The 68,953-nt window shown below is 41.2% G+C and overlaps 7 protein-coding genes across 9 annotated transcripts; 3 read left to right on the forward strand and 4 right to left on the reverse strand.

Moving 5' to 3' along the window:
* Window positions 1-6,259: 6,259 nt before the first annotated feature.
* Window positions 6,260-8,786, reverse strand: LOC127764001 (actin-depolymerizing factor 1). Its single transcript, XM_052288805.1, has 3 exons — window positions 8,252-8,786; window positions 7,900-8,165; window positions 6,260-6,775 (listed from the first exon to the last, which is right to left on the reverse strand). The coding sequence occupies exons 1-3, from the start codon at window positions 8,555-8,557 to the stop codon at window positions 6,625-6,627; spliced, it is 723 nt and encodes a 240-aa protein (XP_052144765.1). The 5' UTR covers window positions 8,558-8,786; the 3' UTR covers window positions 6,260-6,624.
* Window positions 8,447-11,042, reverse strand: LOC127764000 (pentatricopeptide repeat-containing protein At5g39350). The gene is made up of 2 exons (XM_052288804.1): window positions 8,867-11,042; window positions 8,447-8,573 (listed from the first exon to the last, which is right to left on the reverse strand). The coding sequence occupies exon 1, from the start codon at window positions 10,871-10,873 to the stop codon at window positions 8,870-8,872; it is 2,004 nt and encodes a 667-aa protein (XP_052144764.1). The 5' UTR covers window positions 10,874-11,042; the 3' UTR covers window positions 8,447-8,573; window positions 8,867-8,869.
* Window positions 11,043-11,073: 31 nt separating this feature from the next.
* Window positions 11,074-13,552, reverse strand: LOC127763999 (FT-interacting protein 3-like). Its single transcript, XM_052288803.1, has 2 exons — window positions 12,606-13,552; window positions 11,074-12,488 (listed from the first exon to the last, which is right to left on the reverse strand). Exons 1-2 carry the CDS (start codon window positions 13,529-13,531, stop codon window positions 11,075-11,077), a joined length of 2,340 nt encoding a protein of 779 aa, XP_052144763.1. The 5' UTR covers window positions 13,532-13,552; the 3' UTR covers window position 11,074.
* A 2,530-nt stretch (window positions 13,553-16,082) lies between these two features.
* LOC127761680 (probable phospholipid hydroperoxide glutathione peroxidase) lies at window positions 16,083-18,654 on the forward strand. Its single transcript, XM_052286006.1, has 6 exons — window positions 16,083-16,387; window positions 16,698-16,774; window positions 17,463-17,524; window positions 17,663-17,781; window positions 18,192-18,359; window positions 18,453-18,654. Exons 1-6 carry the CDS (start codon window positions 16,130-16,132, stop codon window positions 18,483-18,485), a joined length of 717 nt encoding a protein of 238 aa, XP_052141966.1. The 5' UTR covers window positions 16,083-16,129; the 3' UTR covers window positions 18,486-18,654.
* A 772-nt stretch (window positions 18,655-19,426) lies between these two features.
* Window positions 19,427-37,781, forward strand: LOC127761678 (UDP-glucose:glycoprotein glucosyltransferase). The gene is made up of 37 exons (XM_052286003.1): window positions 19,427-20,021; window positions 21,099-21,497; window positions 21,574-21,727; window positions 21,999-22,170; window positions 22,424-22,497; window positions 22,597-22,693; window positions 22,818-22,930; window positions 23,098-23,213; window positions 23,890-23,947; window positions 24,442-24,594; window positions 25,301-25,399; window positions 25,503-25,658; window positions 26,325-26,393; window positions 27,136-27,224; window positions 27,322-27,484; window positions 27,664-27,798; window positions 27,874-27,979; window positions 28,067-28,161; window positions 28,251-28,363; window positions 28,471-28,678; window positions 29,492-29,560; window positions 29,763-29,908; window positions 30,273-30,374; window positions 30,676-30,823; window positions 32,107-32,163; window positions 32,239-32,369; window positions 32,459-32,547; window positions 32,618-32,931; window positions 33,008-33,100; window positions 34,770-34,831; window positions 35,190-35,292; window positions 35,454-35,612; window positions 35,726-35,866; window positions 35,955-35,998; window positions 36,082-36,196; window positions 36,953-37,105; window positions 37,192-37,781. The coding sequence occupies exons 1-37, from the start codon at window positions 19,849-19,851 to the stop codon at window positions 37,351-37,353; spliced, it is 4,830 nt and encodes a 1,609-aa protein (XP_052141963.1). The 5' UTR covers window positions 19,427-19,848; the 3' UTR covers window positions 37,354-37,781.
* Window positions 37,782-39,311: 1,530 nt separating this feature from the next.
* Window positions 39,312-56,704, forward strand: LOC127761679 (tripeptidyl-peptidase 2). The gene is made up of 34 exons (XM_052286004.1): window positions 39,312-39,970; window positions 40,669-40,747; window positions 40,840-40,913; window positions 41,270-41,379; window positions 41,460-41,540; window positions 41,864-41,950; window positions 42,032-42,174; window positions 42,681-42,831; window positions 42,908-43,030; window positions 43,297-43,380; window positions 43,466-43,653; window positions 44,661-44,835; window positions 44,943-45,064; window positions 45,166-45,245; window positions 45,467-45,525; window positions 45,856-46,010; window positions 46,615-46,793; window positions 47,985-48,097; window positions 48,178-48,348; window positions 48,487-48,615; window positions 48,691-48,791; window positions 48,877-48,994; window positions 49,676-49,755; window positions 51,167-51,239; window positions 51,812-51,897; window positions 51,972-52,023; window positions 52,170-52,301; window positions 52,509-52,577; window positions 52,861-52,953; window positions 53,769-53,864; window positions 54,669-54,767; window positions 54,853-54,945; window positions 55,418-55,567; window positions 56,350-56,704. The coding sequence occupies exons 1-34, from the start codon at window positions 39,595-39,597 to the stop codon at window positions 56,506-56,508; spliced, it is 4,080 nt and encodes a 1,359-aa protein (XP_052141964.1). The 5' UTR covers window positions 39,312-39,594; the 3' UTR covers window positions 56,509-56,704.
* Window positions 56,705-61,292: 4,588 nt separating this feature from the next.
* On the reverse strand, window positions 61,293-65,451 carry LOC127761864 (uncharacterized). Of its 3 annotated transcripts, none has more exons than XM_052286196.1 (10): window positions 65,265-65,451; window positions 64,964-65,014; window positions 64,576-64,853; window positions 64,358-64,460; window positions 64,171-64,248; window positions 63,928-64,054; window positions 63,441-63,835; window positions 63,157-63,284; window positions 62,976-63,065; window positions 61,293-62,854 (listed from the first exon to the last, which is right to left on the reverse strand). In XM_052286196.1, exons 2-10 carry the CDS (start codon window positions 64,988-64,990, stop codon window positions 62,725-62,727), a joined length of 1,356 nt encoding a protein of 451 aa, XP_052142156.1. In that variant the 5' UTR covers window positions 64,991-65,014; window positions 65,265-65,451; the 3' UTR covers window positions 61,293-62,724. The 3 variants fall into 3 exon arrangements, 2 of the variants coding, with proteins under 2 accessions (XP_052142156.1, XP_052142157.1); XM_052286197.1 differs by having other exon boundaries at window positions 64,964-65,071; XR_008015323.1 differs by having other exon boundaries at window positions 62,756-62,854; window positions 62,976-63,284.
* Window positions 65,452-68,953: the final 3,502 nt, after the last annotated feature.

Consider the following 68,953-nt stretch of genomic DNA (forward strand, 5'->3'; position numbering starts at 1 on the left):
CTCTAAATAATAATTGCTAGTGGGTGGTGATATAGCACACTTACATTTGAGCTTTAAAAATTAGTGGACATTAAGTATATAGATAGTTGAAACAGAGGAAGTAGAACACATTCCATCTAATGCTAGTGTTGTAAGTTCAAGTGCCTTAATTTGGTTTCGTTGATTAATGACAAATCTAATTATATGAGACTAACGTTTTTATGAGTCTTTCTTTGACTAGTCTTATTTGGATATGAAAGTAAAAATGATGGGAGGTATGTATTAAACTTCACATATTCTAACTTGGTCTCTCTTGTGGATCCAAAATATAGTGTGAGCTCCCTCATTGATCTTGATTGATTATGTGCATATGCATTCCTTCATATCCATATGTATGCACATCTTGAGGGGGAGCTTATTCTATATTTTGTTCATTATAAGATCTCTACCTTGATTTGAAATTATCTTTCATCTCATCTCCTTGTATTGTTTATATCGGATTATTATCTATCACAAAAGAGAAAAAAGATTGAAAGATCTTGGATTAAACAATTTGTGTAATTGTTACTTTGGTGATAGATGAAATTCATGGAGATAAAGCGATATGTATCACTTCTTATCTCCTACTTTTTGATAGGTTCATATATATGATTTCCATGTTATTGTTATATAAGTGTGAGACTAATGTTTACTTAGTCTCCTTTACATTGAGAACATGGAGATCATGAAGGTATGTGTTTTTTTTTTATCTTCATCATTACTACATATGCCTTCTCTATGTGTATAGGATAAACCCCCATTGGTTCTTCTTTACTTATGCGTACACTTGTCTCTCTTGTATATTTCTTTGTATGCATATACTTAGGGGGAGCAAATCCTATACATTTATTGTGCATGTTTTAGATCCATGTTGTTCACCTATTATATATATCGGATCTTTGCACTTGAGCTTGCATACGAGTATATGACACTTATGATGTTAATGAATACTCAACAAACATATCCATATCTTTCATATGCAACCGGTTGGTCACCAAGTGGAGGATGCCAACCGATTTGTTGGGACTAATGTTTTCCTTTGAGCCGTGCAAAGGAATAGATCTAATTGCGATGAGGCTAATGAATGACACCATGGGTTAATGGTCACCAAGCCAAGGACATCGTCATGTTGGCAAGAATGAAGTCAAGCTTGTGATGAGAATAAAGTCTTGACAAATGATGGCAAAGACCTCGGCATAAACATGGTTCAACCGAATGGTCACAAGTGTTGATGTTGGCTCAAGCATTGACCCCAAGTTGGATGGCGCAAGGCAAAGGTATAATGGAGCTAAGAATGTTTTCTTAGTCTTTTTCCCGGTCTTGGTGTTTGGTGTAGACTGGATTTACTAGATAGGTGCCGTACTATCAAGAGGGGTCTATGAAGCGAGCATGTGGATGATTTTGTACCATATTAGTTCATATGCATATATGTGCATTTTGTGGGCTTGTCTAGCCAAGTGTGGTGAGTTTTATCAAGTCCCAAACAAAGAGAGAAGTGGGCACATCCTATAGGTTTGGGTAGCCTCATGTGGTTATGTCCGGTGGAGTATCCTTTGGAGTGTGAGCCATTTCTCCCTGAGAAAAGTTGTGTTTCTTGGATGGATTGTTCATGGGTTGGATATCCCTTTGAATAAGCTTTCCATAGAGTCCGAGAACACCAAATTCCGAGATCCGAGTCAAGAGATATCGCCGTTTTACTAACGGTTGGTTGTGCTGAAAAGTGACCTGCGGTCTGACCGTGGGCCTTAGGTCGGTCTGACCGGGGCTGTTAGCCGGTCTGACCGGCGTGGTAAGGCCGGTCTGACCGGCCCTACTGGTCTGTTGCACTGGTCTGGTTTTTGGTGGTGATACAGAGCCGCCAGAGCCGCAACCGGTCAGACCGAGCCAATGGCGGTCTGACCGAGCCGTGGACGGTCTAACCGGCCGCTTCACTGCGGTCAGAACGGCCAGGTTAAGTGGGCTCAATGATTGCCCTATAACGGCTAGTTTTCTATTCGTTACAAAGTAGTCCGGTCTGACCGGCCACTCTATGGCGGTCTGACCGGCAGAGCACAGAGTTGGGGATTTCGACTCTAACGGCTAGTTTTGGTGGTTGGGGGTATATATACCCACTCCCCAGCAGCAAGGGCAAGGTTTTGGCACTCCATTGCATTATCTTGAACCCTTGCAAGAGCTCTCACACCCTTGTGCACTTAGTTTATCTAGTGAGGTGTTAGAGAGTGAGTTAAGCCAATCCAAGTGCATTGCTTCATTGTTATAGCTAGTGTGGCACTTGATCATCCTCGGCAAGCATCCTAGACTTGTTACTCTTGGAGGTTGCCGCCTCCTAGACGGCTTGTGGAGGTGTTACCCGGTGACCTCTCCGAGGAGATTGTGGAGGAGGCCTGGCGCCGGTTGTGAGTGGTTTGGAGTTCACCACCTTCGGAGTGAAGGAAGAACTACCCTAGTAATCGAGGCTTTGGTAGTCCTCTCCGTGGGCCGGCTCCCGCCTTGCCCACCCCTTAACGAAGGGGGCGTGCGGTGGCTTCGTGGTTGAGCGGTGGAGTTGGGCTCGTCTCAACGGGGATTAGGAAACCGGCGAGTTTCCGAATCTCGGTGAAAATTCCTTGTCTCTTGTCTCCTTTATTTTGTGCAAATTTACTTTGAGCAAGTTTACATACTAGAGTTTATTTGTGCTATTATCACCCTAGGCTTGCAAACCTCAACATAGGCTAGCTTCTTTGTGCACTTACTTGAGACTAGTTGATTTAGGTTTTGAATTGTACAAAACCATTTTGATTTACGCTTCCGCATACAAAACTCGGTTTTAGCCAAAAGTTTGAAAAACCGCCTATTCACCCCCCTCTAGTCGGCCCTTCTTGATCCTACAAGTGTGGAAGCTGAGAACTTACCAATGTTTTATACAGTTGGATGGTACTTTGATGCTTCGGATTATTACATAAGGTATCTTTTGGGTCTTAAGTAGAAAATTTCTATCGTCGCTTCCCGATATTATTTATACAAGGTGATTCCCCGCGCTTTTGCATGAGAATTACTAAGCAGTTTTCAATATATATTTTTCGACAATCAAGCTAGGAGAAAATAGAAAATAAAATAATGAAACGTGAGGGTTTATCAGTACTTATCATAAAACAAACAAATGATACCCACGATTTAATGTAGAACATATTGATAACTATATGTTAAATATTATAAAAATAATAGATATATTTGTTAAAATATTGTAGAAATGATGTGAGGGGTAATAATTTGATATACTTGCATGTTGATTTGTATAATTAAATAAATTATAGATGATGTTGTGTGCTTGCTTAAGGTTAAATATGTAATTATTGATAGTGGGTGATGATGTGGCATGGTTCTATGTTGAGTTTTAAGAGTTAGTGGTCATCAAATTTATAGTAAGATAGGATTTGTAACTGAAGTGTACATTGCTATATACCAATAAACAACAACGATGTCGTAGAATAACACATGTGTTAGTGTCCTAGGTAAATGATGTACCCTGCATGGCACATATCTCAAACGGAAAATACCGCACACCAAATTATATAAAAAATAAATCCACGAAATAGAGATTGGGTAAGAAGTGGTGGCATATTGGGGTAAAGTACATGGTTCGACTGGCGTACAGCCACAACTGCTCAATATGTATCCTTGTCTCCCAAACTTTACTTGAACTCTTGAAGAAGGGGGCAACCCTAAGGTATAATGACATCACATCCTTGAATGGGAGAGCATCAAGTTATATATCAATCAAGATAAGCCGTAGGTGGCGTAGCCAGCGACTACAACCTGTGGGGTTAAAGTTGTAAAATTCTTTAAGTTTTATATTGTTGCAACACAAATATCAATAGTTTTTTGGGTTGTTTTGCAAAAACTATTTCCTCGTAGCATTGCCATTACTACACGTAGCTTCGCTACTGTAAGCCATACAAAAACATATATCGATTTGATATTCAAAGGAATCCCAAAGCCTAGCCACCGACCATATCGCCAAGGTCCATCATTTAGAATCTCACAGACTTAGTCGAATAGGTTACACTATGATTTATCCATGCGATCTTATTCTATCTTGGTGTATACCCTTATAAGTTCATAGTCAAGCATGAACCCACCAACATTTTGGTTAAGTAGTGGGTCGAAACCACGCTCATTCGTGGTAGATCAATATGTTTATTTTCATATTGCTTATAGAATTAATAGCATGCCTTATGTATTTCCATGGCCGTATTTTTTTTGGTAGTTATGCCTGTCAGGGTTACGGATAAGGCATACCCTCTATCCTACGACTTATGGAATATACCGATGAAGTATACCTTCACGTATGCGGGTTGTTTCCGTATACGCTTTAGAAATTTATCTCAAGTTATGGAAAATATCTCTATGAGTTTAGGAATTGCCGAAGTCCTACTCGGAAAGGGTAAAATCTCTAGTATATCGTGTCAGTTTACATATCTCCAAGTTTTACTTGAGGGTGAAGGTATTCCACGGTATAAAAGGGACCCCTAGGGAGAGGCAAAGGGCATCGCATCTCATCACCAATACACCCACCAAAGTTTACGAAGCCGGAGTTCACGGAGCCAACTCGCCGGGAGATCTCGTCGAATCCCTCGACTACGATCTCATCGGTATCGCCTGTTTTGGTTACTTTCTTTCTAATCTGTTCTCATCATCATCAATCCCATATAAACTGAACTAGGGCTATTATCTGATAAGGTGCCTGAACCAGTATAATCCTTTTCTTTTGTATGTTTTGATGTCGTACTACGTAGACCCCTGCTCCAACGTACCCCAATACTCTATTTATCCGGTCCGCGAGTATCACTCGTCAACAATGCATGTTATATATTTTCCTGAACATGAATAAATCAAATGGCTAGTCATATTTTACGTACTTCTGACCAAATTTAGGTAGCTTCCTTTGTTTAATTTGTCATGGACTTTTTATCTTGTATTTCAATAATTCATTGTCTGAATTTCAGCTGTTTTCTAATTTGTGGGTTTGTTCGGTTGCCTGATACATGCATGCAGTGCTACATGACCACCAGTTATAGCGAACGAACTAATCACGGCCTACGGGCCAGGGCATCGTTGTAACCAACGGCCGAACATGCTAGTGTATGTATTTTGACATGGTCTCTTCAGTATTAATCTAGACCATTTTAATTTGAACATGCCGCACAACCAATAACTTTTTTTTTCATTTTCTTTGAAATGCATAATAATTTATACCCCTTTGACAACAAGTTTGAACTTTGAAGGCTTATTCACACCGTGATAATATATGAATATGAATATGAATATAATAGCTAAAAGTAGGAAACGAGCACCTTCCACCCTCTATATAAAGACAGGCAAGAGGTACCACGCAATCAAAGATCAATAGGAGGAATTTGTCAATTTGGGTCCAGGAAAACGAGAGTAGTTCATAGCCATTTCTTTTTTGCATATTCACATTTTTTTTCGAAACTCATATTCATCGATATTATAGCACCCATGAACACTTCTAGGTTTTTTATACGGCAATTTGGTAATCTCCTATGAGATATCTACAAAATTCTGGTATAACTGGTTTTCTTCTCACACGAGAAAAAAAGCACTCCACATTCTAGTTAGATGGCTTAACTTAAACTATTTCAACTTCGGGTGAACTGTGCATATGTTTAGTTAACGAGTGATTTTTTTTTGGCCGAGGAAACTGTTTGGTAGAGCTCAAACTGCTAAATTTAGTTTCAGGAGTTGAGTTAGTTGTGGAGTTGTGGAGCTGCCTAAACTGGGCCTGTTTGGCACAACTCCAGCTCCAGCTGCACCCCTCCTGGAGCTAAAGCTCAGCTAAACAGTTTCAGCTCCACAAAAAATGGGAATGGAGCTGGGTTTAGGCAGCTCCACAACTCCATTCCAGATCCAACTCCTAGAGCTAAATTTAGGAGTTGGAGCTGTACCAAACAAGCCCTCAGCTCCACATCTCTAGTTCATTTTGTGATAGCGCTCCATCTAGCTCCGCTATCATTTTAGGTGGAGCTGAAACTGTTTGGCTAGGTTCCAACTCCAGTAGAGGTGGAGCTGGAGCTATGCCAAACAAGCACAGAAAACATGAGAGAACATACAATTCTCAATTCTTTCTGGTTAAATGTTTCGACAATATAAACACAGCACTCTCATCTAGTGACATGTTGCATGTAGTATTAGGAAAAGACATGCACAGGGGCGACATCCAAACAGATGAGAAAAATCAAAGGGGTGAAAACTCAGTGATTTACTACGGTACACCGTACAACAGGCTTCACAACTGGCACCATATGACGCCACGGCCTTTACTGATTTAGCATACCAGCATGGTGGAAGGACTCATGAGAAAAGTATCCAAGTCTCAAAACGAAAGCATGTTCTAGTTTACAGCAGTAACACGACTATGGCACCAACGACGGGGGAAAGAGAAAAACGGCAATACAGTCTCATACAGAATGCAACACATTTGCTTCCAGGAAAAGAATGACAAGAAAATGGTTGACCATCGCCAACGGGAAGGAATTGTAGGCAGAGGAGCTGTAGCAAATTAACGCCTTTTCGCTCCTGGGGATTGCAGTAACCGGCCTGTGTTTCTCAGAGGGCTCGCGACTTGACGATGTCCATGCTCATCTCACTCGGGTCAGTGGCCTGCAGCTCCACCTGGATGCCGTCCAGCTCCCTCTTGAACCGATCCTTGGAGCTAGCATACAGCATCTTGCTCCTCACCCTTGATGTATCAGGAGCCCTGCAGAGAGTAAGATGCACAAACACATTGCCTCAGTGTTACAATTGAAATAGCATTATATAGTTCTGTTACATTGGGCGTTTGACAAGCTGATGGATATAAACATATTTTATGATGCTTACAGTTAATAATCTAACTGTCATGATTTATTCATTATTCAAATAAAGAAGAAACTGGTAGTGCCAAACAGCTTGCAGTGTTTAGAGACATAATCCTGAGATATGTTGATTAATTCCTGAAGTTATCGATCCACAAATCCAACATATGGGAAAAAGATCAATTCAGTGTCTGTCAGGCTGTTATCTGTAATTGTAATATAAGGTTGCTTTACATTTTTTTGGCAAGGAATTCAATTTTCTTTACATGCTAATATCAGTTTCTTAAGATCCATGGCTTGGGTGAACAGTGAAACAGTGGGCACAAAAGAGCTTTAGCAGAAATGACCAAAAGCAGCATTGTTCCTTTAGATTATTGGCACTGTTCATTGTCTCACTGACCTCATCCCCCTATCAAAATTGTTCCTTACCGTAAAAGTAGATAATATGTCTAATAATCACTAGTGGCAGTGAGGCATTCTCATAGAAAAGAACATTTTAAGTACAGGTAGCGAAGACATTAGTGCTGATAACAATTTTGATAAGCAAAGAGATGCCTGATATCAAAGTGTCTAATTTTAGATCTATGATGCTATTTTTAGCTAAAAATTGATAGGCTAATAATTATGCCTCTTTCTTGTTCCTTTTTCAACCTAATCTAAGCTAATTTTACACTTTTGTAAAATAGAAACTATGAAATATATTTCTGCGTTTCCCTTTGATAATGAATTTGAAGTGCTAATGTGCTTTTGAACAAGTGACAAAAGTGCAGTTAACCCATCCTATAAAAAAGTGTTTCGTTACACCTGGTAAGTCTGAAGATCGAAGGGAACACCAAACTGCAATAATCTAACGTAAGCAGGCAATTGCTCACAAACAACTCAATCCAAATTGAGACTTTTAGGTCAGTAACTGCCACACGTAAGATCGAAACAAAACCAAACATAAAAAATATGCTATGTAAATAGAAATTTACATGTTGATGAAATCAACAAGAATATGACACTATGTTGACAGGGGAATTGTTACCAGGAGATGAAGAATATCTTGCTCTTCTGGCAGTTTTCATCAGTGACAAAGTCAAAATCAAATACCGCGTAGCGGCACTCATCTGCTGGTAAGCAGGCAGTGAAGTCGTCATAGCTCTCACCCGGCTGCCCCAACCTGTCCACCACCACCTGCTGGACCTTCTCATTGATCTTGAACACGATGAAGCGGAAGCTCCTTTTCGCCTTAAGTTCCAGGAACTTGAGTTTGCATTCGTCACACACGGCCATTCCCGACGCCGAATTCGACTTACATATCCCCACAACATACACCATTTCGTTAATGGACAGATCTTGATCAACATTCTGAACGAAAGAGATTGAACTGCACTCACCATGGTTGATGATCCTTTTTTTTCCTCTTCCTTCCTTCTTTCCTTCCTTACTATGGTGAGAAACAGACAGGCCCTGCAAGGAGGAGAGAGGAGGGAATGTGCCAAAACGCGAGCAGGAGCAAGATTTGAAGGCCTGAAAGAGAGGAAGGAGGAGGCAAAATATAGGGAGGGAAGGGCTGGCGGTGGAGATGGAGGCTTGCATGATGCCACCACGTTCGGAGAGGAGCATTTGACCAAGCACGTCCCCTCCTTGGTGTGTGAGAACCAGAAGCGTTGTGTGCAACCAACATGCGCGCCACCACCCATCGCTATAGCAGCTCCCCTTGCATAGAAAAATCATTTGTGGCATCAAAACAACATGGCGTGAGTTTGATACGTTTCCCGTTTTTTTAATGGTGCAGGTACTCAGGTACTCCACGTCTCTAGTTTCTTTGGTTTGATTCCACCAGTAAGATCCACATGTAATCTTCTCTATTGTAAGGGAAGACTATTTATTAATTCCAGGGCAACAATTAGTATTTTTTTTTTCTTAAAATTTTAGTCAATTTTCCAACTGATAGAATCTGCATAAAAGATGGAGTGCTTTGATCTATCTCATATAAGTACAAAACTTACATTCTATGGCATTGCTGTTCGGCATTGTACAGATCTTGCCTCAACCAAACTAGATCCTGGTTCTTTTAGGAGGCCCCTTTCCACCATCATTCTCCGGACATCCTGAACATCCCTCCATCTGTCAGCTGCAGCATATATGTTACCAAGCAGCACGTAACTCCCAGTGTTCTCCGGATCAAGCTGAAATAATCGCTTTGCCGCAACCTCCCCAAACTCGACATTCTTGTGTAGAACACAGGCACCAAGCAGAGCACCCCATAACGAGGTGCTCGGCTCGAATGGCATATCTTGGATGAGACGATGAGCCTCCTCAATCCTCCCAGCACGGCCAAGCATGTCAACCAGGCACGAGTAGTGCTCGCCATTTGGCATCAAACCATGGACGTTGCGCATGTCCTTGAACACCTTAATGCCTTCGTCTATCATGCCGGCGTGGCTGCATGCATACAGCAAAGTGGCGATGGTCACAGTATTCGGCTTCCCTCCTGACTCCACCATCCTGTCGTAGAGCAGGATGGCAGTTCGGGCGTGACCATGTATACCGTACCCGGCGATGATCGTTGTCCAGGCAACAACGTCCTTCTCAGGTAGCCACTGGAAGAGAGCCCACGCAGCATCCAAGTCACCAGCCTTAGAATAGACATCAATCAAACCAGTGGCGATCTCTGTGCTTCTGAGGAATCCGAGAGTCAGTAAGAAACAGTGAATGTTCTTCCCTTCTTTCAGGTCTGCAGATTCTGCATAGGCCGGCAGGATGCTTGCCATTGTTGCAGAGTCTGGGCGCACCGATTCAGCAATCATCCGCTTGAACAATTCTATAGCTTTCTTCTCCCGTCCACTGACGGTATAACCAGACAAGGCTGCATTCCATGTTTCTGCACGCCATGAGCCCCTCTCAAGTGTTAATCTCATCAGCTTCATCTTACCGCACCTCGCATAAGCGTCGATAAGCGCAGTTTCAACAGCAATGTCTGATTTAAGGCCAAGTCTAATGCAGAGTGCATGTGTGCACTTGGCATGCTTCCCTGACGGCATGCTGGCGCATGCTGAGAGCAGATACACCATTGTCACTCCATTGGGCCATGCTGCCCCAGACATCAGCATCTGACAACCAAGAGAAATGGCCTCAAAAGCACGGTCGTTCAGCACATAAGCGCCAATCATCGCTGTCCAAGAAACAACATCTTTATCATGTTTGCAGTGATCAAACACCCTTCGTGCATCCTCCAAGCTCCTACACTTCCCGTACATGTCGATCAATGCGTTCTTCACTGCAACATAATCCCCCAAGCCTTTGTCCTCAACAAGCCGGTGCACGGCTCTCCCAGTGTTCAAGTCCTTGGCTTGCGCACAAGCTGGCAGCACTGACACAACCGTGGCACGGTCGATCCCGACACCATCAGCGGCCATCTCGCCGAACACTTCCAGCGCCCTCTCCGCGTAGCCGTTCTTGACGCACCCGGCGATGACCGCATTCCAGGACACGACTGTCCGGTTCCGCATCGCCCCGAACACCGCCTCCGCTGCGCCCACGTCGCCGCAGCTCATGTACATGGAAATGAGGGCGTTCTGCACGTACGTGTCGCCGCCGAAACCGGCGGCGAGCGCGCGGCAGTGCACGGCACGCCCATGGCGGCCGAGACGAAGGCCGGCGCAGGCCTTCGCGACGAAGGGGAAGGTGAGGTGGTCGAAGGCGCGCATCGCCGAGTAAACCGCGAGGGCCTCCCGGTGGCAGCCGAGGCCGGTGTACGAACGGAGCAGTGAGTTGGAGAAAGAAACCGGTGGTGGTTGGGGCATTTGCGCGAGCAGGTTGTGGGCGCTGGAGGGACGGCCACATGCGCAATACACCATGAAGAGCGGATGGAGGCCGTGATAGCGGAGGAGGTGGCCGGACGTGAGGAGGAGCGCGTGGAGTTGAGCGGCGGCGGCGGGAGCAAGCGGAGCCGTGTTCTTCGAGTGGAAGATGGTGACGGCGAGGCATTGCCGGACAAGCGGGCTGGGTTTCATCCAGGAACGGAGTTGAGACAAGGGGATGTTTCGGCTTTTGGGCAGATTGGCTTCTTTCAGCCTCGGTCTCTCTCGGGGATAGTTCGATTTTGAACTTTTGGGAGAAAAAAAATCAGTTGCAAACTTCTAAAAACTAATTTGAAGTTTGACTGAATTTTTTACATATTGGTCCTTTTATAAAGCTTATTTTAGACATGGATACTAAAGTAGGCAGTCCACCTTGCAGGGCAGTCGTCGGAAGAAGTTCGCCACAACGTCAGGCAGCCTCTGCCGCAGAATCGGGTGCCGCATCAGGTAGAAACCAGTCAACAGCGCCACCGCCTGGAACGGCACCGAGAACGTGATCACGGCAAGGCACAGGCAGCCCAGCAGGTACAGGCCCGTGGCCCGCGGGTCCCGCCACGTCATCACGCACCGCGCGCGCTCGGCGTGCGTCGCGATGTCGCCGACGATCTCCTGTATCCGCGCGTTGAGGCTCCTCAGCTTGTCGTACCTCATCCGCACCACCTCGGGCGGCCGCGCCGTCGGGAACTCGTCGAACTCCTCGTCGAGCTCGTCAGGGTGCGCCGTGTCGGCGTGGGACACCCTCATGTCGACGTGCCACGGGTGCTTGGGCCGGCGCAGGTAGTTCCGCATGCCGAGCATGAACTTGTACAGGAAGAAGGTGGGCAGTACGAGGCTCGGGTAGCACACGAGCATGGTGAAGATGACGTGGACCGCGACGGTGGTGACCGGGTTCGTCCAGCGGCAGACGTGGTAGAACCACGCGCTCGCCGCGGACAGGGGCTCCAGCGCCTCCGCGAGGCGGAAGAAGTGGGCCTTGCTGCGCCGCATGCTCCACCGCAGCGCGTGCGACTCGCAGAGGTACTCGACGCACTCCCGGCGCAGCGGCGGGTCCATCCGCCCCAGCCGGTGCGCGATGATCGTGACCGCCTCCCGCCGCAGCATCTCCTGCTGCACGACGGTCAGCGGCCGGTGGTAGTGCATCGGCGGCAGGTGCGGCTGCGCGTACGTCTGGAACAGGCCCAGCGTCGACGTGCTGGAGAAACGGACGGCGAGACGAAGCTCGCCCATCTTCTTGACGCCGCCGCCGTGGAGGGACATAAGCGGGTAGGCGTAGGCGTATGTGCGGCCGGTCTCGAGCGTCGAGAGCCGGATCCGCACCTTGCCGAGGAGGACGTCCTTGACGGGGTCGCCGGCCACGAGGCCGCCCTTGTCGCCTATCTGAGAATTGTGGAAGACGGCGACGGTGAGCACGGTGCAGTGGTCGTGCACTTCCCAGTGGTACTGCTGGTGGAAACGCGGCGAGATGCTGTCGGTGACGGTGCGCGTGCGGTACCACTTCACCCCGTACTTGGCGACGCAGTACGCGTCGCAGGAGCCTCGGCCATCGCGCGTGCGCGTCGCGGTGAGGATGGCCTCGCGGATGCCGAGCTCGACGAGGCCGATGCACTTCCGCTCCCGCTCCTGCTCACGCGCCGCCGGCCGGACGTCGCTCAGGTAGTGGACCGGCTCTGACAGCACCTTGTACCCGCATTCGAGGCAAAGAACGACGCTTATCTTGGCAGAGTACTTGTCAATCTTGGCGGCTCCCTCTGGCTGCATCAAACTAAACCTGTCAAACAGCATTTGCGTAGCAGTTAGCTAGGGACAAATTCAATCTTGCTTGCCTAATACCAGGTACTTTGTCGTTCTTTGCTAGTACATGAGATGGATGGACAATTGGGCGTACCATCTTGGGCTAATCGGGCGGGCGTCACACCGGCGTTCGAAGCTGTCAAGCAGAACGTTGACATGGCCGATGACCTCCTCCTTGCCGTTCTTGACGCCCACGACGGACATGTTGAGGTAGTCCTTGAACGGCGCGGCGGCCACAAACAGGTGACCATTTTCCTCGTCTTTCCAGCGGTGGTCCATGGACGTTCTCGTCCTGTGCACCTGTCCCAGTATGCGCGACCTGACGAACACCTCACCGACCCGGGCCTTGTCCGCGAAGACGATGTCGCGGACCTCGGTGACCTTAACGCGCACGTAGCACAGGCGCGGCACGTCGTACCGTATGTGCTTGATGTGCGCCGCGAGCTTGTCGTCCACGGGGAACGCGGCGTCCGCGTGGACGGCCGAGTCGAAGTAGCTGTCCTTCTGCGTGCCGAACCACACGGCCATCATCACCTCGCCGCGGAACTCCCCTTTCTTGTCGAAGACGGGGTACCACTGCGGCGCGGGCGAGCTGTCGGGCTGGACGCTCGCCGGCGCGTCGGGGAGGATGCCCAGGTCAAGGCGCGTGCTGCCGACGTAGTCGTCCTTGGCGAAGCCCCGGCCCCGGACGAGCACGTCCAGGAACGGCGCGTGTATCCTCTCCCGCGAGAACGCGAACACGTCGTCCCACTCGGGGCTCGCCGTCTTCTCGACGTGGCGCGTGATGCAGGAGTAGCCCCCAAGCCTCAGCTCCGCGAACGGGTCGAATTCGCCGCTCCACTTGAGCCCCCGCGCCTTGACGACGCGCACGTACAGGTACTCCATCCTCTCGACGAGCTCGTACGCCCCGCCAGGCCCGGAGCAGGCGAGGCCAGGCGTGATCTCCCTGATCCCGAACTCATTGTTCGGCGGCAGCATGCCGGCGGGGCGGGCATAAGACCTCGGCAGTACGTCGCCCATGTCGGCGAACACTGCCGCCGGTCGAACGAGATATGCTGGGCTGGTCTGGTCACACTAGCTGGTCAGTGAGCAAGTTGCATTTATATATGTGTGTTCGGCAGTCTGGCTGGCCACCAACCGGCCGCGCGCGTGACGTCGTGCGTGGCGAGCGAATGCGTGGATTTTTGGGATTTGGTGATCGACACAGTCGGGGGTGTGTGCTTGCTGACGGACGATTGGTGATCCACCAGGGTTAGTTAGAGTAAGTCCCAGAGCAAACAGACATGACATGTTGATTTACATGACTTCAGCAGATTAGAGAACCGTGTCACGGCTTCACAGGCGTTTATACCGTTTAGGGAAGAAATCAACTGATTTGAGCTGATTTGCATGAACCTCTGGGTTCTGGGCTTTGTGTTCTGGCAGAATAGGCCATGGCAGGACAAATGCTAACGGAATAAGCTCACTTTAGGTCCCTCAAGTTGTCGTCGAGTCTAAAGTTCGTCTCTGAACCGCAATTCCAGATAGATATATATGACGCGTCTTTTAACTCCTAAAATTAGTGCAAATAAGGCTCTAAGGTGGTTTGGACATCGTTTCTGGATGACATGACGTTAACGTGGCACTTAAAGATAAAAATAATGTAAGACCCATACATCAGTGTTTGGTTAAAAATAAAAAACCGCAACCGGACCCACGTCATCAACCCCTATTTATTCTCCTCTTCTATCTGTTCTTCATCTCTTTGTCCATTTCCTCACCATCGACTCGTCGACAGCGCACGCACAATCCTATCAGAAAACCACAAGTCCGCAACGCCACCGCCGCCATTGTCATGTCCATATCCATCTCTGCGCCCACGCCTTTGTGACGAAACCCATTACGCAGCATCTCTGCCTCCATTACCGTCGTCTCCCCGTCGACCGTGACCAACGCTCTCCGCTCCCTCCTCGACGCTGGTGCCAAACCGGGCGGCCACCCCGTTCCCATGACTCTCCTCCTCCTCCTCCTCCCGTCTCGCCTTCCCCCGTGTGGCTGTGGCACCGCCACCTCTATCTGGCACATCGCGTGGCTCCTACCCGCATGCATGCCCTCCTTGCAGGGCTCCGCTGCCACACCCTTATGTCATCGTGGCTAGGGCTTAGAGTGAGATCTTGCGATCTTTTTATCTTCTTGTTTGCATCTATTTAGTCTTGATTAATTTATACCATAATTTTATGTATTTATAGTTTTATTCGCATCATTTTCGAAGATATATGATTTTTAGAAATATATATTGCAAGTAAAAATATATTTTATTGAGGGCATAGGTTACGAAGCTCGTTTATGGCCCTCTGAAATTTAGAGCCGGTCCTGCTCACAAGTGCTTCCTTGAAAATTCCTCAGCCCTGTAAAATCCTGCCAATGAACCATCCAGCTCACATTTGCATGATAATAATCGTTGACGAATTTGGCATGTGGCAACATCAAAAAAGAAAAATCATAGTTGCATCTGCATCATCAGAGCAGAATATGTTAGTGAGTAGTGTTCTGTTCTTTCAAAAATAGTGAGTAGTGTACTTATGTGGTGTTTGGGAAGGAGGGACTAAACTAAGTCCTTCCCAAACACCATATCAAGTAGAATATGGGTCTGTTTGGTTGGTGCCACATTTTGCCACTCTTGAGGTAGGTTAGTTTGACCAAATGTAGTTAGTGTTTGGTTTGTTTCTATAACTTTGGCATGCCACACTTTCTATTCTTTTGATCCCACTAGTCATAGACCCTTTTCTTAGCCAAAGTTTGCTAAGTGTGGCTATCAAATTTTAAGCCACACAATTTGCATCTTGCCATACCTTTGGTAAAAAACTGTGGTAACTTGAGGTGAGCATCCAAATAGCCCCTATATGCACCCGATGGCTCGAAAGGGAAAAAGAAAAAAAATCCTGCCGATACAAGGAAAAGAAGAATGTCAGCACTTTTTTAGATAATGAAAAAAAAAAGAGAATATCAGCACTTATTAGGCGAGCAATAGAATTGCGCGCGTAAACAGTGACGTGAATCGGCCTGAAAGCCCACGGTACGTGCGGCCGGCGTTCCGCGTTCCGTGACGACAATGAGAATAGACGCTTCTAGAACATACAGAACAACTTCTTTTCGCCTGCTCGTGATGTTCCGTTCACATTTCACAGCCGTTTATTAGAGAGAGATCACGAAAAACTCCCCAAAAATGGCGTGGGCTACGACTACGAGGCCAAGATACCAGGGTTTATCCTTCTCCTCGTTGTATCTGCTTGTACCGATATCAGTCAGAAAAAAAAAAAGAAAGAAAGTTTGCACTAAACGTGTTTTTTCAATTTTCAGTACTCCTACGTACTCCGTACAGTTGGATGCCGATCGGACGGCGGAGTGCAGCTCGTTGACCCAGCCGATTTCGTTCACACGTGGCGGCCGCGCGACGCGGGACGTGGCGCGGGGAAGCCCCCACCACCACTGGGCCCAACGCCGCAGGGCAACGCGTCCACACTTCCGCCGCGCATCGCTTTCACAGGCAACCTCAACCAACACTCGGGCCTGGGAGGGAAGGAAGATTTTACACACACCGGACTTACCGCTATAAAGCGCGAAGGCCCCCGATCCACGATGCCGTCTCGCACCGCCCCGTTCATCTCTCGCCTCCGGCTCCTCCGAACCGCCGCCGCCCTCTCCCCGTTCTCGTCCTCCGCGCCGCCGCGGCACAGCCCCCGCATCCTCCGCGCTAGCCCTGTCGGTGCGCCTCACCCGCCGCGCGTCTCCGCAGCCGTCTCGCCGCTGGTCCGTCCGGTCGCCGCCGGGTTCGCGCTGTTCAGCATGGCCACCGCCACCTCCTCCGCCGCATCCGTCCACGACTTCACCGTCAAGGTCTGCACTGCCTCCTGCCCTCCTCAAAACTTGGACACCCCTTTCCCCTCTGGTGATTTGGTCCCCTTTCAGCAGCGAGAGACTGAAGCTTTATACCCATACCCCATACCCTTCTGGGGGAAAGTATTTGCACATCGATGCCTCCGTGATGCTGCTACGATTCGGCCCTTTTGGGACTTCTTAAGCCAATATCTTTTTGGTTTTAGCTGCAGATTTTTTTACCCAAATCTTTGGAGGTTTTCTACAAGCTGTTATACTGCTTGAATTGTGATCCTAATGTTTAAAGGACTATGCTTTTTGGTGTTTGCAGGATGCAAGTGGCAAAGATGTGGACCTGAGCACCTACAAGGGGAAAGTCCTCCTTATCGTCAATGTTGCATCTCAGTGGTACCAATTATTACCAATCCCTCACCTCCACAGTGTCTACGTTTTAATTTTGTAAACTTGGAAATTATTCTAGAATGCATAATGTGATTTATCTTTTTCATGTTGAAATGTTCCATGAACAACGAAACCTTGGAACCCTAGTACTGCGTTATCAAGCGCTTAAGTTGAATGATATGCTCATTTGATGCCTAATATAATGTATATTTTCGATCAAACTTCCATTCATGTTGCAAAGTAAAGATGCCGAATTTATATGGTTTCATATGGAACACATTCGAGTTTCTATCTAGGCCATATGAGACAAATCGAAATTTGAAGTATTGTTCTGCTAAATGAAACTTTAAAAAGAGCCATGGTAGTGTTTGTCCCGGAGGATCAGCCTTTGCATGTAGATTATCGATATATGGAAAAAATAATAATCTGGTCAGCAGGTAAGTTGGTTTTAGCTGGACAACAGGATGTTGATCTCTTGCCAATTGGAAAGTTTGTGCAGATTGTCATACCATTAACTATTTTTCTATTTGTGTCTCATCCTCCTTGTGTTAAGGGATACATGTTCTTTAGAGGATGGCCATTTTTTTTTACTAATTTTAAAGACCAATGAGATGCAGATATAATAAAATAACATACAAACTGATATCATTATCCTCAAATTAAGAAATCTTGTTGCTCTCTGTCATTGTTGCAGTGGCTTGACCAATTCCAACTACACGGAGCTGAGCCAGTTGTATGAGAAGTACAAGGACCAGGGTGAGTGTTAGATGCATCTCATCATTTGTTCCCTCATTATGAAATCTCTCTTGTGCGCTGAATTGCTCGTATGTTCTTTCATTTGGAGTTTATGACCAACCAATTGCTAATGTCATTGTCAATTTGATTTGACGACAGGTTTTGAGATCCTTGCTTTCCCATGCAACCAGTTTGGTGGACAGGAACCTGGCACTAATGAGGAGATTGTCCAATTTGCTTGCACCCGCTTCAAGGCCGAGTATCCAATTTTTGATAAGGTAAATTTGGGCACACTATACCACTACCTCTTGCATTTTTGCACTTTTTTTTTCATTTATCTTTCAAGTGGAAAGAAACAACTAACTCGAGTATATGTTCACCTTCCAGAGCCATCATAATATTTTAAAGGAAATTAATCCCATTCCGAAAGTGTTCCCTTTCATATGTAGCCTGTGATGTATTTCCAGATACTTGTCTAGTACTTAAAAGGAAATTGATCAAGTCCATGAAGTTTTTATCCGATTCTTATGCATTTCGTATGATGTATGCGATCGATAAGCCTGATACCAGTTTTATCCTTTCATTTATCTCAAGAAAGAATCATGGATGTTTATAATGTGATGATCAATTGATTTTTATTGTTTAGAGAGGTGAGATCTAGAAGTTCTAACTACCATTATCTTAATAGGTTGATGTTAATGGTGACAACACTGCACCCATCTACAAGTTTCTGAAGTCCAGCAAAGGTGGTCTTTTCGGTGACAATATCAAATGGAACTTCTCCAAGTTCTTGGTCGACAAAGAGGGGCGTGTTGTGGAGCGCTATGCGCCAACTACTTCTCCACTCAGCATGGAGGTAAATCCCGAGCTCCAAGTGGGTGTAATTTGAGTTCCATCTCATCAAGCTTCCTTGCCTTCACTTACAGCGATTGCTTTAATCATATTACAGAAGGACATCAAGAAGCTGCTTGGAAGTTCTTAAAACCTTACCGCCGGCGCCACCAGATGCACTGCTGCGTTGCATTGAGCACTTGGAACTTCCAATAATGTTGTAATAAAACTGTGCTTGGAATTGCTGTATTTTCATTTGCGTAGCCCTGCTGTGTAATGTATAAAGTATTAACGTGTAATGAAATTGGCTTACTGCATCACTTTGCCCCTTTCTTGAAATATTATCTCCTGTATCTGTGTTCGTTATTGAGACCTGCGACTGCGATGAGCAAGTTTTGACGTGTAACGTGTACTCGTTCTATCTGTGCATATACTGTTTTATTAGCTTTGTGCTGTGGTTACAGGTTTGCAGCCAACAATCTCTGAACCTTGGCATATTTGACAAGGTCTGACAACAATCTCTGAAACTTGGCATATTTGACAAGATTTGAGAAGTTTTTCCAACACAAGTACACAACACCCCAATGTTACACATGACTCAAACTATCATTACTTCTTTTATCAGCAAATATCCCAAATTACCAGCAAGTATCTGCTACTCTGAACTTTACGGACCAAGATAAAATATCACGTTATGTCGTTTCTTTGTCAAATTGAATACTCTCTATGTTGTAGTATCACCAGTACATTTTGTTTACAACTTGGTTTCATATATCTCGTAATAGCATTTTTTCAAGTCGGGATATTTGCATTGGCATGAATCTAATTAGGTCTGGTTTAGTTCCCAACTTTTTCAAACTTCCAACTTTTTATCACATCAAAACTTTCTTATACACCTAAACTTCCAACTTTTCCATCATAACATTCTAATTTCAATCAAATTTTTAATTTAACGTGAACTAAAGACAACCTTAACCTTTTGTCAAACTGCCTCAGCGCCCGCGGGGTAAAGGAGAGTAGTCAACTGGTCGATCGATCTGCCCTCCGTCGACACGACGACACCTCCGTCTCGGCGTCCGCTGTTCCGCCTGCGCCGTAGCATCGCGCCGATATCCATTACGCTACTCCCCTTGCGAGTTGCGACTGCGAGCAGGCGGTGGCGCCGAGCCCGTCTTCTCGGCCTCGACTCCCATCTCCTCGCTAGTTCTCACCCGCGCCTGCGTCGATTTCCATCCATCCCGCGAGGAGAGCTTCCATCCAACGGTGCCGGCTTCTCTAAATACAAGCTCACTCGGTCCGGCCCACACACCCCAACTCGGCACACATCTTCCAAGTCTCCAGCGAAGTCTCCCCCCTCCCTCCCACTCGTGTTCGGCATCTCGACGGCGGCCAGGCCGCCCCAAAACCCACGCGGATCCCTCTTGATGCAGGCCGCCGCGTAGCCTGTCGGATCGGAGCGGCGAGGCGGGGAGGGAGGGACCCGGATCGGCGGGGTGCGCGTGCTCGTACCCCCCATGGAGGCGGCACGTGGGGCCCGATCCCGGGTTCCGGTGGCGGCGGTGGTAGCGGTGGTGCTCGTGGCAGGGCTCGCCGCGGGCGGCTCCGCGGCTGAGATCCGGCGGCAGAAGAACGTGCAGGTGGCGCTCCGGGCCAAGTGGGCCGGCACGCCGCTGCTGCTCGAAGCCAGGTGAGTGGTTGGTTTGCTCGATTTGCTGGTGTATGTGGCTCTGTTTGGTCGAGATATGTCAATTTGACTTTGATTAGTGTTTCTCATTTGAATCTGATATGTGAGGGTTTAGCATTGAGAACCTGGCGTATCGCAAAACTGCGAGCAAGCCATTCGGTTGATGTATATATATATTTTTTAGAAAAAATAGAGCTGCCCAAGTAGAAAACACGCCATGTAGAAAACACGCCATGCTTAGCTGCCTGTTTCTCACATAAAAATTTTACTAGTACTGGGATGATGTGGAACGGGATCTGTACACTGACACACCTAGATTCTGAATTTTGATTGGTCACCAGTACACTTTTCCTATGTTTAAATCGGGTGATTTTGCGGAATTGAATCCTCATAAATTATGAAATTATTTGGAGCAAAATTTTAGGTTTATGAGGTTTTTGGTACCATGTTATTTTTTGCTCGCTCGCTATTGTTCTGCATTTGAATTTTGTGGCCGCTTCACTGCTTGTGTGAAATTGAATTTTATTTTAAGTATTGGACTAGTCTCAAGTTGTTCATATTAGTGAATAATGACACTATACTTGGTGTATTTTTTGCAACCCCAGTAATTTTTGTACAACTCAAGTGCTATTTATGTATACCCAAATTCTGGCTGCTACTGATTTTATGGTGCTCTGGACAAGCCAGTGTATTTATCTTAGCTCAAATACTACAGAACTGCCATATATATATATAGATACATATACATACATACATACATACATACATAGATATATATATATATATATATATATATATATATATAAATAAATATATATATATAAATATAAATATAAATATAAATATAAATATATATATAAATAAATAAAATTAATTAACGAATGCATTTTCATTGTAACGACTAATGCTGGTGGGTGCAAGTAAATACTGTTTCCCTATAAGCTATATGCTTTTCGTGTAAAGTGTAAACATAAACATTCAGCTTGTATATGAGCACTTCGCAGCAGTGTTAACCTGGTTAATGTTACTTGTTATTTTCCAAGAGGTACTTAATATATCTTATGTTCTCGCTTTTGTTAGTGAACTGCTTTCAAAAGAATGGAAGGATCTATTTTGGGATTTTATTGACCATTGGAAGGAACTCGATAAGGCATCTGAATGTTTGACAGCCAAGTGTTGTGTTCAGAAGATTGTTGAGGATGCCCGCTCATTTCTGAGTGAGCCACTGGCTTCAATTTTTGAGTTCTCACTTACCCTTCGGTCAGCATCGCCAAGGTTAGTGCTCTACAGGCAGCTTGCGGAGGAGTCATTATCCTCTATTCCTGTTAAAGATGGCACTTTGGAGCAAACCTCTGGTCCTAGTACTGGGGAAAATTTTCATGAGGCTGTTAAAGGAACTTGCTGCTGGGTAGACACGGGGAGTGCTCTATTATTAAACTCAGCTGATCTACGCAAATGGCTTGATGGCTTGGGCAAACTGTAAGTATCTTCTGTTCTTTTTTTTGATCTCTTTGTTAGGGCTGTAAATGGGCAACTGAGAATATTTGCTGAGCAGAGCTGTGGACTCCACTCAACAACCTGAACTCTTTGAGTTTGACCATATATATCCTCAATCAAATATTACTGCTCCAATTGCTATATTTTATGGGGCTTTTGGGACAAAATGCTTCAAAGAGCTGCATGTTCACCTGGCAGAAGCATCAAAGCAGGTAACCGTTCTCCAATGTATTTAAGAGTGTATGAAATCCTGAGCAAACAACGAGCTCTAGAAAGTAGAGGGATAAGGTCCATAACATTACCATGGCATTGCATATTAAATTTCTGTTCCCATTTACTCATGATTCTTGAACTCTTTCTTTTATTATTTCAAAAGGTATTTTATTGTTTTCTTTGGCTATTGCTTCTGTTCTATAGCTTTTCTACGTCATACATAATTTCCTTTGCTGTAGTTCTCTAATATGCATTATATGTTTTTTCTAGGGAAAAGTAAGATATGCCCTGCGCCATGTCCTGCCATCTGGATGTCAGGCTACATCTAGCTTCTGTGGTTCTGTTGGTGCTATAGATGCAGTCACTTTGAGTGGATATGGTGTGGAACTTGCTCTCAAGAACATGGAATACAAGGCCATGGATGACACTGCTATAAAGAAGGGTAACACTCCCATGCATTTTATCACTCCTCACCCTTTTTTATATTAAGAAAGCAAATCTGTTATGAAATTCTCAAGTAAATCTGCACCAGATCCTTTTATCTGAAATAAATCAATAAAGTAGCCAATAAGGAATTATATTATATTCCTCTTCAGTTTGGTTGGGTGGATTATGCGTTGTTGACATCATGAAGACCCGAACTTTATTGCATATTTTATTTGAAATACTGAATGAACAGCATTTTCCACTCCCAGGTGTTGCTCTGGAAGATCCTAAGACTGAAGACCTCAGTCAAGAAGTCAGAGGATTTATATTTTCCAAGATTTTGGTCTGCTTCTTTCAGTCAATAAATCTAACTACATGGACTTTGATGTGATGCACAAATGGATGGTATTGACAATATCTTTTTACCTCATTGTGCATCCAGGAACGCAAACCAGCGTTAAATGCTGAGATAATGTCCTTCAGGGATTATCTGTTGTCATCGACAGTATCTGACACACTTGAAGTATGGGAACTCAAAGGTAGTGTTGTGATAAGCTGATGAGCATTCCTGACACTTCCTCATGATTCTATTTTTATTCCAATGTTTTGTTATTCAATGGTATAAGAGTGCCTTTTTAATTTGTGATAATTTCCATACTGCAGACTTGGGTCATCAGACAGCGCAGAGAATCCTCCATGCATCGGATCCTTTACAGTCAATGCAGGAAATTAATCAAAATTTCCCCAGTATAGTTTCATCACTGTCACGGATGAAGGTGGATGCTTTTTCTGAGCTCACTTTAGATGTCTAGATGTGCTCATAAGCAATGAACTGTTGGTTATATATATGTTTTGTTGGGGAGATGAAAATTTTGTTTTTGAATACATTCGTATGAACTATTTCTGCATGAAGAATATTAATGACGATTTCATGTTTGTACAGCTTGACGATTCAATCAAGGATGAAATAATTGCAAATCAGCGAATGGTTCCACCTGGCAAGTCATTGATGGCTTTGAATGGTGCTTTGATTAATATTGAGGATCTCGATCTTTACCTGTATGTTACACTGTATTTCCGAGATAACAATGTTTCTGATTATTTAATATGTTTTCCCACTTTCATTAGCCAAGTAAATTAGCAGATTTCTTCTTGTCTGATGCACACCAAAGTTGATTATTTCCTTCACACTTGGTTTTGGTGTGAATCACTGTATTCTATAACACTTTGCAATTAACTCCTCTACACCACCTGTTGTTAGAAAACATGCTACAGAGCAAATGGTAACTGTAAACCTACGACGAAATGATATTCTACAATTCAACAGCTGCCTGGAGAGATTGTTGACAAGAACAATAACACAATACAGCTTTTATATGGTGTTAGTCATTTGATGCATAAGAAGATAAAAGTCCAATCAGTTTTATAGTTGCGCATGTTGCAAATATTCAGTGCATCACATTGTTTGAGAGTTTTCTCCTCAATCTGTTTGCTCATATAGGCCATACAGATTTTTATTTGTCTGGACATAATAATTTGGTATTTATCCTGTTTCTCACATTTCCCGAACACTAAATTTGCATATTTAACTAATAGAGCACACATTTCCGGGAACCTGATTCTGTTTTGCTAACTTTAGTAATTCATCTATCTTAAAATTGTTACCAGATTTCTGACTAATATCATACTCTATTTAACTAATAGAGTACACATTTGATTCTGGTTTGTCTGACAGGTTGATGGATATGGTCCATGAGGAATTATCTCTTGCTGATCAGTTTGTCAAACTAAAGGTGAATTTTGATAAATGTGCTATTAAACATGTTTAATGGGTTGACCTTGGCTCCTTCCAAGAGATTTACTTTTGATGGTTGTTCCTCTTAACATCCCAGTTATGAGGAATGCATGAACACCTGTCTACCAGTGTTGATAATTCGAACCTGTTGGAAAAAAAAACTAGTTTGACAACTTTTGGTGAAATGCAACGCCTAAGTGTGAAATGCTGTATAACTGCAGAATACACCAGATTGATGATATTTCTTGGTTATACTCAAATAACATATTTGTTTCTAATTGCTTTTTTTATGATAAATGTTATTTAAGTTCTTAATCTCTTACAATGTTGGATATTTATGGTGTGGACTGTCAAGTTGTGAAATCCTGCACCAAACATATTTGCCTAAAAACTATTATTTTCTTTTGTTTCATTTGTTTATAGGGAATACATTTTTATTTACTTTCTTATGAGGTGTAACTTATTTCGTAATTAATTTCAAATGCCTACCAGATTCCTGGAAGCGCTGTCCACAAGATCCTGTCAGCTGCTCCACCAACAGAATCTAACTCGTTCCGTGTTGACTTCCGGTCTTCCCATGTTCATTATCTTAATAACTTGGAGGAAGATGCGTTATATAAAAGGTGGAGAAGCAACATCAATGAGGTTTTGTTCTTTTCTCTTTTTTATTAACACCATTGAAATAAGATTGTCATTAGAATGTTGCTTTGCTGTGCCAAGTCAAATGAGGGACTACAACCTTCTATTTCCAAGGCTTTAGGAATTACTAGAGAACTAAGAATATATCCTTATACTCATTACTCCCTCCGTCCCACAATAGTTGTCTTTCTAGGTTGATTAGCATAGATTAAGATTTGAGAAGAAAAGACTATAATACCCCTTATTTGAATGGGAGTTGGAGGATGTGCAAGGGTAAAAAGAGAAGAAATTTGAATAGGAGATGATTGATGGGACTGCTATTACTCAAAAGTGACACCTATTTGGGACATATTTTGTATCCTAGAAAGACAACTATTTTGGGACGAAGGAAGTATGAAATAGATATCTTGCTTGACAACACTGATATCCTGTTTTGGTATGATAGGTTCACTATTAATTCTCAAGCTTAGCTTTCCATGGCTGATATATATCAACAGTATATCTTAATGTTTTTTAGTTTGTACTACTACAAAAGTTCACGTTTACCATACATGTGAAATCTAAATATTAGTGGTTTTGCATATGCTATTCAACATTGGTTGCTTGTGTTTTCTTTTCTGCATTTTCTCGTTTTCGAGAAAATTGTATGACGCAACTATACCAACCTTAATTAATTACTATTACTTACTAATTTTTTCTTCTTCCTTTGCAGCTATTGATGCCAGTCTTCCCTGGTCAGATGCGCTACATCCGCAAAAATCTATTCCATGCTGTTTATGTGCTTGATCCTGCTTCAGTCTGTGGTGCAGAGGCTAGTCTCTTTCTTACCTTCCAGTTTTATGTTTTTGTCTTTTTAACCTGGAGCCTTTTTCTAACTGGGTGTCCTGTTGCCATTTCTCTTTAAATCTTTACAGACCATTGACATGGTTCTATCTCTATACCAAGATAGTGTCCCTATAAGGTTTGGCATTATATTGTATTCTTCAAGGCTTATTAGTGTTATTGAAGAAAATGATGGCAATCTTCCAGTAAATAATGGGTCTAAGACTGAGGAGGATATTTCTATTTTGGTAATCATTTTTTTTAATTTACTTTGAATTCTTGAGATCATTGTTTGATGTGTAGAGCATGAAACTGGTATTGCATTATAATTACTTGAGTTATTTACCTTATATTTTCATTAAATACTACTAATGCTCGAAGGAATCAAGTGTACATTACATTATACAATATTAAAGGGGCGTCCTATATTTAATGTAATACACATTTTATGTTAGTCTGATGCTTATGTGGTCCTTTTTCTTTTTTCCTGTTGATAAATAAACATTTACATACCGTGTCCTTGCAACCTACATGTTCTGGTAGTTCCATTTTTCGTGACTTACCATTATGTACATATGTGGTGCACACGACCCATGTTTTCTATTGATAGGACGATTCACAGCATAATAAGATTATAATTTTAGGGATTCCTAGTAACAGTATATTGCAATTAGTAGGTCCATGTAATTATTCTGAACTGGAAGGGATACACAGCAGCAGAAGATTACAGTTAGTATGTCCTATGTACTATTTTAAACTATAAGGGGTATGAACATAAGAAAGGGAAATCTATGAATATGCGTCATCGTACAATATGATGCAGCACATTTCCTAGTGGTCTTGACTAGTGAGATGGATTATAACCTTAATTGCCTCATAAAAGGAATTGATGCACCATGTTTCCCTTTTTGCAGATAATAAGGCTATTCCTGTACATCAAGGAAACATACTCAACGCAGTTGGCATACCAGTTCCTAAGCAATGTGAGTGCACATAACATATTTGATTTGCTATTTATAAACTAGAAAATTCAGCTTGAGTGGATATGGTGGCAAAAGAAGGAAACGTGTATCTTTCAATACTTGAATATATCTTTTTTCTGTATGCTAGACCAATTTCATGTCTAAAAGAATTTGAGCTTTGGCATATTTTCTCTTCTTTTTGGCATAAAATACAGTGCTTCTGTTAGTTTTCATCATCCTCTCTGCCTTGTGCCTTCCGTGAGTGATGACATTTGTGTTAAGTTTTGTGCTAAGCTTATTGTGGTGTAAAAAATCATTGCAAACTGTTCATCATAATTGACAGAGCTTAAAAACATGTGGAAGAGGTGTCTGCTAGACTTCTAATTTTGCTGAACAACCCTTTCACCAATTTTTCATCTGAAGTAAAAGTTGAGATTTGTTTTATATATCCTTTCATGATTAGTTCTCTTTCTTTCTTTTTTGTTTCTTCGGAAAATTGATAATGGTTGATGGAATTACATGTCTGACATGGCTCTAAGAAATTGGAATGTAGTGGCATTTGTCTATTGTTATGTTGCATATTGATCCTTGAATAATATTGCTCAGGTGGGCATGTTACAGTTTCCATCTAAAATATCACTAGTGAAATCATGATCATGTTCTTTATGTTATATTTGCTATTTAATTGTCTTGCCAATCTGTGCACACTCTAGATGTTCTTCGTTTCCTATAGTTCTAATCCTTGTGATATTTTCTTCTCCAGATACATAAATCACAGAACAGTGGTGATGACTATAATGAAGAGTCTGTGGAAGCTCATCATGTTGAAGGGGCATTTGTTGATTCCTTATTGTAAGCTCATTCACTGAATTCAATATTTTGTTGGAGATAATTGTTCAAATATATTTAACATGTTTTCCTTGTTCTACTAATATTTGGTAATGTACAGGTCAAGTGCTAAATCTCACCCTCAAGATGTGCTGCTAAAGTTGCAAAAAGAGAACATGCACAAACAAGAGGCTGAAGAAAGTTCTCGTTTTGTTCACAAACTTGGGTTGTATAAACTCCAGTGTTGCCTATTGATGAATGGACTTGTGCATGAATCAAGCGAGGTAGTTAATTATTCAACTTAAACTTTGGTAGCAGCTGGCCTATAATGTTAAATTTAAGAACAATGACTTGTCTATTCTGCATTTGTAGTGCTCTTATTTTGCTCAACAGCTATGGAATATATCTTTCTATGTTATAACTAATATGATGTCCATTTCATGCGTGATATACTTTTTTAAAGGACGCAACCATGAATGCTATGAACGATGAGCTTCCTAGGATACAAGAACAAGTCTATTATGGGCATATCCAGTCCCATACAGATGTTTTAGAGAAATTTTTGTCAGAAAGTAGCTACAAGCGTTACAATCCATCGGTAAGTACACAGAAATCTAAAAAAATATAGTTTGTTGCCTATCAATCTATTTAACCATAGAAATTTTCTTCTCAGATAACTGGCAAGAGCACTGAGAATAAGAGATTTGTCTCACTAGTTGGACCGTATCATCAGGGAGATTCTACACTTCATGACATTACTTATTTACACTCTCATGGAAGTATGCTTCCTACTTCTTTGGCTGTATCTTGTCATCTACCATTAATGGTTGTTGGTGCTGACATGTTGCTATCAAATCTGTCTGCAGCTACAGATGATGCCAAGCCTGTCACTCATCTAGTTGCTGTTGATATTTCTTCGAAGATTGGGATAAAGTTGCTTCATGAGGCCATACGTTACCTGGTAGATGCAGAAATTGCCTATCGTGCCTATTCCAATGCCATTTATGTTGTTTTCTCACAAATAGTATCTTGCCTTTTGACATGATTTAGATGGCTGGGTCAAATAGAGCTCGTGTTGGTCTACTAATTTATGTCCGCAATGATAATCCATCACCTATTTTACATATGAAGGATATCTTCGATAGAACCATTTCATCTTTCAGGTTTGCTCCTCATTTTTGGGTAGATATACAGAATTTGTTTGCTTTACTCTTAACATTGCGTACATCTAGTTTGTCTCTGATTTGGATGAGCCAATTTTTGTCCTTAGCTATAAGGAAAAGGTACTGGACTTCCTGCATGAGCTCTGCAAATTTTATGAAGGACAACATGTGCCTTCTTCCGGGGTTGGTGATAAGATTAGCACTATGAGGGAGAAGGTGTATAGCATAGCTGCTGAAACTGGCTTGCCTGTTGATAATTATAAAGCGTGGTTTACAAGTTATTCTCATGATGCAGTCCTCAGAGGAATGAATAAGGTCTTGACTTGAGCTTTCCTATCCTTTTTGTAAATGTCTCCCTTTAACTAAATTGTTAGTATGCGCCATTTTAATTGGCTCGACAAATGCATACATTGAGAGCTTGTACTGAGCTGGAAAAGGCAACCGTAGATTAGAAACACGTTAAGTCTTTATATATAAATCAATCTAATTCTTGTACTAGACTGGTTGACCAATTCAGTTCCATTTTGGATGCTAGAGCTAGCTCAAACTTGGTTTGAATGAGATTTACAGCTGTATGAATTACAGAATATTTAGCCATATGGCTCATGTCTTGCTTGGCACCTGAAGATCCCCTAGAAATCAGAATGTAGATGCACCATGTTGAGCACAAAGACACAAACTTAGCCCTGTTTCAATTTCTGTAAGAGCTGAGCCCAACTCCGTGCAGCAACCAGGCTGCATGCAAGGCACAAGCATTTATCTTTTTGCTCATTCTTGGCATGCACTCAGGGATCTCACAACGTGCATACTGTAATCCTAGGTAGATCCTTGGGCAGTTGTATCTACCTATTCCTGGCTAGTGTCTGACAAGTTCTCTGCTGGTTCAGGACCAGTTTTGTCTTTCAAACCAAAACTCTTGTTCAACTTTCCATTCATATTTCCCCTACAAGACAGTAGGCTTACCTATTTAAACTTGCCAACAAAAAGACCAGCTTTCAGTGGGAACAAAAAAAAAAGGCATTTTGAATTTTGCTCGCCCTTAATTAAGAACTTCTTAATAAGTTTCTGTCAGTTTCTTATCAAATTCGCTCTGAAACATATCACCTTTTTATTTCTTTGGTTGTGCAGTTGTCTGACTTCTTATTCGGGAAACTAGGGCTTGAATTTGGCAGCAATGCTGTGATTACGAATGGACGGGTAAGCTTTTGTGTCCCCCTTCATTTATTTGTTGATACACGCATACACCAATACATATTGGCCACCATATCTGCCTCCGAGCAGTAAAACAGTGGTACTACTTCACTATTTTGGGAATCTGTGCTCATGATAACAGTTACTTCAATCTGATCTGTCGGCAGCTTCTGTTGTTCACGACTTCATGCTATTCCTTACCTTTCAGGTATTTGTTGTAAATGAAGGAGATTCATTTCTAACTGATGATTTAGGCCTGCTTGAGTCTATGGAGTACGAATTGAGAACAAAACACATTTATGAAATAATTGAAGAGATCGAATGGACAGGTGTCGACCCTGATGACCTGACAAGGTAAGTTAGGCATGTGCTAGTTCCTGTAGCTCTTTCCATTGGGGTTTATTAATGGTCTAACCTGATTGGTGTCTTCAAATGATTAAATTCTCTCTACGTGAGGTGCATATTTGTACTTACACTTTATCTGTTGAACTGTTCGTTCTTTATATTAGAATATTAGCTCCAGAGGCAAGTTCTGTGTTCCTTTTCTTTTCTGTTTTCCTCTCTTTTCCCCAATTTTTCAGATGACAGTAAAACATGAAATATTATATTGAAAAATTAACTGATCTAATAAGTACTTTTATTTGGCGTGGTTCTAATAATAAAAATGTGAAGTTATTTCATTTATCGAGAAATCGTACTATATGTACTTTGTTGGCAGCAAATTCTACAGCGATGTCGCCATGTTGATTTCATCATCAATGTCTATTCGTGAAAGGCCATCCGAAAGAGCCCATTTTGAAATTTTGCATGCAGAGCACAGGTAAATCTCCTTTATGTTTGCATGCATCAACTTTCAGCTGGAATATGTGTTATTGCTTGTTCTGTTCTATTTTACTTGCCTTTTCTGGACATTGACATGGTATCCAATGCACACTTTGCCCACTAATTTCTTTTATTATGCTTATATTTAAACCTCAAGTACCAACCACCGATTTTTTCACTTGAACCAACATAAAGCTTCCACTTGAACCAACATAAAGCTTCCAGTATTGTTGGATGTTATTTTTTTTTAACTTTAAGCAGTTTGCACTCATCTCCTTCTGTTTCAATCTGCCATGCAGTGCTATTAAACTGAACGGTATGAGTTCAGGTGTTCATATCGATGCTGTCATTGACCCACTAAGTCCTGCTGGGCAAAAACTTGCTCCACTCTTACGCATTCTCTGGAGACAGATTGAGCCGAGCATGAGAATTGTTCTGAATCCTATTGTACGTATATGTTTATTCACCACAACATATAATTCTGCATCTGCATTGAAAGAATTTTCCCATCGTGATTTGAGTAGTTTTTGTTTCCAAGTTTTAATTTCAAGACTGCGGTGAGCTAATAAGTTATTGTACAAGTGCTTGTAAATAATATTCTTTTTAGTAGAAAATAAAGTAGGATCCTCTCCTGCTGTTTTGGGTAAAAAAAGGTTATCATACAATTGCATGTTGATCTTGTAGAGGCTACTGAGTGCTTTAAGTCTTTACCTATATCGTCAATTAACAGACTTATTTGTTGCTTTGGTTGGATGATGCACTGTAATAATCCATAGTGCTTCTTTTCCGTTACTTTTATTTTGATATGGTTGGTTTGATCTTTGTTGTTACACTTACTATCAATTCAATAACTTCAACATTTTAACCAACTTCAGTAGCTAGAGGTTCGCCGGCATAATTAATTAAATTCATGCTATTCTGTGCCAGCCTTATTTCTTAGTGAATCTGCTCTAATGAATAAGAACGTGATTTTACTTTTGAAAGTTCAATTACATAATGGCACCGACACTCCTTAAATTTACAAAAAATATCGTAATAACCACTGCACTTATCTCATAGTTCTCCTCAACTCTATGATATTTGTTTACATATCAGTTCATTCTGCATCTTGAGTTAATCATGTTCAATTGAATTGTTCATCTATGTGCACAATTCGTGCAAGTTTTTGTATAATCTTTAATTGTTCATCTCCGTGCACAATTTGTATGCCTTATACTCCCTCCTTTCCAAATTGATCTACATATAATTTTTTTTGAGATTATTCCTAAATGATCTACATATTTGTGTTCATTCATTAAGTCTATTCGTTATTTGTGCATTGGAGTAAATGGACATTGATGCATGCATCCATGCACACAAGTATTTATAACCCACATGCAATATCTTGATTTGCTGTTGGCTAGGAAATAATGGGATGGTGCATGCATTGAGTTTGTTGCTAGAGTAAATATAGTATGAGAGAGTTATTAGCTTTTCTTGGTCTTAGTGTACCTATGAAATATGTAGATCAATTTGGAATGGAGGGAGTAGATAATAACATGACTTAGCACTATAACATGAGTTAGCACTATCTTTTGCTGAAGCTAATGATTGAGAGAAACTATTATTTGTATTGTATTGTTTAAAGTCATATTGCTATGTCTTGGTGGATGAATTTGTTTCTATGCTTGAGCTTGGACTAGCTACAATTCTAACTGCTTTTAGAGCTAACATTAATGGACCATTTTCAGAGTTCTCTTGCGGATCTACCTTTAAAGAACTATTATAGATTTGTTCTTCCATCAATGGTAAGTCTCATATATTTACCGAGCAATAGTGACCGACTGATTTCCTACAATAATACTTGGCCATTTGATTTGCAGGACGATTTTAGCAGTACCGATTATTCTGTGCATGGACCTAAAGCTTTCTTCGCAAATATGCCACTATCGAAAACACTTACGATGAACATTGATGTCCCTGAACCATGGCTTGTTGAACCTGTCATTGCCATGTATGCTACCCATTAAATATGAACTAAATATCTGAAATGCTATTTTTAGTGTAGCATCATCACCTTCTTTGCTTGTTTTTTTGTGTCAGCCATGATCTGGACAACATTTTATTGGAGAATCTCGGTGATGTTATAACATTGCAGGCAGTGTTTGAACTTGAAGCACTCCTCTTGACAGGTATAGTCTTTGACAATAATCTCTTTTGGTTCTGGTGGATTATTTTGTTAACAGAAGAAATTCTCTTCAGGCCATTGCAAGGAAAAGGATAGAGACCCTCCCAGGGGTCTTCAGTTTATCCTTGGTACCAAACGAAGACCACACTTGGTAGATACGCTTGTCATGGCCAACTTGGGCTACTGGCAGATGAAAGTTTCCCCTGGTGTATGGTACCTACAATTAGCGCCTGGTCGTAGTGCAGATTTGTATGAGCTACCTTCAAAACTCATTGCCATTGATAGCTTGAGGGGCAAACTTATGCACATTGAAGTGCAAAAGAGAGGAGGAAAAGAGCACGAGGACTTGCTAAATGCTGATGATGACAACCACTTCCAGGAAAAGATGGTCTGTTTCTTATTTAGTTGCAAACATATCCTTGAAACTCTAAACAACATTTCCTTTAAAATCATTTTTAATGCAGGATAACAAAGGCTGGAATAACAACCTTTTGAAGTGGGCTTCTAGTTTCATTAGTGGCGACTCATCATCAAAAAAGAAGGATGAGAAAATCTCTGTAAGGCTTTCTTATGTCAGCTCTTTAAGTTTACTAGCCTGCATGCTACTGCAAACAGTGTATGAAAAGGCAATACCAAGCTTTACTTGGTGCAAGATTTCATGTTTTTCCTTTTGAATTGCTTCTAAACTGTCAATAATTCTATATAAAGAATCACTCCATTGTAACTTTTTTCCTAAGGATACAAGGGAGAAAACGATCCCTCCCCAAGAGTCGAACAATACAACGTATGCTTAAATTCCAGTGACCACCCCCCCTCCCCACCCACCCACCCACCCACCCACAAATAAATAAATAAAACCCGACGGATTAAGCTTCTAGGGCAAGCGATCGACAAGGAGTTCATGAAGAGCGTAGGCGCGGGCGTAACACCTAAGGCTGCTCTCCGCTGCAATAGACTGCAGAACGGCTTGTACATTGGGGCGCACCCTCAAAAGCACAAGCATGTCAGTGCTTCCATTTCTCCCAGCTTACTAGAATGAACAGAGAGTTGATCCCCCCTTCCTTAGGTCTTTAGGAGTACCTTTTGTAACTTTGCACCATCAGTTGAAAAGACGCGCGGTAGATTGAGACTCCATTATAATTTTACAAAAGCATTTTGCAAAAAACATGTCTAGTTCAGCCTCTCACAAGTTCTTGGGAACTACTCCCTCCATCCCAAAATAAACTAACTTCTAGAGTTTGAAATTTGTCCCAAAAAAACCAACTTCTACCTTCTTACCTACCATCGGTCCGCAAATTGACAAGTTTTATCTCTTCAATACTCCTCACCTACCCACCCATCAATATAACTTTGCTATTAATTAGGGGCATTTTGGTCTTTTGTCTCTCCCCTTATATTCACCTTGGGAAGCTAGGTTTGGACATTTTGTGGGACACAGTGAGTACACAAGAACTGATACATAATGACACACTAAAAAAAATATACATTATATTTAGCTGCTAATTTGGTTTCACTGAAAGGAAGTTGCCGTTTTTTTGAGAAAAATACATTGCAATATAAAAATCTAGAACAGTTGGGATTCTAAACTCTGTAAGAAGTTTGTCTGTTTGATGGAAAGTATATAAAAGGATGTTCTGTGTTGCAACTCTGTCGATGTTATGTGAAAACACAGTATATATGTGTCAATTCCTTCTTTGCCACTCTAAATTTGGTATCATCCCTTATTTGTTACTCATGTCTCACTGACATGTGGGACCTGGACCCACCTTCCAATGAGATAATGAGTAAGAAAATAGAGATTGGGACAAAAATATAAGAGATTTATCCAATAAACTTACATGTATTATCTTATGCACTCAAAGTGAATCATTTGAGATATGTATCTGGGTATCACAGTTAATAGAGATAGAAGATGAGATGGTCAGTTTGAATTTTGAGTATTGCATAAATCTAAACGCTTGCTTGATGATGGTGAGCGTACATCTAACTACATGTACATCAATGCATTTGAGAAACATTCATCTTTTTATTGCTACTGGATTGCATATATTTCTTTACTTGATATATTTATATAGTACCATGAATATGTTTTTTACAGATTCTAGGAGAATGTTGATTCCCTTTAAAAAGTAACAGATTAGTTCCACTCAAGCTTGTACCTTACATTAAGTGGTTATGTTCTTCATTGTGTGTTAGAAATATCCTTTATTGTGCATTTTTATTCAGGACCTTAAAGCTGCAAGACAAGGGGAGACAATCAACATTTTCTCTGTTGCTTCTGGGCATCTGTAAGTGCCCATTGTCCATGTCTATTACTCTACTTCTTAGCTACTTCTATTGCCCATTGTCATTCTCTTTGGATCTTTATGTCGTTTCTGGTGTTTCTTATATTTTATTTTGTATGACACCTTATAAATTTGTAAACCCAGTTTCCTGTTGCTTGCTGGCATTGTTACTTTTTTTACACTAATTACTGGCACTTTTTGATTAACTTGTAATTTAGTTTCTCTGTTGGACCGTACAATCCGGTGTTCTTCCCTAGTCTACTTTTTCCAGAGCAAAGCGCTGGTTATTACCCTACAAAGAACATGTTATTTTGAGAAGTAATGAGAACAGGTGATTTAGCTGCAAAGTGTTCTGTTGCAGGTATGAACGTTTCCTCAAGATAATGATTTTGAGTGTATTAAAGCAAACACAAAGACCTGTGAAATTCTGGTTCATAAAGAACTATCTATCTCCACAGTTCAAGGTACGTGAGCTGCCTTTGCTTGAGTTGAGTATTTAATGAGAAGATATTAGATGTCTGCCTTTAGTTGAGTATTTCATGAGAAGATATTAGATGTCTTCCTTTGAGTTGAGTAATGAGAAGATATTAGATGCCTGTTGTCTAACCAATAATCCAATGGCCAGGATGTCATACCCCATATGGCCCAGGAATATGGATTTGAGTACGAGCTTGTCACATATAAATGGCCAACATGGTTGCACAAACAGAAAGAGAAGCAGCGAATTATATGGGCATACAAGATCTTGTTTCTAGATGTCATATTTCCACTTTCACTGAGGAAGGTATTTTCTTATGTTATATTCATCCTTGTAGATTCATGACCATCCTTATTTATACGTTAACTAAGCCACAGTTCATCGTGATGGATAATATTACTCTGACACTTTCCATGTAGGTTATTTTTGTTGACGCAGATCAAATTGTGAGAGCAGACATGGGAGAACTGTATGACATGAATCTGAAGGGTCGTCCCCTTGCGTATACTCCATTCTGCGATAACAACAAGGAGATGGATGGCTATCGATTTTGGAAGCAAGTAAGTTACCAAATTGTTGTTGGTTACATAATAAATGTTTTTTGGTCAAGTTGTTTGCTAACTCCCTTTTGCTTTCCCTCTGTGAAAGGGTTTCTGGAAAGATCATCTGCGAGGAAGACCATACCACATCAGGTGGGTGTGATCTTTGCATATGGTATGCCAATTCATTCTTTCTGGTTTTGTGTTGTAATTGTTATGATTTGGTGTTATTCCAGTGCTCTTTATGTTGTTGATTTGGCCAAATTTCGGCAAACTGCTTCTGGAGATACTCTACGGGTCTTCTATGAAACACTCAGCAAAGACCCCAATAGTCTCTCAAATCTTGATCAGGTAATTGACCACCGCTAATACATTTATTGATCTACTTAACACATTACAGGGATCATAAGGCTGTACAATTCCAAGTCAACCTGGTTGGCAAACCTGCATGCACAACTGCCTTATCAGGACTACCTGGATTGTACAGTCTCATTTGATGAAATGGATTTTGGTCGGTACTGCTCATTTAGTGGCTGCAGACCTGGATTCACATAAGAATTGGATTTCTTCTAGTGAAACAAGATATGGAAAAAAACTGAATATTAAAACTCAAATAATTTTTATTTTATATTAGGCTATGGTAAAAAAATGTTCTTCAAAAAGAAAACTGTTAGACTTTGCTACCTGACAGAAAATAATTGACAGCATGGCAGAACCTTCTTGTACAGTTGCAAGAGGCATGTTTCATGGCCATCTGAATTCTGAACTCTATTCTGAGACCTGTGATTGCAAGAGGCATGTTTCATAGCCATCTCACTTATCTCTGTTATCGAAACCTAATATCAAAAGTTCATAAAACATCATATGGCGCAATCGTTTGAGTGGGAACCACCAACTAGTTAACCCATAGGTTTCCCATTTTAAATACAAAGTGCAGCTCATTGTCAATTCGCACTAGGACAGCTGGTTTAAGTCTAGCAGAAAATTAAAAAAACTAGTTTGCAGAAACATGCTGTGGTGTGCAGAGATTAATGGAAGAAACTACACAAATGCAGTTTACAGATGTGAACATGTGTGAATGCTTACTTGCAACACCTTTATATTCAGGATCTCCCAAATTATGCTCAGCATACTGTGCCCATATTCTCTCTCCCTCAAGAATGGCTATGGTGTGAATCTTGGTGTGGAAATGCCACAAAGGCAAGAGCAAAAACCATTGATCTTTGCAACAACCCAATGACAAAGGAGCCAAAGCTTCAGGTAAAATTATTTTGCAGTAATAGTCCATATTTTGTTTCCTGTTTCTTGTCTAGAACTAATTTTAAGGTTATAAATCGACTTTCTAGGGTGCCAAAAGAATTGTTCCAGAGTGGGTTGATCTTGACAGTGAAGCAAGGCAGTTCACAGCACGAATCTTGGGAGATAATCCGGAGTCACCAGGAACTACTTCCCCGCCATCTGATACACCAAAGTCAGATGATAAAGGCGCAAAACATGATGAGCTATGATACACCAGCCGCTTTGGAGGCAACGATTCTTCACACTGACTGTAGTTCTCTGGTGTCCCAGCAGTTAAAATCATATTGCTGGTTCAGGGGGCAATGAAGTGCAGATACCATAATGTGCGAATCAATCGATGATCAATAATCAATGGTGGTGCCATTTTGCATTTTGTAGGGCTAACTGCCGAAAATAGGTTCACGAAGGGGTCTAGTTGGTAGTTTTTCAAGAACTTGTATACATAGAACACTGTAATCCCAATTCGTGTATTAAGATGTTCTTCCTGGGACGCTGTAAAGTTTATTGGCAACTGCCAGTTGAAAGCTAGTATTAGCAATCTGGCAGCCCGAGAATTTTGTAAAAGTTGGCACCCAACAAAGCTCGAGAATGTTAGATACTTTGGTGTTGGTATTCCAAAACATTTGTAGTTTGTGTATTTGATACGTGGAAATTTGATGCTCATTTTTCTAAGATAGGAATTTCGAAAGACGCACCAAAAAAAGGGCGCTGCAGAGTTTGATAAATCTACGATAATTGATAATTTCTCAGGTAAAAGCTACTCCAAATTAAGCAGGCGAGGCATGGAAGCGCCTCTCGAGGGGAGAGGGATTACAGTTATCTATTGTGGGTAGAGGGATTACAGTTATCTATTGTGTTGGGGAAAAAATATAGCTCTATTGTGGGTTACTATTAAGATATTATATGAAAGTCGAATTTCTTCCACTCTCATTTGAGAGTGCGAATATAAGGAGGTATTTTGTGTTTGGGAAAGTCAGAAGAAAAAAGGATTTTGAATCCTCCTTTTCCTTTTTCCCTTAGAAAAATAACTCAATCAAAATCCAATTATCTACTCTACAAGAACGAAACGCTATCGGCTAAGAAAACTGATACTGGGATTTTCATTTCGAACAGTGAGCACCACTAGATATCAAACCTGCAAATAAATCTCAGTTAAATTAAAACAATAAACTATACATTCAGATTAGCTGTAAGCAAATTTGTTAATTATTTGCTTTGTTACAATATTACACCACTCTTTTCCTATGTTGCAGTGTAGTGCTTGGATTAAGTTTTATTTATGTGCATTGGGCCTGTTCGATGTGACTACTAGATAGTAGTCAGTAGCTACAATAGCAACACATAATTTCTACCATAGCCACTGCAGTTGGGCAGCCGAACACACCCATTGAACTCAGAAGTACTTCCTCCACCTAAAATATACTAATGCGTAACTTTTATATATATATATATTTCATAATATAAGATACAAATGTATGCATGTAATATATTACCATATTCCTCTCCCATGAATTTATTTTTTAAATCTTTCACTCTCGATACATACATTATATTTATTAGAGTGATACAAATAAAAATGTGATAATTTTTTTTCTGTTTTTTTGCGTTAGTAGTAGTTGTTTCTTATATTTGGGATAAAAAAACCAAGATGAGTAAAACTAATTACTTTCTATTAAGGAAGGAAGAGTTTTCCTACAAAGTTACGGTTCCATCAAGGTCATATATGCTTGACTTCTTTTTTTAGAAAAAAACATTAGCAAAGCTTCCATACGTTGCAACGAAAACACTAAATCTATCACTATCTGCCTATTGGCTTATCAAACGTAGCCAGAATTTAGAAGTTCATTTTGGAGTATATTTTAGCCTTTTTTTTCATTGTTTTCTAATATTCGGCCATGGCTTTTGACATTTTAGAATAGAAGTATAAGTCTGATCTTAAAATTTTCGGGTTGTCTCATTTATTTTTCGACGGCTTATTAGCCGTGGCTCAACCTACCCATCACCAAAATTACCATAAACACAACATACTTAGGATTTAATATTTGTTCTGAACTCTTTAAGAAACCATATTCTTTATTTTATAGAGAATCCAGCACCAGCCACGCGGGAAATATCTGCCCAGCATCAGCCACGCTGCTGTACCCCCAAGGCCCAAGCCAACCACCAGGCACCGGCAGCAGCTAGCGTCCAAGGCCTCAGCCTCCGCCCTCCGCCGCCGGCGAGCAGAGCCCCAATTCGCCATTGCTGCGGCAGTGAGTGTAGCAGTCTCCAACTTTATCCGTCACAGCTAAAAGTTAGTCCACTCAATACACTCATTGCCTCATCATCGTGTCAAATTAAAGCCGTGCTTTCCACGCAGATTCCCCGGCTAAACCGGACTAAATTAAGACAAACTGAGACTGAAAAGAACTCAAATCGATAAACGTGAGTGAATCGGCCCGGGCCACCTCATGTGGCACTTGCGGGGGAGGAGCTCCGTGACCGCAGCAGCAGCCGCAGCGCTACATAAACCGGTCGCCCACCTGCGCCTCCTCCTCGCAGTCTCCGCCTGGTCCGTCCCCGCCGCAGCCTCCAACGTCGCGGCGGCTTCGACTACGACTCGAGGCGGCCCGAGCCCTAGCGCGGGCGTCGCGCCTAGAGCGATGCCTTCCTCGTCCTCCTCGCCGCCTTCCGCCGCCGAGGGGACGACCGCTGCAGCGGGTGGGTTCCGCCTCACCGAGCCCTCGTTCCTCGAGTCGCTGATGCCGAAGAAGGAGATCGGCGTCGACCGCTTCCTCGCCGCGCATCCCGAGTACGACGGCCGCGGCGCGCTCATCGCCATCTTCGGTGAGCAACCTCTCCCCTGCTCTTCGCCGACCACGTTAAGGTTTTGTTTATGCATCTCCGAGGCTGGAGATTGGAATTCGTTGAGTGGTTCGGTACTCTAAGTCTAGTTTAGCTTGTTGCTGTGGGTTTTACTGGCTCAGTTCGATGGCCCCTGCGACTTGTGTAGATACTGCATTACTATTGATAATGGCAATTTATGCCCATCGATGCAATGTTCATCGTGTGAGACCGATCGCTCATCAAAGAGCTAACTGAATTTTGTGGGAATGATGTGGCATTAATAGAATCTGTTTTGATGTGAATGTAGAAGCATTCACTTGTAGAACCAAATTTCCCTTACTTGTCCAATTGATGTTGGAGTATAGGGCATCGCCACATCACACATGTCTCTATTTCAAATAAGAAAGACAACTGGGTTTGTTTTCACAGAATTGACACTATACCGCTAGTAGACAGTCAATTATACATGTGGAGAAAGCTTTACTATTCAGATGCCATTACAACCACTGAACTACATGGATGCTTCTTAGGAAGGTTGATATATAATTTACTTGTCAGAGGTTTGAGTCCTTGGATGATCTGCAATATATCTGACTTGGTCATGCAAATATGTATATATTATTATAATTTCATTGTTGTAGGTCTATTGGTTTCGAAAAAAAAAGATATGGTTGCCAATTGACTTGTATGTGTGACAGATTCTGGAGTTGATCCGGCTGCAGCTGGTTTGCAGACTACTTCAGATGGAAAGCCCAAGATCCTTGACGTTATTGACTGGTGCTGTAACCCCTCTGAAATAGTGAAGCTTGTTGGTTTTCTTTTGACATGCTTCTTCAACAGCCTATTCACATACATGTGTTTAAGTGCAGCACGGGTAGTGGTGATGTTGACACGTCCAAAGTGGTGAAAGCTGATGATGATGGTTCTATTGTTGGTGCTTCAGGTTGGTCTTATAATTTTTTGGTTTGTTTACATTATTCATGCATAGGAGAATTTCAAGCTATTGAAGCATGTTTATTTTGCTTGTATTGACCGTTTAGGTCTGCATTATTTATATTATTCATATAGCGTGGAGAATTTCAAGCTATTGGCGCATGATTTTTTCCCTTTAATGATAGTTTCTGTGGAAATTTTCTTTGTTATCAAACTTTAGCATGCTAATTCTGATATCAGTTCTATTTGTTTTAAAGATATCATCTATATCAACTGTGTTTTACAGGGGCCCATGTCTACAGAAATACCATATTCTGAACGTTGAATTCCTGCCTTAACTGATACGCTAACTCTGCTTTCACCCAGGCACCCATCTGATTATAAATCCCTCATGGAAGAACCCTTCTCAAGAGTGGCATGTTGGCTGTAAATTAGTCTATGAACTCTTCACGGACACACTTACCTCTCGTTTGAAGGTAAACTTTGTACTTGGTGCCTGCATTCTGAAGGTTTGTAACAAGATATCTTTGTAAGAACTTACGGATTATGACTTTAGAAAGAAAGAAAGAAGAAATGGGACGAGCACAACCAAGAAGCAATATCTGAGGCCTTGAAACAGCTGAATGAATTCGAAAAGGTTGGAGATGACTTTCTTTGAGTGCATTTAGGAATTTTAGGTTCACTCCTGTTACAGTTTTCATTCACCCTGTGTCTTTCGTCTGTCTCTTTATGGATAGTTTGCACGGTTGTTGTTGTCAATTATTGTGAACTTTTGTGATATAGCATATGATTGAAGTGTAGGATGTAAATAAAAGTAAATGTGAAATGGCCTATGTGTTGCTAATGTTTGAATTAATGTATTAATTAAGGGGAAGTGTTTGCTGCTTTGCACTACCTTCTATGAAAATTGTGAGCACTTTCTGCAAGAATTGTCTCAACCCCATTAAAAAATTATTGCAGAAACACAGTAAATCTGATGACGCCAAACAAAAAATGGCTCGTGAAGACCTGCAAAACAGGCTTGAGTACCTGAGGAAACAAGCAGAAGTAAGGAAAACGAGCATATAGCATGAGGTGAAGTTTTAGCCAACGTCTGCTACTTTATATGTCTTACTTTTGTTTCTGTAGGGTTACGATGACAGGGGGCCGGTAATTGATATTGTTGCATGGCACGATGGTGATGTGTGGAGGGTTGCTGTTGATACCCAGGGCCTTGAGGGCAACAAAAATTGTGGAAAACTTGCAGATTTTGTTCCATTGACAAACTACAGGTATGGTCAATCTTGTTTTCTTATTGATGTTGTAAATTAGAACCTTCCTTGCAGACACATGGTTCATTGCTCATTTCTTATCCCAGATGTATTATTTGTTGGTTTTCTATTTATGTGTGTTGTAGGCACATGAATACTTCTGTGAAATGCAAGCTCTAATTCTTTTAAGCCCTTAATCAAAAGTGTGCTCTCTCGCTTAGTTTTATACGATTATAATTCTGTTCCTGCTGCATCCCTTCTTCTGACTGGACCTGCTGCCCAATTTGAACTTATGAAACTGCATGCATCTCATGTAGAGTCAGAGACCTAGAAGACGGTGATCAAATATGAAATAGTACTTTATTATGAAGTGCAAAAACATTGTATTACCCATGTTTCACTTATTGTTTAGAGTACAAGATGCTGATCTTGTATCTTATCTTATTCCATCCATCCATGTTAGATGTACAAACTGAAAGGTTATCTTCAATGTGTTGTGTTCCTGATTTATTTAAAATTATCTGCAGACTTGAGCGGAAGTTTGGGATTTTTAGCAAATTAGATGCTTGCTCTTTTGTAGCAAACATTTACGATGATGGAAACCTTGTTAGTATAGTAACTGATTGCTCTCCTCATGCTACCCATGTTGCGGGCATTGCAGCTGCTTTTCATCCTGATGTATGTCCTTGACTCTTTGATTTTCATTTTATGAAAATTATAATGGCACTGATCTGTTGACAATGTCTTTAAACAGGAACCTTTGCTCAATGGAGTTGCACCGGGTGCACAACTGATTTCCTGCAAGATTGGCGATACCCGTTTAGGATCAATGGAGACAGGGACAGGCCTGGTTAGGGCCTTGATAGCTGCAGTAGAGGTGATTACGCTTCCTTAGTTTTTTTTGTATCAATTCATCAGAATAAATAACAAAATGTACTTGAATCTGTTCTGTTCAATGCAATTATTTTGTAAATACATCCCAACTAAGTGCTCAGTGCTTGAGGATCAATGATTCGATCAAAACATGTATTACCTCTTGTTCTACTTGATATTTAAGTTTTTCTTTATTCACTACCATTCACGTCTTGAACTTCAGTTACTTTATTTTTTCTTTAATGCCTCCTTTATTTGTTGTTTATCCAGCACAAATGTGATCTGATTAACATGAGCTATGGAGAGCCTACCCTTCTTCCTGACTATGGCAGATTTATTGATCTTGCTAGTGAGGTGGGTCCTTTAATGTGGTGTTATTTCTTATCCATGCCTAGAATGCTCTGTAAAATCTTAACTGGAGCTTTATACTGTTTCACAGGTTGTAGACAAGCATCGTATTATATTTATTAGTAGTGCTGGAAACAATGGTCCTGCTTTAAACACTGTCGGTGCTCCTGGTGGTACTAGTTCAAGCATTATTGGCGTTGGCGCTTATGTCTCACCAGCTATGGCTGCTGGAGCTCACTGTGTCGTACAAGCACCAGCTGAGGGGATGGAGTACACATGGTATGCGACCAGTCCCTAATACTATCATGTTACTCCCCAACCTCAAGTCCTGAACCTTTCCAGAAACTAAAACTGACCGCTGTTCTTTTTACGAGGCAACTTTGTCTAGATAAACCATGATATGAGTGTATATTTTGAGCACTGAACATTTGGATTGATGGGTGCTCTTTCATGGCTCACTCAAGGAGTTGCGCTCATGTTTTACTATAATCTCTCTGCATAGGAAATTTGCCTTATGTTCCAAAATTAGCAAAACTGAACAGAATATGGAAAAGGATAAGTTCTAAGTCACTGTAATAGGGATCCACACAGTTTTTTGCTTTAATAAAAAAGTTAGAAACTTAAAAACTTCAAATAGAGATAAAGGAATGGCTGACCATATTGTCCTGTGTCTTTCTGAAGGAACTCAAGGCTTTATGTGTTGGCACAACATGCTTTTCTGATTTTTCTCGTTAGGTTTAAGGAAAAGCATTTGTACTAATTGTCAAGCAGTAATGTGCCTCACCACGAGGATGATGGTTACTTATGTTTGGAACCCTTGCTACATCGTTGCTCATACCTGTAATTTTGTTGCGGTCTCATAGAATCTACATGGTGCAAACCTTGTCTTGTCATCATGAGATCCCCAATTACCACATTTGTTTATTCATTAGTCTTTCCACATAGTTCACACTACACTTCGTATTGCCTCTAGTGCAATACACCCTCCGTCCCCCAAAAAAGACCAATCCTAGCTATGAATCTGGACACGCACGTGTCTAGATTCATAGCTAGAATTGTGTTTTTTATCGGACAGAGGGAGTACATTGTTAGAAAGATGAATAAGAGAGGAAATGTTTTACTTTCTTGCCTCCGATAAGGTAGGTAGTGAATTTTCCTACTGCCTAGATTTTTACATCTCTTTTATTGACTTAAAATATAGTTTATTTGAACTGTGCCTGCCTTTACGTAGTAACATTAAATTTGTTGTTTGAAATTGACATGTGTGGTGTGGTTGGATTTGTTAGGTCTAGCCGGGGTCCTACTGCTGACGGGGATCTTGGTGTCTCCATTAGTGCACCGGGTGGAGCAGTGGCTCCTGTACCAACATGGACACTTCAGTCTCGCATGCTCATGAATGGAACTTCCATGTCATCACCTTCTGCCTGCGGTGGGGTTGCTCTTCTTGTTAGTGCCATGAAGGTTTGTATGCCATCAATTTTCCATTAAGTAATGTGATCAACGTTTTGGATGTTCAGTAAAGCAATGCGAACAAAAACATAGTTATGTTAATGAAGGATACATTGTAGGCTGAAGGCATTCCATTAAGCCCTTATACTGTGAGGAAGGCAATTGAGAATACAGCTGCATCAATAAGTGATGTGCCTGAGGAGAAGCTAACCACAGGGCATGGGCTTTTGCAAGTTGATAGGTAAGAATAAAACTTGTTTATATTATGCTCTACGAGGATGATGCCTTTAATTTAGGGATGTTGAATTTTTAGTTGATGCCATATTTCTTTTGCTTTGTCAGGGCTTTTGAATATGCTCAACAGGCTAAGGAATTGCCACTTGTTTCTTATAGAATATCAATCAATCAAGTGGGCAAGCCAAGTAAGTATATTTCTATTTATACTATTCATCTGATCTCCTCACAAACTGTACAAAAAGAGTCTTTATTTTGAAGTAAACATTTTATGAATATACAAGCTTTGTCCTGTAACAAGTAGAGTAAATTTTGGGCCTGTTACAGGACAAAGCTTGTAAACATCAGTAATATTAATATTGAGTTGGTATCTTTTCTATATATATGATAATTAATACCATGTTTACAGCTTCTAAACTTAGAGGAATATATCTACGTGGGAGTAACACATGCCGGCAAACAAGTGAGGTTAGTTCCTGATTTCCTGCCGACTTGCTTGGATTTCATGTCCTCCCTCCCAAGTGGCCCTTGATGATCCCTGTACTTGACCTACTCCCTAGATTCGCAGAAACCCTTTATGATCAATAAGGTTAGAGAAAAGTTTTTCCATCATCCCCATACTTGATCAATAATAGCCTAGATTTATAGAACTCCTTTATGATCAATAAGGGTAACACTTTTAAGTTTTACTTTTAACACTTTGTGTATGCACTCTGTAGAGAAGCACATACATTTGAACTGTACCGACTTTGCCAATTTTATAGATCACCGAAATTAATTGTATGTTTTGCTTTACAGTGGACTGTTCAACTAGACCCAAAATTTCATGAGGATGCAAGTAACATGGAGCAATTGGTTCCATTTGAGGAGTGCCTGCAGCTGCATTCCACTGATAGCTCTGTCATCAAAATTCCTGAGTATATAATGGTGACAAACAATGGGCGCACTTTCAAGTTAGTACCTTGTCTGTTTAAGCTATATGATTTTTTGCCACTCTTCATTTCAGTAAAATAATACTAGTAAAATGAACATATTGGTGCTGACCATATTTGCTGAGATCTCAAGTTCATAAGAACACACACATGTCATATACACTTCGTTATATAACTCATCTACTTCATAGTCCATGATTGTGTATATTCAATTCACGTCCTTTGAAGTTGATCAATGATGCTTAACTTCCATGCAAGTAGCAACCTGACTTTGCTGAAAATATATTTTGTTGAAAGAGAACTTCACTGAAAAAATACATCACCACTAGAGCATACTCCCTCCTTCCCAAAATAAATCAACATTTGTACATGAATCTGGACATAGGCTATCTCCAGATTCATGTACAAATGGTTTTATTTTGGTACGGAGGGAGTATATAACTTACGATGTCTCTTCAGTTATAAACAGGATGTATGTCATGTCAAACGACACAACTAACAGGTGATACAAGGACTAATCCAATTGGACTAGCAATATTATTAGTAAATTGTCTGATCAATAATGTATGCTGCTTATTCTGTCAAGTGCCATAATTTTCATGTGTTTTTCCTTTGCCTTTTGCAGCATTGTTGTAAATCCTGTTAATATCAGCAGCGGCCTTCACTATTATGAAGTTTATGGTATAGATTGCAAAGCACCATGGCGTGGACCTATTTTCCGCGTACCAATCACTGTAATAAAGCCTATTGCTCTATCAGGAGAGCCACCTGCATTGACACTTTCAAATCTTTCCTTTAAGTCAGGTACTCAGTGTTTTTCTCAGTTGTTTACTGTAATTGTGTGATTCTGTTTTTTTTTCTAAAATTACATAGCTTTATGTTCAGCTTTTTTTTGTATGCACACTTGTTACAGTTCTCTACAACCTTGAATATTTAGAGTTTTTTTAACTGCACAGGCTCACATTTGGACTTCCACCTGTGTGCAGATTTGACTTTCCATAGACCTTCTATATTTATTTCTAGCCTCACAGATCTACCCAAAAGGACTATCCAATGGAATTTCAGTTGATTCATAGCCAAATGGGTGCACTTTTGAGAAAAAGATAAAACAGTGTTCTTTTCTGCATCAGTTCTATTAAGAATTTTTTTTAGAACACGCAGGAGATCTGCGTACATTTCATTACGATAGAGGAAAAAAGGTGGACGGTGTTAGAGATAAACTCCAACACCCACCCACCCGGAAGTACAACACCAACACCACACGTCCACAAGAAGCAAAACAAACCTAGTGACCTAGCACTGCAGCCCTAGACAAAAGATCACGGAGCTTAGAAGCTCCTGCTAGGCACCAAAGGGCGCCCTCACTAGCAATGGCTTGAAGGACATCATCCATGCTTGGGGTAGTGCCATTAAAAACACAATTGTTTCTATGCTTCCAAATCTCCCAAGCAACCAAGATAATAAAGGAGTTGAGCCCCTTCTTCTCACTAGCAGGCAATCCCCTTACTGTCCTCGACCACCAACAGGCGAACCTAGTAGTATCCTGGCTTGCAAAGTTAGAGTAGCCAAGCTGTTGGAGAACAAAACACCACACTTGCCGACTACATACACAAGTGACTAGAATGTGATTAATAGTTTCCTCAGCTTGATCACAAAGGGGACATGCAGGCGGATGCCCTCGTTTGTCAAGCCGGTCCGCTGTCCAACAACGATTGTAAATTGCCAACCATATAAACAACTTGTTCTTTCCCTTGTTAAGAATCACTTGTAGCTATGGCTTATAGCTCCCTTGTTTCTGATCTTTGCCTCCCTTTTTCCTTGGAGGTGAATCATCCAGTTTTGTGCTGTCACCATTTTTTTAACAATTAGTTCTATCATGCTGAACCATGGTCAGAATAAACCTGTAATAATTATTCCATCGAATTCGATACATAGATATTTAATTAATATTGTTCTATTCTGATATAAAAGTTATTTTGATCTTTTTTCTGACAGGTCACATTGAAAGAAGGTTCATAAATGTGCCTATTGGAGCTTCATGGGTGGAAGTTACAATGCGCACATCAGCCTTTGATACTCCTAGGAGGTTCTTTTTGGACACTGTTCAGGTATTCACTAAGTAGTGATCTTAATGTCCCACCTTCATTCCTATGACTTATTTATGCAAATTCTAACATTGTTATGACAGATCTGTCCACTGAAGCGACCTATTAAATGGGAGGCTGTTGTCACTTTCTCTTCACCTTCTCTCAAGAATTTCAGTTTTCCTGTAGAAGGTGGCTTAACTTTGGAGTTGTCCATAGCCCAGTTCTGGTCTAGCGGAATTGCTAGCCATGAACCTACCTGTGTTGATTTTGAGGTACTTTTGTCTCGACAAAATATTCTGATCAGTTATATCAAATTTACTTGGTTGTTCAACTAAATTTGCAAATATACTTCTATAGCATCCAATTTATATCAAATGATATTTATGATGAATTTCATTACAACTTCACAGATTGTGTTTCATGGAATATCCGTTGATCAGAAAATAATTGGCCTTGATGGTAGTGAGGCACCTGTGCGTGTTGTTGCTAGATCTCTATTAGCATCAGAGAGGCTTGTTCCTGTTGCCACTCTGAACAAGGTTAGTATAGAGTCTATAGAAGCCTGTTGTAAGCTACTCTCCTTTGCACATATATTTGATTTGTATGGATTACAGGTCAAGACCCCTTATCGACCAGTGGAGTCTAATCTTTGTTCACTTCCTCCCAGCCGTGATAGATTACCATCCGGCAAGCAAATCATAGCACTAACTCTGACGTGAGTTAAGTTTAGGTTCTGAGATACTGTACATACCTGTTAGTACTTGATTTGTTTTCATATTTCTCTCTCTGACACCCTGCAGTTACAAATTCAAACTAGAGGATGGTGCTGAAATAAAGCCCCGTGTGCCCCTACTTAACAACAGAATATATGATAACAAGTTCGAGTCTCAGTATTATAGAATATCAGATTCAAACAAGGTACATTTTTTTTTTCATTTTTATACATTTGTTCCTTTAATTTCTGTACCACTTCTATGATAGGGAGATTTAAATTATGATTTCCAGTTACTGATGATTCTTTGCCTGTAGCTTCTGTTGAAGCAAAGGCTGGATTTTATCCATTATCTAAAAAAAGATTTTTACCCTTCTTTTTCCTTCTGCATCTAGATTGGTATATGGCATATCTTAGTCCAGTACTCCAGTATCCGCATTATACATAGCGTTCCCAATTATTACATTCTTTTCCCAAGAGTAGATATAATGGATGTGGTACCAAATGAAGAAATACAGCACCATCACCATGCACACTTTGTTGCATACATTTTAAAAACTTTATGTACTAGAACTATCTACTCCCTCTGTCTCAAAATAAACTAACTTTTGTACACGAATCTGGACATAGGCTACGTCCAGATTCGTGTATAAAATTTGGTTTACTTTGGGATGGAGGGAGTATGATTTTTGGGGGAAATTTTGAAATAGTTAATTATGTTTTTTTGTTTTTTTGCTTCAAAAAAGGATGTCATCCATAGGGGGGCAGAAAAATCGAACCAATATGATCTGCTCAATTCTTGAAGTTACTCTTGCTACCCTTTTCAGTTCAACTGTATAGTAGATGTCCCATCACAAGCATAGGACTTTTTCTTTTTGTGTTAACAGTGTGTCTACTCTTCTGGTGACGTCTATCCTAATTATGTCAAACTCTCAAAAGGTGAATACACGCTGCAATTGTACATAAGGTACTACTTTCCTTGTTTCCCACCTACAAAGTTACATACATTCTAATGCATATTAGGCCTTCTGAATTATTTCTAATTTGTTCCTGTGGTGATGTACTTGTTTTTTAGGATATGATAAAGTTAATGTAAACTTATTGTTTTTGTCTATAACCATTCATCATCTGTACACACTTTTTTCTCGAAAATGCAAGAGGCTTGCGCTTCATTTCATTAAGAAGAAGCAGAAATACCAAATATGTACAACAGAGCCTTCTACAAAGAAGGAACCCTCTAGAAAGAAAAAAACATCACAAAAAACGACATGCAACACAAAAATCTCCTAGGAGCAGCTAACCATCCAAAGGAAGTGACATAAACAGGAACTCATTGAGAGCCTTGGCACCAGCCATACACCAAATAACACTCTCTCTTGCTACTGCTTGCAAGACAACCGCAACATTTTGGGTGTGGCATTGTGGAATATGCAATTTCCCATGCCACTAGGATAATTAAGGAGTTCAATCCTTTCTTTGTCTTCTTAGTAACATCCTTGACTAGCTTGGACCACCAACTAGAAAAGCGGGTTGCCGAAGGTTGGGGCGCTGCTGCCACCAATCCCATCTTTTCCAGGACTAGGAACCATACTTGACGGGCGAAGACACCAAGATGTGTTGCATTGACTCCATCTTGATTGCACAAAGGGAAAGCATCCGGATGTGGCATTCCAAATTTGGCAAGACGGTCCAATGTCCAACATCAATTATTCACCGCCTACCACATGAAGAATTTGCAGCAAAGAGGGGCCCAAGTCTTCCAAATTCTCCTCCAAAGGGGGCAAATTTAATGGACCCAACGGAATAAGTATGGTAGGCAGACTTACTAGTATAGAATCCTAACTCCAAGAACTAAATGTGCTGATCTAGTTATACACAAGAATCGAAAGTTCAGAACTGTAGCTAAATTTTCAAACTTTGAACTGGAATGGAATGAGTGAAAGAATGCAGGAGGTAAAAAATGAATTAGAATGGGTGGAAGATGGAATGAAGTTATTTTGGGATGCAGGTAGTAGTAAATAATCAGTCTACACCAAAAAGTAAGCATATCCCTGAAAATGGTTCCTTTTCCTTATCCATCGCGGTCCAGCCTTCCTTGGCATTCTTTAGGGCTTTTCTTAGTGATTGTGCCATGGTGATGTGGTTCAATTTGCAAATAAATGATAGATATAAAATCATTATTATGATAAAATACACATAAGAAAAGAGACATTTCTTTGCACCCACCATATGGTATTTTTGGTATCTTTTCAATTGTAGATTTGCAGAGTTATCTTATGTTGGTTGTTTTTGACAATTTCATAGATTGTACTCTATGTTTTGTTGCTTCAGTGAAAAAATATGGTTTATTGCGTGAATTTGTCTAATGGATGGTGTAGGCATGACAATGTGCAGTTATTGGAGAAACTGAAGCAGTTGGTTCTATTTATCGAGAGGAAGCTAGAGAAAAAGGTATTGTGTCCTATATTGTTAATGAGTACGAGACTCATTTCATATTTTAATTGCATGCTTTATTGAGGGCATGTAAATGTTGTTGATTATAAATAACATCATCTCTTTCACCAAACAAACCCCATGTCATTTCAGTTTTGGGGGTATGGGTGGTAACTATGGAAATTTAGCCGAGTCAAAAATGCTGTGAAGTGTGAATTATCATGTGTAAGCACTAGAGTTGTGTACATTAACATCTAATATTATCCTGTGATTTGTGCATATTGCACCACCACCAAAACTTCTATCATTATTATGTAGGTTGCACATATGCAATTGCAGTCCTATAGAGGAGTATTGTATAATCAGGTTATTGTGGAAACAGGGATAGAGCATAAGTTCTTCTGGAATGTTTTGAAACATTTTCTTGTTACTGTTAAATTTTGGGGGGGGGGGGGGGGGGGGGGGGATGGGGATCGCTCTCTCGCTTGTTTAGATATTATGCAAGCTATTTGGTGCTTATCACAGATTGTGCACATTTATTTTTAAAAGTCACCTATCCAGTATTGATGTATATGTTAATCTTATTGCAGGATTTCATTCAATTGAGTTTCTACTCTGAACCTGATGGCCCTACAGTTGGAAATGGCACCTTCAAATCCTCTATTTTAGTTCCAGGGTACTTCCTATTCAAATGTTCACTACTCTATTATTAGAATAACACTTTGACACCACCAATGTTTAATTTTTTAGAGAACCAGAAGCATTCTATGTGGGTCCACCATCTAGAGAAAAACTTCCAAAGGTACAGTGTCTTGATGGTGTATAACTTGATTAGATTTTTTTTTTTTACGATGTATCAGTCTCTGTATTTAGATGACCAGTTAACCACCATATCTGTCTTAAACTTTTTGGTTTAATATGCTGAATTGTACCATATTTGTATGGCAGAATGTTCTACCTGGGTCTGTTTTGGTTGGGTCAATTACCTATGGTGCGGTAAGCTCTTTCAGCAAGAAAGATGACCAAAACCAGCATGCTCCAGCATCTTATAGTATCTCGTATCTCATTCCACCATCAAAGGTCAGTGTACCAGATGCTGGTTCCCTTTTTGTTTCACTATCAGCATTGCTGTTTTTGTGGTCTTGTATAATATGCTATACTGCAAGTTCAGGTTTAAATCCATATTCAAGATCATCATAGGACCCTAAGTATTTTCCCTCTGTATATTTTCACTCTCATCATTCTATTTCATATTCAACTTATATGATGATTGTCTAAGACTTGCAGGTTGATAATGATAAAGAAAAGGGAGTTTCATCTGGAAGAAAGAGTATTTCAGAGAGATTGGATGACGAGGTAGGAGCACTTTAGTCCTTAAGGTCCTTTGAACTCATTATCTTATATGAAGTGTTCTTTTCGGAAGATGTTTCTTGGTAGAAAGTAAATAAATTCTATATGCATGCAACTGATCATTAATGACGAACTTGTGTTGGATAGATTGTTGTGGACTTAAGCTACTTAGAAAGAATCATAACTTCTACCTGTTTTAAGTTAATTTATTTTAGGTAAAATGGTATTTCTGATTGCAATATAAAATCGTAGGGAATAATACTGTCTTGACATTAAATTGATTGATCAGGTTCGAGACACCAAGATAAAGTTCCTTTCTGGCTTTAATCAAGAAACTGAGGATGACAAGTCTTCTTGGACGGCACTTGTTGCTTCTCTTAAGGTAGCAACAGCTTCTCTTCCTTAGTCATATTTATCCTATGATTTGTTATCACACTAAGAAAGACCAGACATGATTATTTTATTGTTATATACATGGTGTTAAACTTAAATGCATCACTTTGTTAACAATATGCCAAAAAAGTGGTCCTTTAGCATCCAAAGGTCACAATTTTAATTTTATAATACTGAAAGCTTGCAGTTCGCCTTATTAGCACCAAAGGTTACCTTCGTTCTTCTATTTAGCATTCCGTCAAAATCAAAACTTCTGTTGGTTTTCTCTTTTTTTTTTTATCTGGAAAGAAAGATGTGGAATACCAACAGTACCCTTTGCTTTCTTCCTCCTACAACCGATTCCCTATCTCAAATGAGATCAGCCATGGTTGCCATGGAGACTCTCGCCACCCCATTGAGCTCACCAGGCATGACCAGTCAGGCATGACCAGTCAGGTCTCAGGCCTTGAGCTTGCCCAGCCGCTGCAGTTCGAGCCTCAATCTCGTCTGACTGCTGGAAATATTTGTAGTTTGCAGATTCATAACAAAACTTGATGTCGACTCTAGTTTGTTTTCCTTATTTATTAGTTTTATTTATGAGCATCTGTAGTTTGCAGAATTGTGATTACAGTGGTACATGTAATCTTAGTTATTTTTAATTAATGCTAAGATGTTACAATAAAGAAAGACAATGATATCAATATAATTTGAATTTTTATTGCCTAACATGTTAATTGTGCCATTTTATTATAAAAATTATGAGCTACATTTGTTTATATTCTCCAATGTCAATTAAATCACCTTAACCATTATTGCATATTGCAGTCAGAGTATCCCAAGTATACACCTTTGCTTGCCAAAATTTTGGAATGCATAGTTCAGAAAGCAACTTCAGATGATAAGTTTAGCCATCAAAAAGAGGTAATTAATATTTCCTTTTCATTTTATGTTTCCCTGCATCTTACTATGTTGAATAAAAAAAATGTTCAAACAATTTTACCGCATCTATGGCTGGACAACATTGAGCAGGTTTTTTTTTTTTTTTTTTTTTTGTAAATCATTACTATGTCCAATGCTCCAAATTCCAATGTCTTTTACTAAATGAGCTGATTAGTTAGTTGATACAGTCTTTATGCAATAGAATGTTACCGTGTGTCTAATTCTTTCCAGTAGAGGATACTCCTGTGGAAAAACAGGCATCAGGCATGCTGCCAAGACTCAGCAATGTTTGATCTGAAAATCAGGAGCCTTTACTGTTTTAAGTCTATCAAACCAACTTGTGTGCACTGGTATTAGCCAACACTCAGTCAATGGTTTGCGTCTTTCACATGAAGCATAGCTATATATCTGTTTGATAAAATTGCCAAGGTCATTTATTAACCATATTTTGAAAGACAAAGGGCTATTGAGAACTCAAAATCTACGTTCAAACTTGTTTCTTTTCCACGTCAGAGCCTGGTAGCTAAAGATAATTCAATCTCTTCACTATTCCTTCAGGCAGTTTTGACATTTGGGAGGAGATTAGTACATTACTCTGTCAGATTAAATTATATCATATCATTTATTGCTAGAAAAACCCAAAACTGTAGATAAATATTAATTACTTCTACATCGAAGTGAATTTTCACTTGACTTTCAGTAATCGTTGCCACACAATACATCTATTGTATTTTGACTTTTTTAAATGAACCCTTCTGAAATTTTTTTTATGTTCCTGGTCTTAAGATTATAGCTGCAGCTGATGAGGTTGTGGACAGTATTGATAAAGAGGATCTGGCAAAGTCTTTGTCCCTTAAACCAGATCCTGAAGATGAAGAGGCACAGGTAAATAGATTATTTAATTACTAGCATTTGTAATCAAATGTGCTCGCACTGTTCTGCTTAGCTGAAATCTGCTGCTGACTGATAGAAAAATAAGAAAAAGATGGAAGAAACACGAGACCAGTTGGCTGATGCACTATACCAAAAGGGTCTTGCATTGGCAGAGATTGAGTCGCTAAAGGTCAGCATCTTCCATGTACTTTATACGTATATTCACCTTATTGTCATATCTTTATAGTACAATTATGTAATAGTGTCAATTGCCATAAGTAGACCAATCTGCCACCTGGGCCTGGCTTCACCAGAGTACTCTTATATAATACATTTCTAATGCTTGAAAACCTTGTGCCAGCTTTGTAAGCTAAATTGTGGCTTAACATACTACTTGTTCTAAGCCAGTATGTAAATTTAATACCACCGTGACAAATATTCCTTCACTTTATTCTTTCCTTGCCCTTCTTAGGATGGTAAGATTTATGTTAAGTATGGTTTGCTTGGGCCTATTACGTTCTCAGACCCCTCGAGAACCTTGCCTAGTCTATATATGTATACAACTGTTTATGTATTGACACTATTGAGGTACTTTGTGTTCTCCAAGCATAGAAGTTTTGCTTTGTGTAAAGTAAGATTCTTAATTCTTTATTTGATGACAGACTGATGAGTCAACTGAGGCATCTGCTAAAGATGTTTTTGAAGAGAATTACAAAGAATTAATTAAATGGGTTGATGCCAAAACTACAAAATACGGCTCTTTAACTGTCCTGCGTGAGAGGCGCTGTGGAAGATTTGGCACTGCATTGAAGGTATATTCTTCCTATACCAATTACCCATTAATATTTTCATAGCATTGCAATTATGATTAATTTTAAATGAAGCTAGTTCTATAACTAGCATTTGTACCAAGTACCAATTAATCTACATGTAGATTGGTTGTTTAAGGGGCTAAGTTCCCGATTTGTGGCCTTGTGAGGTGTGTTGCATGTTTGTGGAATATGTTACTTGAGCTGCAATTATAATCCACGGCATCTATTGTTGCTAACAAAAACAACAGAAATTGTTGGTTGTCCTTGACATTCAGTAAAATGCTGTTCCCTTAACTCGTTTTGGTCAGTAGAACTTACTGATCTTGTTGAGTTTCTCAATTTTGTGAACTATAATAAATCTATTACAGTAAGATTATTGCACTTTGCCTAAATCGTGATATGAGTAGAGTTTGCATCAGGCTCCGTTTTCACTTGCTATGGTTCAACTGTGTTTTTGTAGAAGCTGCACCGACTATAGTTATTGATGAGAACAAATTATTGAATATCATTCAATTTGCACTGCATGATATATTGTTTTGTAACAAGGCAGAAATGTAAAATGCTATAGTCGAGAAACCACATCACCAGAATTAAACGATCAATTTTCATAAATAAAAATTAGAAGATTGACTTTGGCATTCCTACTTTCTCCAAAGAAAAACAACAAACAACTTGACATCCTAGAAATTCTAAACTTAGTTTTGTTAACTTGCCATCTTAACCCCCAATTTTTTTTCCGATGCACCTACTACTTTGCTGGTCTTAACTTTATTCGTGGACAGGTTCTGAATGACATGATTCAAGATGACTCTGAGCAACCAAAGAAAAGACTTTATGATTTGAAGATCCAATTGATTGAGGAGATAGGATGGGTCCATGTATCGGCTTACGAGAAGCAGTGGATGCATGTCCGATTTCCCCCATCTTTGCCTCCGTTTTAATTGTTAGGACTATTTTCCACTCATTTTTCATCACCATGGATTCAGTATTTTACTATTTTTGTCATTATTGGTAGCAAACTTGCTGGTTTGGTAGTTTTTCACTAGGTATTTTATTTCTTCAAATGGTAATAAGAACTTAAGAAGGCTGCCTGCTACTGCTAAGCTCATCGGTTTGTGCAGTTTTGTCTGCTTGTCATCTTCCCATTCTAATTTCCCGGTTTAGTTATTGACGACATCGTTTATCCTTCCCGCATAAACTTACGGTCGACGCCAGCTGAAGATCAGGATGACTGCTCTAGTAAAACGATGGTTATAAATGGAGCACTTGTCTCGTCTTTTCAACGACAAGATTTTGGCTGGTGCTACGGCCAAATGTCTACCATCGTAAGTCATCATCAGTCCATCACGATAGCCAAACTTAGATAAGCTCTGGAGCCCAAAAACGCCGCCTGGTCAACAAACGGGTGAGGTAATCCGTTGCATTTGCAGTAATTATTATATACTCCCTCCGTGCTCATAAAGTAAGTCGCCGGTCTTCTTGTTTCTATAAAAATATTTATTGAAAAGAGTGTGTGTATATACTTTTATGAAAATATTTTTCAAGACAAATCTATACACATAATTTTTATATTTTTAAACTCAACAACTTGAGAGTTATTCATGATTTATGTTCTCAAGGTTTGACTTAAACATTGTCCTAAACGACTTCCTTTACGAGTACGGAGGGAGTAATGGATATCTCTACTATTTTAAAAGTGGAATCATTCTCCTCCCTAACCATTGCACTCCCCAGGTAAGAACCCACCGTGCCCAAAAAAAAACCAACCACCTGAAAAATTATCACGGGAAAATTGACCCACCAAAAAAACCCGATTGGAAAAAAACTGAACCATGTAAAAACCATTTGTCATTCTATCTTCAAATCCCGTTGCAATAAATGGGCATGGTACTAGTAAAAAAACAGAAAAACTACTCAACAGTATCCCGTACACATGGGATAACTACGACCACTAGTATCTTATCCTCTTCTTCCATCTTATCCCCTTCTTCTTCTTCTTCTTCTTCTTCTCTCTCTCCCACCCTCATGAGCACAGAGACGACGATGGCGGCTAGCTGTGCGGGGTGGCGCGTCAGGCGTGGAAGGCGCTCGGCCCGCTCTCCTTCGCCGGCACCGGGGAAGGCAGCGCCACGCGGAGCTGCTCCCGCTGCCTCAGGAACGCGTGGTGCGGCACGGCTCTCGCGCCGACGAGGACCGCGATCTCCTCCGTCCCTCCGCCCCCACGCGACAGTGCTGCACCGCGGCTGTTCCCCTCCGTCTATCCTCCTCTCCATGCTGGCGGTGCTGCGCCGCTGCTCGCATCCATTTTTTCGATACCCTGCAGGTACCCCTCGCACTCCATTCCACTCTGACTGATTCCTCCACCCCCTCCCCCCGCACACTGGCAATGCTTCATCGTCGCTTGCATCCCTTCCTCATGTGTGTTTTTCTCTTTTTTTTGCTTGATGGTTTCCTTGCTGATTTTTTCTCCGGCTTGTATGGGTGGTATCAATTCCCCCGTCCCATCCTTTTGAATCCTTTCAATTCCATAGGTACCAGGTACCACAGGTACCAGTTACCAGGTACCACAGGTACCACACACCATGCAACTGATACCATACTGGTACCAGGTACCTGCAGGTACCGGGTATCGGGTACCAAGTATCAAGTACCAGCCTATGCTGTGCGCGCATGATACCAAGGAGGAATCGGATAGGTATCATGTCTCTGAACGTGGTACTAGGTACCAGGAGGGAGCACACATGGAATCTCACCTATACATAAAAAAGGAAAAGGATAAGTCACTTAAAATATCCTGTAGCAACAGGATCCCGTTGTGTAGCTGCCCTCGTAAAAAAAATGTTGTACATATTCAACCTCATATGTCAAGTTGTCAACTAGTCTTGTTACACCAGCGTCCAGGAAACACCGGCACAATCGATGCAGACACGCAATAACTAAAAGGATATCCAAACTAAGAGAAGATGGTTGTTGGAACTTGGAGTTCGACGAGAGGTTTAAGGTTGTGATCACTTAACTGAGAACACGAAAAAACTCGGATTTTTTAGTCAGGTTTGGGTCTCTCAGAATATAATAACCATACTCTTATTGTATTTTGTGTGGATGAAGAAAAGAGGTTATAATAAGAGTTCTTGTGGAAACCCAATCACTTAGCCGTTGCCAAAATTTGAATCTTAAAACTTAATTTTAGCAGTAAAGTGCATCGCTGGTCCCTATACTTGTTCGTCCGTGTCATCTAGATCTCTGAACTCTCAAAATACATTTTCGGATTTTCGAACTTGTCAAATTCTGTCATTCTGGTCCCAGATTACCATGACCCCTTCGGGATCCTACGTGACGGTCACATGACATGCCACACGGGCATTGACTCATTTTCTTTATATTTTTTTTCCTTTCTTCTCTTCTTCCTTCCTGTTCATGTGGGAAAAGGATAATAAAATGAGAAGGGAAACGTAGAGGTGAAGAAAAAAAAAGAAAAAGACAATTTAGGACCGAATGTTCATGTGCCATGCGACGTAAGCAACACGTAGGATCCTGGAGGGGTCGTGGTAATCTAGGACCAAAATGACCCATTTAAGAAGATTAGGAAGTTAAAAATGTATTTTGAGAGTTCAGGGATCTAGATAACACGAGCAAACAAGTCTAGGGACCGACAATTTATTTTACTCTAATTTTGGAGTTGATTTTGAGGGGTTTTTTTTTCTATAGTGGTTTCTTTTTCAGCATTGGCTTTTAATTCATGATTCATGAAGAACACATATATAAAATTGTTAATCATAAATTATTTTTTATCGCTAATATGCTATTTAGTGTATTATCAGCAATTGGCCAACCAACAGTAGTCATAAGCACGCGCTCTCTCTCAGAGGGAGCCTGAATGAGCGTTACGCCCTTATATACAGCTAGCTTGTATTGAAACATACAGTAACACTCACTGTTAATGCTAGTACTATTATATATACTCTATCATTTCTAATCCTTTCTTCTTATATAGTTGATACATTAGATCAACCGTGAGGCCACATCATCTAGACCATTAGATCATCTCGCGTCTATGCAAATCAACCGTTAGATCAATGCCTTTTGTCTTCCTATTAGTTACCTCATGCATCATTAGATCTCACTTTATCACTAACCACTAACTAATACATCTCTCACCCAAAGCCTACACCACTACATTGTGTCTGCCTCTTCCTCGGTCCCTTTATTTTTTTCCAATGGATCTACTAGACATATCTAGGTTGATCTGGTGGATTTTCTTGGAATATTTATGCTTGAAGGCACTTCCTCAATCATCTAAGGAGGAAATTCCAGTGGTCAAATGAAATTTGGTTTGCCACTGTCATAGATGACATCGAAAATTTGTTGGTATATATTACAACACTCGATGATCTTTACCAATCGCAAGGATGTCTATCTCTTGTGGTGATTGGCTTTTGGTACTCTATCTGTCTATCATGATCTAGCTTCTTTTCATATCTGATTTTTATTCGTTTATCACCAAGCTTCATATGCCAATGTATCACACATTACAAATAGAGATAATCCATGAAATGCCATTGACAAGCATCTAAGTCTCAGAAATGCCATCGACAAGTGTGAATTCCAAGAAATGCCATCGTACAAGCGATTTTGTCCCAAAAATGCCATCGCTGTTAGGGTTCCGTCCATTCTGCGTCGTTAAAGGCAACATATCCTATGCACACATGCCCTCACGTGTACACACGTGCACACCAACTAAAAAATGTCACCAAAAAATCTAGAAAAAATCATACACATATTTTCAATTGTATTACACCTAGGGTTAAAATCTTAACGTCAAATTCATTATATTTTAGCCGTAACAAAAAAAAACAAAAAATCTGACAGTTTTAAGGTTGCAATTTTGTCAGAATTTTATCTTTTTTGTTATTCTCTATGTAGAATGAATTTGAAGATGCGACTTTGCATGTAGATGTAATACTATTGAAAGTACATGTATGAATTTTCCTAGAATTTTTTGTGATAATTTTTAGTTGGTGTACATGGTGTGTACACGCGAGGGCCTGTGTGCATAGGATACGCTCCCGTCGTTAAATACACTGTTCATCCTATATAACTTAACGGCGTGGAATGGAAGGAATCCTAACGGCGATGGCATTTTTGGGACAAAATCGTTTGTACGATGTCATTTCTTGGAACTTACACTTGTCGATGGCATTTCTGGGACTTGGACGCTTGTCAATGGCATTTTATGGATTATCTCTGACAAATATGGTAACTTCAATTTGTGGTAACTTTAAGTATCGAGGGATTGGTCCACTCTCACATTTGACCATTAAAAAGTTGTGCCAAATCTTTGTGTTTTTTAGACCAGCAATCACTGAACTTGTTTCTCCATAGTTCCTCCCATTTACTCAGAGGTGAACATGTTTCTTGAAATACCGTTACTAGATTCATACACCTAACAATTGTTTTTTCAAGATCAATACCAGCATATGCATGCAGCATTATCCGTATTTTCTCTTTGTTTTCTCGCAAAAAGAAATATTTTATTATTTGTTTAAAATATTAAAATGAGATCTTAAGTCAATTTAGTACATGATGAAAAATAGTGTCCAGTTTGCTTACCGTTCATGGTTCTTCCAAATGGGAGTATCTTAATTGGAATCATGTCATTTCTATTCATATAGCAATACATTGTACAGGTAGAACGTTCAAGCATGTCGATTTTTTAATTAACTTGCAGCATGTTGATCATGCAATTATAATAAAATTTTACAACTATATATTCCCTTCTTTGTAACGATATTGTACCAATAGTCAAAAGTTTTAAAATTACATCTTCCAAATTTACAATATAGCTATCCCGCAGTAACACGCGGGGTATCAGCTAGTTTTCTTGTATTATAGTGTCAGATTAGATGGGACACCTGTTTTTTCAACTAATTCAACAAGAGGAGACTTATAAAAGACATGCACATCTAATAGGGAAAAACTTGCGGTAGGCGTATACATTTAATGTGGTATTTAATATGGAAAGACTTGTGATAGACATACACATTAATTCAATGTGGGATCGACATGATGTCCGAGTGCATCCGTTTGAACCTATATTGGAGGAGTATATTAGCAGCACGCAAAATGAAGCGTCTTGTTAGTGCATAATTGATTGAGTATTAATTATTACAAACTTGAAAAAAATATTTTTCTTATTTTTTAAGAAACTTTTATATAGAATTTTTTTGCACAAATTCACTGTTTAGCAATTCGGGAAGCATGTGCAAATGGAAAACGATGAAGCTTGTAGTTTGGAGTTGTGAAAAAGAACACAGCTTCTATTTTCACGTGACTTTATTGCATGGCCCTTAGAGGTTAAGTCCATGGTAAAGGAGATTGCCCAAAACCCCTCCTAGTGAGCTAGTGTTAAAGAGCGCTGCCACGGTCGAAAGGTGGCTATCCTACATGGTGGCCCCACGGTCCAACCACCCTGCCCGATGGTCATTGTCAAGATTTACCACGGATCTACAAAGGAAGACCACTCTAGGGGCTTTAGCGCCAACATGGTCAAGGTGGCTACCCTACCTGGTGGTAACGGTCCAGCCACCTTACCAAACGGTCGTAGTTGAGGTTTCCACGGATCTACTACAAAAGACCACTCTATGTGTCTAGGGTAGTAGCAGTGTAGGATACACACTTGCTAGGCCCAAGACATGATGAGGCTCCAACCTAAAACACAATGGTGCCTACGCTAGTTTCGTCGAGAGGACAAGTATTTTCAGCAGACATGACACACTCAATCCAACTGACACATAGACGTATTGTGAAAGCCCTTAGCAAAATCGCGACCCCCCCCCCCCCACACACACACACAAACACACGCGCACGCGCACGCCTCCTAAACAATAAGAGAAGTATATAGTAGTGGCAATGGTACCCCGTACCCGTAAAGGTGACGCTGATAACTTTTCATCGTCCCATGAGATATGCAAATAGCGTTGTGTTATTTGCAAATTGACCTACAAAAGCTATTGTTTTGATCTGTTCAAGTGGCCACCAGCGAGATGGCTAATAAACTAGGAGCATCACCACAACTAATCAGCACTAACGAGATAAATCTAATCTTGTCCATAACTGAATTGCTAAGGAACTACTACACTACTGGCTTGGCAAAGAGTTCAGTCCTGGCTGGCATCTACTACTGCCTTTTGCGCTAGCTTTTTCCTCTTCCTCTCCTGCTTCTCACGCCTCTCTTCGTCCATGATCCGGCGGAGCTCCTCGTCGTCCTCTTGTCTTGCAAGTCTTGCACTGCATATCCAAAGCAACGGAAAAATGTTAGCTAGCTAGGTGGTCGTTTTTTGCAACAGGATTGCATTGTTGCCGACAAAAAAAAGGGGTGTAGATCAATGGAAAGGTGGAATTTAAGTACCTTCTTCTCTCTTCCATTTGTATGCTGGCATAATTGGCTTCCATGTCTCTGTCATCTTCATCTCTACCAACGAATTTTGCAGGATTGTAGCTGCACAACAGCACAAGAAGACCAAAAGCCCTTGATAACCAGTGAAAAAACTAACAAATTATTTAACAGATTGGACAAGAAGCAACCGTACTTGAACATTCCTCTGATGATTGATTTATAGTCAACTTCCTCTTCATCACATCCATCCTCCTTAGATTTCCTTTTGACTAAACGCCTTGTCTTTCCCTTTCCGTGATCGTTGTGAACTGCACTTGATGGCTGCAAACATAGAGAAGATTCAAACGCATATTCCTGAACAGCTGATATTCTTAATTGTAAATCTAAATTCTGGATAGGATTGGCATCTTGGTAGTTCTATCCTAAGTTGAACTAAGAGCAAGAATAGACGAGAGAAAAATCGTTATATGCTGCTACCTTAGGTCTTGAGGAAGGAGCCAAATGTTTTTGTGCTAATGGGGCTGACACCTTTTGCCTGAAATTCTGGCCATTGAGAGATGGTTTAGGCTTCCGAGATTGCAGAGACTGCTGCCCGTGGCTTTGTGACAACATTGCCTGAGGCCTCTTGCTCTGCAGTGTTTGCTGCATCTTCTGGCCATTTGAGGATGGCTGTACCCTCTGAATTTTCTTCATGGCAGGCAGGCTGGATCCATTTTTGGCAGAAGAAGCGATCGTCCTCTTCGTATTTGGATGAGGCTCCTTTCCGACTAATCCTACACGACTCTGAATGGAAGGTCCCTTCAATCCGCTGTCTTTTGATACTTTGTCGGTCTGACTTATAAGTTTGCTGGTTGATGCAATGTCTCCAACATCTGTAATACCAAACAAGTGAGAAATTTGTCCAGGAATGGAAGGAAGTAGGAATCATATCATATGTATTCATAATAAAAGCTTAAAAAGGTACCAGATTTCATAGGCAAAACAGGCATGTTGTCAGGTTGTTCCTTTGTAGCCTGTGGAGTATCAGCATCATCCGAGAACAGACATGAATAATCCCGATTCTGACGGAGTGCATCGACCTTTCTTTTCTCCTGCAAATGCCAAACGACCAATGCAGAATCACAGGTCAAAACTAATGCATCGTAATCCTTTTTTAAGGGCTGCAAGCAACATAACCTGGTGATATTTAATCCTAAATGATCCATACCTCTTTAACAAACTTCGGTTTCTGCTGCTGCCCGCTTGGGATTGGTTGTTTTTTTGAAGCAGAAGAAACACTGCTTTTCTGCAAATAATTACGTTGGAATTCAATTATCAAAGTTTCACGTTTGCTGGATCTTTAAGAAAAATAAAAATGAACCAATTTCAGCAAGATTAAGTTCAGGAGTACATACGTTGGATGGTACGTTCTGTTTTTCTTTGATTATTGATGAACAGCCTTCCTCGATGACTCTGCGAGCAAGTGAAGGTCTGGATGGCCCAAAGAAGCTACCAAATCTGCAAGCGATTACTTCTGTTAACAACTGGGAGAGAAACTATAATTTTCATGTTAAAAAAAAGATAAGGCAGCAGAAACATCATGCAGTGCAATCTGCAATGCAATGCAACGTACCTATCCTTGGCCAGAGGCTGCACCGACGACGAGCAGCTAGCCCTGCCGGCGGTGGCGCCCTGTTGTGCCTGATTTTTTCTCCGGATGTCCGCCTTCAATTGCTCCCTGAGGGTAAGGATCTCCACTTGCCCGACCGGAGGCTCCTCTTCTTCCTCTTCCTCTTCCTCTTGTTCTTCTTCCTCCTCCTCAAATTCATCTTGCTGCTCCTCACCTAACACCACGTCGTCGTCGTTATCGACGATGAAATCATCCAGGTCATCGTATTCATCGTCCACGAGCTGGAAAAAGCCATTTACGATCAATGTTATATGTTAGCAATTAGCAATGCTGCAATGCAGTAAACTGCTAATTCTTCGTATTGATGCGCAGGAGAAATCTTACGACTTACATTGGTTCCGTCGTCGTAGCTCGCCATCTCTTCAACAACAACTCACAATCCCTAATAAAGTTTCAATCTTTCGTAAGATCACGGGGCCGTGGGGGGCACAATCTTTCCCTAGTAAAGAATAACAAAAGATATATATATATACAGTTCAAACAACCGAGAACGATTCCTTCTCCGAAAACAAGATCAATCTTTTCGGCGAGTTTCGTCGAGAAGAGAAACCCAGATCAATGTATTCATCGAAAAAAGAGATGTTTCGATTCGACGACGCACGGCGGAGCAACGATATATCGATCGGGCTTACCTGGGGCAATGCGGGGACGGCGCGCGGCGTCGACTCGATCGCGCCGAGGGGCTCCGCCTCCGCTTCGTAGGGCTTGAGAGAAAACAACAGGGGGGGTTGCCCGTGCGCGTGCGCGTGCGCGGGGGCAAGGGGCCTGATGATACTTATAGCGGTCGCCTCTCCGCGACCCGCTCGCACTCGCGCCCCGTCCGTCCCTCCCATCTCAACCCACCCACCCACCCACGCGTGATGCGTATCCTCTCCTCCCCTTCTGCCGCCGCCGCCCGCTGCCTCCTATACAGATCGATCGAGCGGCTCCTCCATCACGGCCGGCATCCGCGCCCAACCGCGCGAGCCACCGCGAGAAGAACCCAAACCATCCTCTGCCGCGCGGTCACGTAGCGCGCGGCGTCTTTGTAGCGTAGGTGCGCCCGCCGGTCGTGCATGCCGCGCGCGGCCACGCTGGGGGATGGGGGGAATCTCTTCATGGGAAGTATCTGTGTGTATCAGAGATTGGGAGTATAGGACTCGGAGTTTGTCAGATCATCAGAGTTCTGATCGATCGATCTCTCTCTATGAACTCGTGATACGGTGGATCCGTTAATCTACCACGGATTCAACGCGGTTGTGGCGGAAAACTGGGTCTCGTCTCGTGGTGGCGCAAGAATCGGGCGGGCCGAAAACGGGGGGTGGCCTGATTGGGCTTCCGTTGGTAGATCGAGGGGCGCGCCTTTTCCGGTTCTGAAATCTTCAAACGTTCTTTTTTTAGCAACTGTTTATGGGAGGGGTGAAAAGGAAACTGACGCGCGTTAATGCCGTGCGTTTATGGAGGTGTATCTTGTGTCCATTACGTAGTTTCCGGGGCACACGTTAGATCACTGATCACCTGGCCGGGCCTGTTCACGGTTTGGGCTCAAACCGTGCAACCCATGGAACAAAACCAACCCAAACCGTTTCTCCGTTGGAAAATAAAAAATTATGGTTTATGATAAAAATAGCTAGATAACATCATATTAAGTAAAATAATGTGGTTTATGATAATTTAAATTTAAATAGTATGTAGAATGTTGATTCAAACATAAAAAGTAAGGTGGTATGACTTTATGGAAGAAGAAAAGTAGGGAGATAGTTTGGACCGTAGGTTAATCATCTAAAAGCTAAAAACAATTGATGTGATATGACTTAATTAGAGGAAAAATGAAGAAAGATAATTTAGATCATAGATTAATCATTTAAGCACTAACTGAGGATGAACTATATAAGTATATAGGATATCATAAAACATAATAAAGATATATATTGAATCATTATGTGAATTATGTTGGATGATAATTTAACATGTTTGTATTTGAAAAGCTCTTAAATTATAAAAACTATAAAGATATAGCATGTTTGCATGATGTTTAAATGTGATGATTGTTAGTGGATGATGATGTGGCATCTTGTTAATTAGTGGATGATGATGTGGCATCTTGTTAATTAGTGGATGATGATGTAGCACCTTGTTAGTGGATGATGATGTGGCATCCTTGCATGTTAAGCTTAAGGAGCTAGTGGGGGATAACTTTATAGTAAGATAGGATTCAATACGCACAGTGAGGAGTGAGCACGAAGACGAGGCCCGCCACGGCTCGAGCTGGCTTTCTGGTGTCGGCATCGTCTGCACAACATCATCTTTCGTCTCCGCATTTATAGCTCCCTGCTGGTCCCCTTGTGTTGAGAAAATGGCCATTATACCATCTTCAAAACAGGGCTTCGCCTGAATACCATCCTACAATTGGGATCCGCCCGAATACCACTTTCAACCGGGAGAAGTTCACTGAAATGCATTTTCTTCCTTTCTAGTAAATCAAAATCATTTTGTTACTTTTCTTTTTTTCCCATTTTGTCCCTTTTCTCCCAACTTTGATGACCAAACTGCCCCTCGACTGGCGCGAGGTGAGAGGTGGTGCCGTCGGAGAAGCTGGTTAGTGAGCTAGAGTATAGGGGCGACAACGGACTGGCGCGTGGAGAGGGATGGCAGCACGGCTCCTCTCCTCCTCCTCATCTACCATGAGGGGAATGGGCGGCGGCCGGGTCGGCGCAAGAGGACGGCCGCAACTCGGTGGCGCGAGAGGAGGGCGACGGCCGAGTCTGCACGAGGGGAGGGCTGTGGCACGGCACAGTGCAGCGGCGCGAGGGGAAGACAGCGTGGTGGTCTCCTCCTCCTCGTCTGCCACAACGGAAACAAGCGGCGGCAGGGTCGGTGCGAGAGGACGGCCATGGCTCGGTGGCGCGAGGGGAGGGAGGGCGGCGCGAGAGGAGGGTGGTGCCCGGATCGGTGCGAGGGGAACCGGGAACCCTAGCCTCCCAGCCAGCTGAGACTAATTTAGATGATGCAAAGGATTATGGGGGTAATTTTATCAACTCAATAGAAAAATAGGACTAAATTCTTTTAATTTAGATAAAAACAATGTGGGAGGGTATTAGAGAGGGTTGGTTCCGTTTCAAAGTGGTATTCGGGCGAATCCCAATTGTAGGATGGTATTATAGCAAAGCCCCGTTTTGACGAGGGTATAATGGCCTTCTCCCCTGTGGTCATGCACCCGACCCATGGTGGAGAGGGCGTTGTCGCACGGGGGACGAGGGTATAATGGCCATTTTCTCCTCAATGGTCATGCACTCGACCCATGGCGGAGAGGGCGTTGTCACACGGGGCAAGACCCTAGTTATTAGGACCGGACTGGGCCGGCAGTTCGACCGGAATAAACTAGAACCAGGGCTCAACCGGTCCGGTCCAGTTTAAAGATGGACGTGCAATCAACCCGGGGAAAACCGATTGGACCGCCGGTTTTTGGGAAGAACCGGTGAAAAAACCTAGTTTAAAGATATGGCGTGTAATCAATTTGAAAAACCAATTGGACTGCCGCTTTTTGGAAAGAACCGGTGAAAAACCAGACGCACGTGGGAACGTAGGTGAGAAAGGACAAAGCGCAGGCTGAAACGTGGGGGAGAGGGAAGAAAATAGGAGAAAAATGTGGGCTGAGGGGTTCGAACCCTCAACCACCACCGAGCTATGCATGCTTGTGTGGTTAGATTATGTGTCCCAATTTATTTAAACCGTGTTGGGCCGGCGGTTCAACCGGTCGAACCAATCAAACCGTGAACCGAGACTACGACCGATTCGATGTCCGGTCCGATCCTAATAACTATGGGTAAGACTTGCACCCATGAATCGTCGGACCGCATCCGAGGCTCTGTATGTCCTGCTCGTGTCCTTCTTGGCCATTGCCTTGGCTGCTTCTGTGACCGCCGAGAGAGGAAGGGCACACAGATAAGAGGTGATAGAGAAAGAGAAGGAAGGAGAGAGAAAATGAAGAGATAAGGACTGTTTAGAGCAAGTTCCCAACACTCCCTCTTATTTTTCGCGTGCACATTTTTCAAACTGCTAAACGGTATGTTTTTTTGCAAAAAAGTTTCTATACAAAAGTTGTTTAAAAAAATCAAATTACTCTATTTTATTAAAAAATAGCTAATAATTAATTAATCATGTGCTAATGAACCGCTCCATTTTTTTAAAAAAAATTAGCTAATACTTAATTAATCAAATTAATCTCGTTTGGACGCAGCCTAACCCGTTGAACCCAGTTCGTCCTCCTTCCTCAGGATCTGCGGCAGTTTTCATCCCTACATGCAAGCTTAAGAAACATGATGATGGTGCATCGTAAGAG

This window comes from Oryza glaberrima, chromosome 2 (genome assembly GCF_000147395.1).
Source record: "Oryza glaberrima chromosome 2, OglaRS2, whole genome shotgun sequence".
NCBI lineage: Eukaryota > Viridiplantae > Streptophyta > Magnoliopsida > Poales > Poaceae > Oryza > Oryza glaberrima.

What these genes read in the sequence shown, in the direction of transcription:
- LOC127761864 (XM_052286196.1), bottom strand. Translation starts at nt 64,990, where the DNA reads ATGGCGAGCTACGACGACGGAACCAAT. An exon ending in ATCATCAGAGGAATGTTCAA is followed by an intron (nt 63,066 to 63,156) that starts GTACGGTTGCTT and finishes GCTGTTGTGCAG; the next exon opens with CTACAATCCTGCAAAATTCG. An exon ending in CAAATGGAAGAGAGAAGAAG is followed by an intron (nt 62,855 to 62,975) that starts GTACTTAAATTC and finishes TTGGATATGCAG; the next exon opens with TGCAAGACTTGCAAGACAAG.
- LOC127761680 (XM_052286006.1), top strand. Translation starts at nt 16,130, where the DNA reads ATGCCGTCTCGCACCGCCCCGTTCATCTCTCGCCTCCGGCTCCTCCGA. An exon ending in TGAGAAGTACAAGGACCAGG is followed by an intron (nt 17,525 to 17,662) that starts GTGAGTGTTAGA and finishes ATTTGACGACAG; the next exon opens with GTTTTGAGATCCTTGCTTTC. An exon ending in AGTATCCAATTTTTGATAAG is followed by an intron (nt 17,782 to 18,191) that starts GTAAATTTGGGC and finishes TTATCTTAATAG; the next exon opens with GTTGATGTTAATGGTGACAA.
- LOC127761678 (XM_052286003.1), top strand. Translation starts at nt 19,849, where the DNA reads ATGGAGGCGGCACGTGGGGCCCGATCCCGGGTTCCGGTGGCGGCGGTG. An exon ending in TGGCAGAAGCATCAAAGCAG is followed by an intron (nt 21,728 to 21,998) that starts GTAACCGTTCTC and finishes TGTTTTTTCTAG; the next exon opens with GGAAAAGTAAGATATGCCCT. An exon ending in ACCACTTCCAGGAAAAGATG is followed by an intron (nt 32,932 to 33,007) that starts GTCTGTTTCTTA and finishes TTTTTAATGCAG; the next exon opens with GATAACAAAGGCTGGAATAA.
- LOC127764000 (XM_052288804.1), bottom strand. Translation starts at nt 10,873, where the DNA reads ATGAAACCCAGCCCGCTTGTCCGGCAATGCCTCGCCGTCACCATCTTC.
- LOC127763999 (XM_052288803.1), bottom strand. Translation starts at nt 13,531, where the DNA reads ATGGGCGACGTACTGCCGAGGTCTTATGCCCGCCCCGCCGGCATGCTG. An exon ending in CGCCCGATTAGCCCAAGATG is followed by an intron (nt 12,489 to 12,605) that starts GTACGCCCAATT and finishes GCTGTTTGACAG; the next exon opens with GTTTAGTTTGATGCAGCCAG.
- LOC127761679 (XM_052286004.1), top strand. Translation starts at nt 39,595, where the DNA reads ATGTGGCACTTGCGGGGGAGGAGCTCCGTGACCGCAGCAGCAGCCGCA. An exon ending in TCTTTTTGGACACTGTTCAG is followed by an intron (nt 48,098 to 48,177) that starts GTATTCACTAAG and finishes TTGTTATGACAG; the next exon opens with ATCTGTCCACTGAAGCGACC. An exon ending in CTGAAGATGAAGAGGCACAG is followed by an intron (nt 54,768 to 54,852) that starts GTAAATAGATTA and finishes GCTGACTGATAG; the next exon opens with AAAAATAAGAAAAAGATGGA.
- LOC127764001 (XM_052288805.1), bottom strand. Translation starts at nt 8,557, where the DNA reads ATGGGTGGTGGCGCGCATGTTGGTTGCACACAACGCTTCTGGTTCTCA. An exon ending in AAAAAGGATCATCAACCATG is followed by an intron (nt 8,166 to 8,251) that starts GTGAGTGCAGTT and finishes GGGATATGTAAG; the next exon opens with TCGAATTCGGCGTCGGGAAT. An exon ending in AAGATATTCTTCATCTCCTG is followed by an intron (nt 6,776 to 7,899) that starts GTAACAATTCCC and finishes TACTCTCTGCAG; the next exon opens with GGCTCCTGATACATCAAGGG.